Source organism: Rhinoraja longicauda, chromosome 24, assembly GCF_053455715.1.
Source record: "Rhinoraja longicauda isolate Sanriku21f chromosome 24, sRhiLon1.1, whole genome shotgun sequence".
NCBI classification, from domain to species: Eukaryota; Metazoa; Chordata; class Chondrichthyes; order Rajiformes; family Arhynchobatidae; genus Rhinoraja; species Rhinoraja longicauda.
The window spans coordinates 31604110-31665057 of record NC_135976.1 but is presented as its reverse complement, the minus strand read 5'-3'; the positions used below and the strand labels follow the sequence as shown (position 1 = coordinate 31665057).

General features: G+C 45.6%; 2 protein-coding genes and 1 non-coding gene across 10 annotated transcripts; 2 read left to right on the top strand and 1 right to left on the bottom strand.

Annotated features, from left to right (window-relative positions):
- Window positions 1-15268: 15268 nt before the first annotated feature.
- trnak-uuu (transfer RNA lysine (anticodon UUU)) lies at window positions 15269-15341 on the bottom strand. The gene has a single exon. It is a non-coding gene; the product is annotated as a tRNA-Lys (tRNA).
- A 585-nt stretch (window positions 15342-15926) lies between these two features.
- zc3h11a (zinc finger CCCH-type containing 11A) lies at window positions 15927-46641 on the top strand. 8 transcript variants are annotated; one of them, XM_078420999.1, is made up of 19 exons: window positions 15927-16049; window positions 19900-20044; window positions 23256-23448; window positions 24836-24955; window positions 26223-26346; window positions 28353-28568; window positions 30737-30850; window positions 32271-32351; window positions 32530-32652; window positions 33354-33458; window positions 34683-34778; window positions 35392-35457; window positions 36926-37258; window positions 39083-39295; window positions 39389-39480; window positions 41066-41375; window positions 42863-43038; window positions 43176-43243; window positions 43896-46641. In XM_078420999.1, the coding sequence occupies exons 3-19, from the start codon at window positions 23395-23397 to the stop codon at window positions 44146-44148; spliced, it is 2544 nt and encodes an 847-aa protein (XP_078277125.1). In that variant the 5' UTR covers window positions 15927-16049; window positions 19900-20044; window positions 23256-23394; the 3' UTR covers window positions 44149-46641. The 8 variants fall into 8 exon arrangements, with proteins under 8 accessions (XP_078277125.1, XP_078277124.1, XP_078277128.1 ...); XM_078420998.1 differs by having other exon boundaries at window positions 15961-16049; window positions 19584-20044; XM_078421000.1 differs by having other exon boundaries at window positions 16008-16049; window positions 19989-20044.
- Window positions 46642-48599: 1958 nt separating this feature from the next.
- Window positions 48600-55065, top strand: snrpe (small nuclear ribonucleoprotein polypeptide E). Its single transcript, XM_078420468.1, has 5 exons — window positions 48600-48741; window positions 51088-51114; window positions 51657-51719; window positions 53529-53607; window positions 54865-55065. The coding sequence occupies exons 1-5, from the start codon at window positions 48688-48690 to the stop codon at window positions 54918-54920; spliced, it is 279 nt and encodes a 92-aa protein (XP_078276594.1). The 5' UTR covers window positions 48600-48687; the 3' UTR covers window positions 54921-55065.
- The last annotated feature ends 5883 nt before the right edge of the window (window positions 55066-60948 follow it).

Sequence of the window (60948 nt, the reverse complement as noted above, 5' to 3'; positions counted from 1 at the left end):
GGCCGCTGGACTTAACAGTGCCCGGTGCGGCTTGGCCGCGGGGCCTTCCATCGCCCGGTGCGGCTCGGCCGCTGGACTTAACAGTGTCCGGTGCGGCTTGGCCGCGGGGCCTAACATCGCTGGTGCGGCTCGGCCGCTGGACTTAACAGTGCCCGGGCCGTGGGGCCTAACATCGCCCGGCGCGGCTCGGCCGCGGGACTTTTCATCGCTGGTGTGGCTCGGCCGCTGGACTTAACATCGCCCGGTGCGGCTTGGCAGCGGGGCCTTCCATCGCCCTGTGCGGCTCGGCCGCGGGACTTAGCTGCGCATGGCTCGGTCGCGGGGCCTTCCACCGCCCAGTTCGTCCGCGAGACGTCTCAGCGCCCGGTGCGACTCGGCCGCGGGGACTTCCATCCCCTTGCGGGGACTGTGCGGGTCGGTCGGGGACGAGCTGTCTGTCCATGGGCGTGGGGAAGAGAGTGGAAGTTTTGTTGCCTCCATCACAGTGAGGGGGTGTTTGGAGTCAGTGTGATGGACGTTATGTGTTGGGGTCATGTGTCTTGTGTTCTTTTTTGTGTGTGACTGCTATGTAGTTTCGTTCGGTACCTTGGCACCGAATGACAAATAAAGCTCTGTTGAACTGTTGAACTGTTGAACACTACCACTCTCATTAGTAGGCCGCATCAATATCGTTAAAATGACGGTTTTACCTAGATTTCTTTATCTTTTTCAAACGATCCCCATTTTTATACCTAGGACAACTTTTCAGCAATTAGATAGATTAATCTCATCGTTTATTTGGAACAATTCAAATCACAGGATGAAGAAAATATACTGGGAAGTTCCTAAGAAGGCGGGTAGTCTCGGGCTGCCTAACTTTATTTATTACTACTGGGCTGCAAATATTGTAAAACTTTTACATTGGACATATTCATATAAGAGTAAACAGGCCACAGACTGGGCACAGATGGAACTCTTACCTGATCCTCGACCGATGATTACCTGCCCGCTACCTTATAATCGTAAAATACAAATGACAAACCCGGTGGTTAAAACCTTGCTTAAAATATGGCTACAGTCCAATATTTTGGACTAAAGGGTATCAGCAGGCTTTTCCCGGTGCAAATAATCCATTTTTTACACCCTCCATGCTGGACACTGTATTCTCATATTGGCGTGGGAATGGACTGGTATATTTTTGCGACTTGTTTACTGACGGAACTTCCACTTCCTTTGAAACGCTTGCTGAAAACCATAATATACCCAGATCCCATTTCTTTAGGTATCTTCAAATACGTAGCTTTGCTAAAACAGTGTTTCCGCAGTGGTGGCGCAGGGGTAGTTGCTGCCTTACAGCGAATGCAGCGCCAGAGACACGGGTTCGATCCTGACTACGGGCGCTGTCTGTACGGAGTTTGTACGTTCTCCCCGTGACCTGCGTGAGTTTTCTCCGAGATCTTCGGTTTCCTCCCTCACTCCAAAGACGTACATGTTTGTAGGTTAATTGGCTTGGTAAATGTAAAAATTGTCCCTAGTGGGTGTAGGATAGTGTTAATGTGCGGGGATCGCTGGGCGGCGTGGACCTGGTGGGCCGAAGGGCCTGTTTCCGCGCTGTATCTCTAATCTAATCCAATCTAATCTCATTTCCTCATCTGTCCACTAAGAGCTAATTGGGCACTATTCTGGAGCTGGACCCCTCTGACAGGAAACGTGTTTCAACAATTTACACATTAATACAGGAATTAAAACAGATAACCTGGGACAAAACAAAAACGGCATGGGAGAGGGACCTGGAAGTAGAGCTTTCTGATGAGGGGTGGCGAGAGAGCTTAATTCGTATACACACCTTGTCGCTGTATATATGCCATGGGTTGATCCAATTTAAAGTGCTCCAACGTCTTCATTATTCAAGAGACAAACTTGTCAGAATCTTTTCTATCACAGACCCTGGCTGCCCTAGATGAGGCCATAGCCCAGCCTCCGTAGGACACGTGTTCTGGACATGTGCGTCTCTCAACAGATACTGGGGAAATATATTTGAGGTATTCTCCCATATCTGTAGGCAGACTATAAATCCTGATTTGCACACAGCTATCTTTGGAATACCACCCCCAAACTGTAAGCTTACAAATCTACAAGCAAATGATTCAGCGTTCGCATCATTGCTTGCTTGCAGGCTTATTCATTTTAACTGGAAGTCAAAAAAAGCTCCATCCTTTTTTGCATTGGTTCAAGGAGGTGCTCTCCTTTTTAGCCCTGGAAAAGATCAGGTATAAACGGTGCTAGGCCCAAGGAAACTTCGTTCTGACCTGGAACCCTTTTATAGATTTTATTGAAGATTTTTTCCTTTAACTGAAAATATTGTCGACACAGTCATAATCATTTATTTATATCAGTATGCTGTTGTTGCTATTGTGTAACATTTGAACACACAGACTCGTTTTTTTTTTCTTTTCTTTTCTTTTGGGGTTTTTTTGGGGGGGGGTTTTGAGCCTTGGGGATGGGGAGGGGGATATATATGTCTTGTACTGTCCTGTACTATTTGTTGGTGTTCTGTGCAAAATAAGCAAAAATATATATATTTTTTTAAAAAGACTCTGCACAATGAAATAACCCTCTTATTTATTTTATTTATCTATTGCTCTGTTCCAGTTTCTGCTACTGGTGTGATGCAATAGCATTTTTTTTGGCCGTTTCTACTTGGAACTACTTTCTCTGGCAGTATAATATTTTTCTAAGTGCTTTTCTATCTTCCATTGGCAGTATCTCATCTCTGGGGAAGAGAGAGAGGGACACACTCACTCTCACGGACACTCACACTCAAATACACTCTCACACACAACCACGCACACACATTCACACACACTGACACTCTCGCACACTCACGCACCCACACTCACAATCACACACTCACGTACACAGCCACACACACTCTCACACACAACTACACACACATTCACACTCACACATATTAACACTCTTGCACACTCACGCACCCACACTCACAAACACGCTCACGTACATACTCACACTCACTCACACACAACCACACACACACTTTCACACATACTATCACTCTCGCATGCTCACACACCCACACTCACAATCACACACTCACGTGCACAGCCACACACACACACACTCTCACACACTCGCGCACACTCTCACACACTTATGAACACACACACGCGCTCACATGCCCACGCACATACAATAACACACACATACACTCACACGCATATACTCACACATACACACACACACACACACACACACACACACACACACACACACCAAAGGTGTTTCCGGCCTGAATCTCTAAACTAAACTAAACTGAACTAAAACAAAAAGCCTCTTCACAGTACCCGATCACTTATGACCTGATGACATTAATAATAAAGTAAAGTAAACTAGAATCTTTACGTTTGAGATGAACAGTGTGACTGGTGGAATTAATGTACAGAAGGTAACCTAATGAATCTACACGTAAGATCTGCAGATTAATGTCAGTAGATCCTAATCTTTCCCATTTTAGCTTTCAGTGCTAACCACCCACATGAGCGCATCAGATGGTGGTTTTTGACTTAATTTAGTTTTGTTTATAGATACCGTGCAGAAACAGGCTCTTCGGCCCACTGTGTCCGCGCCGACCAGCGATCCCCGAACACCAGCACCATCCTAATCACTGGGGACCTACCTACAGAAGCCAACTTAACCTACAAAGCTTTCAGTTTCAGTTTTAGTTTTTTTAGTTTTGAGATGCGGCGAGGAAACAGGCCCTTCGTTCCACGGAGTCCGTGCCGACCCAGCAATCCCCGGGCACACGAACACTATCCTACACGCACTAGGGACAATTTTACATTTATACCAAGCCAATTAACCTACAAACTTCCCTTTGGAGCATGGGAGGAAACCCGGAGTACCCGGAAGAAAACCCACGTGGTCACGGGGGGATCGTCCAAACTCCATACAGACAGCACCCGTAGTCAGGATCAAACCCGGGACTCTGGCGCTGTGAGGCAGCAACTCTACCGCTGCACCACTGTGCCGCCCTTTTAATGATTTCACAAGTTCATAAGTGATAGGAGCAGAGTTAGGCCATTCAGCCCATCAAGTCTACTCCGCCCTTCAATGATCTATCTCTCCCTCCTGACCCCATTCTCCGGACTTCACCCCTTAACCCCGGACACCTGCACTAATCAAGAATCTATCTATCTCTGCCTTGAAAATATCTATTGACGTGGCCTCCACGGCCTTCTGGGGCAATGAATTCCACAGATTCACAGATCCACAGATTGCTGGTGGATTTTATGATTACCTGTCCGAAGCAGTCGGAGAGCGACCCAAGTTTGCAGAGGGGTTTGCCTGTTGTTTCAGAACTGATTACTCGTAGTCATTTAGTGAGTATAGAAGTTGGGAGGTCATGTTGCAGTTGTTTAAGACATTGGTGAGACCACATTCAGAGTATTGTGTTCAGTTCTCGGCACCATGTTAAAGGAAAGATGTTGTCAAGCTGGAAAGGGTGCAGAGAAGATTTGCGAGGATGTTGCCAGGACTCGAGGGTCTGAGCTACAGGGAGAGCTTGAGTAGGCTGGGACTCTATTCCATGGAGCACAGGAGGATGAGAGATGACCTTACAGAGGTGTATAAAATCATGAGAGGAATAGATCGGGTAGATGCACAGAGTCTCTTGCCCAGAGTAGGTGAACCGAGCGAGGACCAGAGGACATAGGTTTAAGGTGAAGGGGAAAAGATATCATAGGAATCTGCGGGGTTACATTTTCACACAGAGTGGTGGGTGTATGGAACGAGCTGCCAGAGGAGGTAGTTGAGGCTGGGACTATCCCAACATTTAAGAAACAGTTAGACAGGGACATGGATAGGACAGGTTTGGAGGGAAATGGACCCAAACGCGGGCAGGTGGGACTAGTGTAGCTGGGACACGTTGGCCGCTGCGGGCAAGTTGGGCCGAGGGGCCTGTTTCCACGCTGTACCACTCTATGACTCTATGGCTCTATACACAGCCAGATACAACACTGAGAGAATGTAGAGAGAACAAGGGCCACGCTGTTCATGCCCAGAAACACAGAGGCTTTTATTGTGGACTGAATCTGTTAAACAAATATCGTCATAAACAACACAGAGCACCACTTACTCACAGCACACACTGCGCTCCACATCTTGAACTTCAAATCCAGGCAACTCCAAGAAATATTTATCCCAGGATGTGAGCTGGGCAGTGTCCTGGCCTACAGTGTCCGGGCCTAAACTGTCCGGGCCTACAGTGTCCGGGCCTACAGTGTCCGGGCCTAAACTGTACGGGCGTACAGCAGCCCCCGGGCCTACAATATCCAGGCTTACAGGGGAAGGGGAGTTAAAATATTTAGCAGACCAAATGTGTAGGAAAGGATTGCAGATGTTTGGTACAGAGTTTGTACCTACTCGCTGTGACCGCCTGGGTTTTCTCCGGGTGCTCCGGTTTCATCCCACACTCCAAAGACGTACAGATATGTAGCTTAACTACTTTCTGGAAAAATTTGTCGTATCATGTTAGTGTGCGGGGATCGCTGGTTGATGCGGACTCGGTAGGTTGAAGGGCCTGCTTCCACTCCGTATCTCTAAACTGAACTAAACTCGATGAGATCAGTCCTGATAGGCATCATGTTCAGCACAAACATTGTGGGCAGAATGGCCCTTTCCTGTGCTGTGCTGTTCTATGTAGAAACAAATAACTGCAGATGCAGGTTTACACCAGAGATAGCCACAAAAAGCTGGAGTAACTCAACGGGTCGGGCGGCATCCCTGGAGAAAGAGAATGGGTGATGTTTCGGGTCGAGACCCTTCTTCAGACTGTGAAATGCCTCGACCCGAAACATCCCCTGTTCCTTTTCTCCAGAGACGCTGCCTGGCCCGCTGAGTTACTCCAGCTTTTTGTGTCTACCATCTTCATATTTGTTGGCTCTGCAAGAAACACAGAACGTTGTTCTTCGACATTTGCTAAGAACAGGATTTCCTGCCTGTCTGCGTCAAAGGAAATTCTCGTGTTCACCTCTAATGATTGTGGAAATAACCGAAGGAAATTTCCAAGGGTGTTTTCCCCCCAGAAAAAACAGGGGTGGAGTTTGTCATTCCTCTGGTACATGTAGAGACTTCACTTGCTGGGGTATTCCCCTTGATTTGAGAACGTACACCGACACACATCAAACCTACACTTTCATGCCAAAGTAAAAGGGACCGGCACGGTGGCGCAGCGGCAGAGTCGCTGCCTTACAGCGCCAGAGACCCGGGTTGGATCCTGACCACGAGCGCTGTCTGTGCGGAGTTTGTACCTTCTCCCCGTGACCTGCGTGGGCTTTCTCCGGTTGCTCCGGTTTCCTCCCGCCCTACAAAGTCGTGCAGGCTTGTAGGTTATTCGACTTCGGTGAAAATTGTAGATTGTCCCTAGTGTGTGTAGGATAGTGGTACTGTACGGGGATCGCTGGTCGGTGCAGACTCGATGGGCCAAAGGGCCTGTTTCTGCACTGTATCTCAAAACTAAACTTTCTTTTTGTAATCTTGTCCCATCCTTATTTTCTTTACATCTGATGTTCTACTGTTCTCTGACTTTCTACAGAATTCTGATAAAGGATGAAAGTTAAGCCTGTTTCTGTCTTAGTACAGTTTAGTTTATTGTCACGTGTACCGAGGTACAGTGAAAAGCTTTTTGTTGCGTGCTAACCCGTCAGCAGAAAGACAATACATGATTACAATCGATCCGTTTACAGTGCATAGATACTTGATATGGGAATAAAGTTTAGTGCAAGGTAAAGCAGGCAAGTCCGAAGGTCATCAAAGAGGCAGATGTTAGTTCAGCACTGCTCTCTGGTTGTGGTAGGATAATTCAGTTGCCTGATAACAACCAGGAAGAAGTTGGTGAGAGTTGTAGGGGAGATGCCGAACTTCCTAAGCCTTCAACGGCGTTGGAGTGCTTTCTTGGTCATTGCTTCAATATGGATGGTCCAGGAGAAGTTGTTGGCGACAGTGACTCCTAGGAATTTGAGTACCGTCAGTGCAAACTGGCCCACAGATTCCTCTGAGTCCCCCCCTCAGCGACCACTGACTGTAATGCTGTAAACTCGAGTATCAGAGGCGGCTGTGCATACAAGACATGACCTTGCTCTGGGATAGACACAAAGTGCTGGAGTAACTCAGAGGGACAGGCAGCATCTCTGGACAGACAGTATGGATGACGTTTCGGGTCGACTTCGTTTCCTTCTCTCCAGAGATGCTGCCTGTCTCGCTGAGTTACTCCAGCTTGTTGTGTCTATCTTTGGTTTAAACCAGCATCTGCAGTTCCTCCCAACACCTGATCTTGCTTGTGAGTGGGCTGTGCAATCTCTGGTCTGATCACACCTTGGTTTCAACATTCAATAAACAACTGAACAGAAGCTGGTTCAGAGAACGGAAGAGGTACATGTGGTTAGTTAGAACCCTCTCGTTAAATCTGTGAATTATGAGAAATTACTTTTTATGTCTGGAGTCGGTTTCATTTTCATTTCTGGATTGTTCAAGAAACCTCTGGCTTAATTAAACTTGAAAAATCCTTCAAAGTTTAGCCGCAAAATTGTTTCGTCCACTTTAGCTTATTGTCACGTGTACCGAGGTTCAGTGAAAAGCTTTTGTCGCGCACTAACCAGTCAGCGGAAAGACAATACGAGATTACAATCGAGCCACTCACAGAGCACAGATACATGGTAAGGGAACAACGTTTAGGGCAAGATAAAGCCAGTAAAGTCCAATCAAAGACAGTCCGAGGGTCTCCAAATGAGGTAGATGGTAGTTCAGGACTGCTCTCCAGTTTTTGGGCGGATGGTTCAGTTGTCTGACAACAGCCGGCAAGAAACTGTAGATGGACACACAAAGCTGGAGTAACTCAACGGGTTAGACAGCATCTCCGGAAAAAAGGAATAGGTGACGTTTTGGGTCGAGATCCCTCTTCAGACTGAGAGTCAGGAGGCACAAACTACAAACCTGTACGTCTTTGGAGGTACAGTGAAAAGCTTTTTGTTGCATGCTAACCAGTCAGCAGAAAGGCAATACATGATTACAATTGATCCATTTACAGTGCATAGATACTTGATATGGGAATAAAGTTTATTGCAAGATAGAGCCAGCAAGTCCGATCAAGGATAGTCCGAGGGTCATCAAAGAGGTAGATAGCGGTTCGGGACCGCTCTCTGGTTGTGGTCGGATGGTTCAGTTGCCTGATAACAGCTGGGAAGAAACTGTCTCTGAATCTGGAGGTGTGCGTTTTCACACTTCTGTACCTTTTGCCCGATGGGAGAGGGGAGAAGAGGGAGTGGCCGGGGTGAGACTGGTCCTTGATTGTGCTGCTGGCCTTGCCGAGGCAGCGTGAGGTATAGATGGAGTCAGTGGAAGGGAGGTTGGTTTGTGCGATGGTCTGGGCTGCGTCCACAATTCGCTGCAATTTCTTGCGGTCTTGGATGAAGCTGCTCCCAAACCGAGCTGTGATGCATCCCGATAAAATGCGGTGCATCTGTAGAAGTTGGTGAGAGTTGTAGGGGAGATGCCGAACTTCCTAAGCCTTCAACGGCGTTGGAGTGCTTTCTTGGTCATTGCTTCAATATGGATGGTCCAGGAGAAGTTGTTGGCGACAGTGACTCCTAGGAATTTGAGTACCGTCAGTGCAAACTGGCCCACAGATTCCTCTGAGTCCCCCCCTCAGCGACCACTGACTGTAATGCTGTAAACTCGAGTATCAGAGGCGGCTGTGCATACAAGACATGACCTTGCTCTGGGATAGACACAAAGTGCTGGAGTAACTCAGAGGGACAGGCAGCATCTCTGGACAGACAGTATGGATGACGTTTCGGGTCGACTTCGTTTCCTTCTCTCCAGAGATGCTGCCTGTCTCGCTGAGTTACTCCAGCTTGTTGTGTCTATCTTTGGTTTAAACCAGCATCTGCAGTTCCTCCCAACACCTGATCTTGCTTGTGAGTGGGCTGTGCAATCTCTGGTCTGATCACACCTTGGTTTCAACATTCAATAAACAACTGAACAGAAGCTGGTTCAGAGAACGGAAGAGGTACATGTGGTTAGTTAGAACCCTCTCGTTAAATCTGTGAATTATGAGAAATTACTTTTTATGTCTGGAGTCGGTTTCATTTTCATTTCTGGATTGTTCAAGAAACCTCTGGCTTAATTAAACTTGAAAAATCCTTCAAAGTTTAGCCGCAAAATTGTTTCGTCCACTTTAGCTTATTGTCACGTGTACCGAGGTTCAGTGAAAAGCTTTTGTCGCGCACTAACCAGTCAGCGGAAAGACAATACGAGATTACAATCGAGCCACTCACAGAGCACAGATACATGGTAAGGGAACAACGTTTAGGGCAAGATAAAGCCAGTAAAGTCCAATCAAAGACAGTCCGAGGGTCTCCAAATGAGGTAGATGGTAGTTCAGGACTGCTCTCCAGTTTTTGGGCGGATGGTTCAGTTGTCTGACAACAGCCGGCAAGAAACTGTAGATGGACACACAAAGCTGGAGTAACTCAACGGGTTAGACAGCATCTCCGGAAAAAAGGAATAGGTGACGTTTTGGGTCGAGATCCCTCTTCAGACTGAGAGTCAGGAGGCACAAACTACAAACCTGTACGTCTTTGGAGGTACAGTGAAAAGCTTTTTGTTGCATGCTAACCAGTCAGCAGAAAGGCAATACATGATTACAATTGATCCATTTACAGTGCATAGATACTTGATATGGGAATAAAGTTTATTGCAAGATAGAGCCAGCAAGTCCGATCAAGGATAGTCCGAGGGTCATCAAAGAGGTAGATAGCGGTTCGGGACCGCTCTCTGGTTGTGGTCGGATGGTTCAGTTGCCTGATAACAGCTGGGAAGAAACTGTCTCTGAATCTGGAGGTGTGCGTTTTCACACTTCTGTACCTTTTGCCCGATGGGAGAGGGGAGAAGAGGGAGTGGCCAGGGTGTGACTCGTCCTTGATTGTGCTGCTGGCCTTGCCGAGGCAGCGTGAAGTGTAGACGGAGACAATGGAGGGGAGGTTGGTTTGTGTGGCGGTCTGGGCTGCTTCCACAATTTTCTGCAATTTCCTTGGATGGATCTGTTCCCAGACCAAGCTGTGATACATCCTGATAAAATGCTTTCTACGGCGCATCTGTGTTTAGTTACAGTGGATGGCAAATGAAGATACGACTGAGGGCAGACACGAGTTTGGCAGATCCTTTTATCACAAGAATGCATGGGGTGCCAATGGACTGGTTAGCACGCAACCAAAAAGCTTTTCACTGCAGGTGCAGGTGACAAATATGCCAAACTAGCTGACTTCTATGTGTGGGAAGGAACTGTAGATGCTGATTTACACCGAAGACAGACACAAAATGACACAGCGGGTCGGGCAGCATCTCTGGAGAGAAAGATTAGGTGACCTTTTGGGTCGAGACCCTTCTTCATACTGAGAGTCAGGGGAGAGGGAAATGAGAGATTATGAAAAGGTACAAAGAACAAAGGGAATGGAGGAAATGTGGAGCCCACAATTGACATCGTACCAGTTTCACCGTCATCTTGCTGAGTTGCACTGTTTGTATAACTCGGTTTCAACTTCTCCACAGCCAACAATGGACCCTTGTGGGCTCCACGTTTCACTGATGATCGTTGCTGGCTTTGATTTGTCCTTTTGCACATCTTTTGTTCATTTGTGCTCTGTGCCTCTTCATATCTCTCGCTTCCCTCTCCCCTGACTCTCAGTCTGAAGAAGGGTCTCGAACCCGAAACATCACCTATTCCTTTTGTCCAGAGATGCTGCCTGACCTGCTGAGTTACTCCAGCATTTTGTAGCTAACCTCTATGTTCTTTGTTATGGAAAAGGGCATTTTCTTTTTCCGACGATATGTTTAAAATCTTAATATTGTTTCTGTAGCGTGAAGCCCATCCTTGATAAAGGAGGGAAGCAAATCACTACCAAAAGTTACCCATAGAGATCCCTCTCGACAGTTTAGTTTAGTTTAGTTTAGAGATACAGCGAGGAAACAAGTCCTCCTCGGCCCACCAAGTCCGCGCCGACCAGCGATCCCCGCACACTAACACCATCCTACACACACTAGGGACAATTTACATTTACACCAAGCCAGTTAACCTACAAACCTCAACGTTTTTGGTGTGTGGGAGGAAACCGAAGATTTCGGAGAAAACCCACGCAGGTCACGGGGAGAACGTGCAAACTCCATACAGACAGCACCCGTGGTCAGGATCGAACCAGGGTCTCTGGTGCTGTGAGGTAGCAACTCTACCGCTGCGCCATGGTGCCGCCCGCTGCACTAATGATGAAGAGTCTCCCCCTACTGGTAAGTGTTAGGGATGGCACTTTATTGTCACATCAAGAACTAAGAGTATTTAATTATCGCACACCTCCAGATTCAGGGACAGTTTCTTCCCAGCTGCTGTCAGGCAAATGAACCATCCCACCACAGCCAGAGAGCAGTCATGAACTGCTGTCTACCATCAGTGGTGACCCTCGAACTATCCTTGATCGGACTTTGCTGGCTTTACCTTGCACTAAACGTTATTGCCGCATCATGTATCTATACACTGTAATGCAGTTGTACAGGGCCCTAGAGAGTCCGCACCTGGAGTACTGTGTGCAGTTTTGGTCTCCAAATTTGAGGAAGGATATTCTTGCTATTGAGGGCGTGCAGCATAGGTTTATTAGGTTAATTCCCGGAATGGCGGGACTGTCATATATTGAAAGACTGGAGCGACTAGGTTTGTATACACTGGAATTTAGAAGGATGAGAGGGGATCTTATCGAAACGTATAAGATTATTAAGGGGTTGGACATGTTAGAGGCAGGAAACATGTTCCCAATGTTGGGGGAGTCCAGAACCAGGGGCCACAGTTTAAGAATAAGGGGTAGGTCATTTAGAACAGAGATGAGGAAAAACTTTTTTAGTCAGAGAGTTGTGAATCTGTGGAATTCTCTGCCTCAGGGGGCAGTGGAGGCCAATTCTCTGAATACATTCAAGAGAGAGCTAGATAGAGCTCTTAAGGATAGCGGAGTCAGGGAGTATGGGGAGAAAGCAGGAACGGGGTACTGATTGAGAATGATCAGCTATGATCACATTGAATGGCGGTGCTGGCTCGAAGGGCCGAATGGCCTACTCCTGCACCTATTGTCTATTGTCTATTGTCTATTATTGGCTCGATTGGAATCATGTTTTGTCTTTCCACTGACTGGTTAGAACGCAACAAAAGCTTTTCACTGTACATGACAATAAACTGAACTGAACTGAACTGAACTAAATCTTGCAGTTCATTGTGTCCTTATCTACCCTAATCCCAATTGCCAATAAACCTCTTCTACATTCACCACTCCCAACATCTGTTTTTGATTAAAGTGTTGATCAATTTTCTTGCCATTTGGGCACTCGAGAAAATCAGTTTCTGAAAATCTCTTAAGGATAGCGGAGTGAGGGAGTATGGGGAGAAGGCAGGAACGGGGTACTGATTGAGAGTGATCAGCCATGATCGCATTGAATGGCGGTGCTGGCTCGAAGGGCTGAATGGCCTACTCCTGCACCTATTGTCTATTGTCTAAATGAAATTTCATTTTTCTCAAGAATCCCTTTGGAACAGAATTCTGTGCTGGTAGTTACGTCCCAGTCCGCCTCTTTCCAAGCTTGATGGAGCTTTCTAGAATTACAAGGGTCAGAGATATGGGGAATAGCCACCGTCTTTCTCCCCCTGGGTAGTCGGGTGGACACCTAGGGGACATAGGTTTGAGGTGAGAGGGGAAAGATTTAAAAGGTGACTTGAGGGGCCAGATTTCTTCACACAGAAGGTGGTGGGCGTACGGAACGAGCTGCCAGAGGAAGTAACTGAGACAGGTACAATAACAATATTTAAAAGACACTTGGACAGACACATAGATGGGAAAGTTTTTAATGGACCTGGGCCAGGTACAGGCATGTGGGACTAGCTTGATTAGGCAATTTTAATGGGTTGGGCCAAAGACTTTGGAGAGACACCTCAGAACAGGCCCTTCGGCCCACCGAGTCCGCGCCAACCAGCCATCACCTCATACACAAGCACTATCCTACGCACTAGGTGCAATTTACAATTTACAGAAGCCAATGAACCGTCAAATCTGCGCATCTTTGGAGTGTGGGAGGAAACCGGAGCTCCCGGTGAAAACCCACGCAGGTCGTAGGGAGAACGTACAAACTCTGTGCAAACAGCACCCATAGTTAGGATCGAATCCGAGACTCTGGCGCTGTGAGGCGGCAACTCTACCGCTGCGCCACTGTGCTGCCCATAATTGTTATGATACAATGCTGAGAACTACATTCAGCACTCTGTATCTTCCCCTTTGCTCTACCAATTGCACTTGCATTTGACGTGATGGTATTATCTGATCTGTTTGGCTAGCATACATAACAAAGCTTTTCACCGTACATAGAAACATAGAAACATAGAAAATAGGTGCAGGAGTAGGCCATTCGGCCCTTCGAGCCTGCACCGCCATTCAATATGATCATGGCTGATCATCCAGCTCAGTAACCTGTACCTGCCTTCTCTCCATACCCCCTGATCCCTTTAGCCACAAGGGCCACATCTAACTCCCTCTTAAATATAGCCAATGAAATGGCCTCAACTACCTTCTGTGGCAGAGAATTCCACAGACTCACCACTCTCTGTGTGAAGAATTTTTTTCTCATCTCGGTCCTAAAAGCCTTCCCCCTTATCCTTAAGCTGTGACCCCTGGTACAGTACACCCGACAATAATAAACCTAAATCTAAACTTAAGACCCTCTTTCTGTGTTGTATAGTTCTTCCACTCCCTGCCAGTTCTTCCACATATTACATTCTCCTTCCTTGTCATCTATTTTGCTCGCACAGTGGCGTAGCAGGTAGAGCCACAGCCTCGCAGCGCCAGAGACCCTGGTTCGATCCCAACCTTGGGTGTTGTCTGAGTGTGGAGAGATTTCATGCCCTCAATGTCACCGTGTGGGTTTCCTCCCACATCCCAAACACGTGCGAGTTTGTAGGTTAATTGGCCTCGGTGAATTGCCTCCAGTGTGTCGTGCGTGGACGCGAAAGTGGTCTTCCATAGAATTGGTATGAGTGGGTGTTTGCTGGACAACTTGGACTTTATGGATCGATGGGCTTATTTCCATGCTCTGATCTCTAAACACAGTGGGCGGCTACGGTCGCCCAGCGGCAGAGTGGCTGCCTTACAGCGCTTGCAGCACCAGCGACTCAGGCTCGATCCCGACTACTTGTGCTGTCAGCACGGAGTTTGTACGTTCTCCCCGTGACCGCGTGGGTTTTCTACAAGATCTTCGGTTTCTGCCCACACTCCGAAGATGCGCAGGTTTGTAGGTAAATTGGCTTGGTGTAAATGTAAATTGTCCCTAGTGTGTGTAGGATGGTATTAATGTGCGGGGATCGCTGGTCGGTGGACTCGGTGGGCCGAAGGGCCTCTTTCCATGCTGTATCTCTAAACTTAGGAGGGAGAGATAGATCACCCATGATTGAATGGTGGACTAGACTTGATGGGCCAAACGGCCTAATTCTGCTCCTATCACTTATGACCTTTAGGTTTAGGGTAGGAGAGCAGTCCTGTGCTACCATCTACCTCATTGGAGACCCTTAGACTATCTTTAATCAGACTTTACTAGACTTTATCTTGCATCTGTACAATATGGATGGCTTGATTGAGTCTGAGGAAGGGTCTCGACCCGAACTGTCACCCATTCCCCTCTCTCCAGAGATGCTGCCTGTCCCAGCTGAGTTACTCCAGCATTTTGTGTCCACGCTTGATTGTAATCGTGTATTGTCTTCCGACCGGCTAGGTAGCACGCAACAAAAACTTTTCACTGTACTTCGGTGTACGTGACAATAAACTAAACTAAACCCCACACCTAGTGTGTAAGAAGACATGCCCGCACATCTCCTTTAAACTTTGTTCCTCGCACCCTAAAGCTATGCCCTCTAGTCTTTGACATGTCCACACTGGGAAATTTAACATCATCTCCTTTTAAATGTCCACCCTGGGAAATTTAACACCATCTCCTTTTAAATGATGAGATGTGCCAACATTTCACCCTTGGAACTCTCCAACCACAATTGAGACAAAGCAGGAATTGGGTCCAAAAACCGAAGATGCATTTGCTGCAGTTCACCATTTTATGGCATTGGATTGAAGATTTGCAAAAATTGCATTGATAAATGAGGTGAAAGAAATCCCATTGGTGCAACTCCAATGCAAAAAGCGAACGCCCGAACAGGGACTTGAACCCTGGACCCTCAGATTAAAAGTCTGATGCTCTACCGACTGAGCTATCCGGGCCCTGACTCATACGATGGCGCCTCGCCTATGAAAGGCTGCATCAGTTGCTGTTCGCAATTTATTTTTGTTGGGTGGGTTCTGCACCAAAAGAAAATTGTGCAAGTACATTAATTGCACCGCAGGCTATTTTCTGCACGCACATGAAATGCAATTGCGTGAAACTAGCTGCCAAAAGTTAGTTTCAGGGAAAACAGCCTGTGTGACATGTTGGCGGGCGCCATCTTTGGTGCGGGCAAAAGGGGGGGGGGGGGGGTTGACGGCTTACTGTGGCCGCCGTCCTTTTTACTGGCAAGCGGCAGTGGGTACTGGCGTGCGCCATCTTTGACGCGGGCATGCGGGATGTGGCGGCGCCATCTTTGATGCGGGCATGGTTGGTGACGATTCCTGGCGAGCGCAACCTTTGTTGCCGGCTGGCGGGTGACAACTTGCGGCCAGCGCCATCTTTGATGCGGGGAGTGGGAGTGTGGGGGGGAAGAGAGGTGTGAAGACGACTGGAGAGCGCCATCTTTGATATGGACATGTCGGGCGACGTCATCCGTGGTAGGAGGAGGGGGGGGGGGTCGCCATCTTTGATGCGGGGGTGAGGGCGACCAACGGGCGCCATCTTTCTCGCTGGCAAACTGCGGCGCGGTCGACGATGGCGGCGGCACAAAACAAAATGGTCGGGGGTTTATAAGCAGCGGAGAGCGGGTTCTGAGTCCGTTTTTGGTACTGGTTTTACCCTTATTAGATCGCTGGGCGGGAGCCTGTGTCTGGCCGGCAGGCAGGTTGCGCGGGAGAGGCTTTAGTTTAGCCGAGCCGAGCGAACGATCGGCCGGCGGCTGCACTAGGCCGCGGAGCCTCGGCCTCGCCTGAGGAGCGACGCCGGCGGGACGGACGGTGGGAGGGAGGGAAGGAAGGAAATAAATAAATAAGGAGGTAAGGGTAGAAAAAAGCCTGAGACCTGCCCAGTGGCAAGGACTCCCAGCCCCCGGGCACGGCCCCTTACATTTTAATTACTATTTCCCTTTTTTCTTCAGTTCTTTCTCCCTTTTATTAAGTTCTTCCCCTCCCACGTTATTTAGTTCTTTACCCCTCAAGTTCTTAACGCCCCCGGTATTAAGATATCCTTTACAACCCCCTGTTATTCAGGTTCCCCCCACCCCCCATCATTATTAAGGTCTCCCCCCCCCCCCCCATCATTATTAAGATCTCCCCCTCGTTATTTATTCTTAACCCCCTGCTCTTAAGATAATCTTAACTCCTTGCTATTTATTCTTTACCCCCTGCCCTGTTACGGTGCCCTGCCCTGTTACCCCCATTCTGTTATTCACACTGATGAGCCAAAACATTATGACCACTGACAGGCGAAGTGAGTAACATTGATTATCTTGTTAGAATGGCACATGTCAAGGGGTGGGATATATTAGGCAGCAAGTGAACAGTCAGTTCTTGAAGTTGATGTGTTGGATGTAGGAGAAATGGGCAGGAGTAAAGACCTGAGCGACTTTGGCAAGGGCCAAATTGTTATGGCCAGACGACTGGGTCAGAGCATCTCTGAAACGGCAAGGCTTGTGGGGTACTACCAGTCAGCAGTGGTGAGTACCTTCTGACAGTGCTCCGAGGAGGGACAAACCACAAACCGGCGACAGGGTGTTGGGCGCCCAAGGCTCCACGATGCACGAGGGCAACGAAGGCTATCCCGTCTGGTCCGAACCGACAGAAGGTCTACTGTGGCACAAGTCACAGAAAAATGTAATGGTGGTCATGGTAGGAATGTGTCACAACACACAGTGTATCGCACGCACCCTGCTGTGTATGGGGCTGCGTAGCTGCAGACTGGTCAGAGTGCCCATGATGACCCCTGTCCACCATTGAAAGCGGTCATAATGTTTTGGCTCATCAGTGTATTTTCCCCCCTGTTATTTAGGTGTTCTTTACAATCCCCACCCCCGCTCCTGCTATTAAGGTTCTTGCACCCAGTTATTAAGATAATCTTTTTCCCTGCCGTCTATTTATTCTTTACCCTCTCTGCCTTGTTATTAAGTGTTCTTTACCCTTCTCCCTGTTTTTAAGATGTTTTTAATCCCCTGTCATTAAGTTCTTTACTGCCCCCTTGTTATTTTTTTTTTACCCCCTCAGCCAGTAGTTAGATCCTCATTTCCACCCCTTTATTTGGCTCGGCACTATTTGGCTTGGCTCGGCACTATTTATTTGTTTTCATCCTGAGGCCTCGACTTTTAAACAAAATAGTCAAGAGTCTTAACTATGGGCAGGGGTTCCAATTTTTACCATTTGTGGTTGGTTGCCATTTACATTCTGTTATGTTTTGTATTGGGCAACGTGATCCAAGTGGATGGGAATTTTTATATCTCCTCTCGGCATATAAAAACAACTAGGTTTTTCTGAGGAAATCTGCAGTGCATGTGCAATCATCCAGCTGACAAGATGGTGTTGCAAATTGGTAACGGGAAAAGTGCAGTAAATGATTGGGATTCATGATCACTTCACTTAATGGCGTCATTTGCAGTGTGGCAGCGTCCAGTGACTTGGTTTGTGTAATTGTATCACTGTATTTTTAAGGCCTTTTGTGCAGCACCTGTTTATTGGGATCTTTTGGCCAAAATATTCTGCCAATTACCTCCCCTCTGGTACTTTCATTCTCCTTTACTTAAAAGTAAACTCCTTGCCTTTGATTGGAACATTATGCAATCTCTTTGATGCAAGCAAAATGTGTACCTACTCTGGGATGTATCTCCTCATTGTCTTTTAATTGTCAACCCTCCCCTAAGGTGTGTTTGAGTTTTGCATGGATGTCTCCAAAATCAAAATCTGGGCCTGTGTTTCCACAATCTTGACATTCTCTTGTCTGTGAGTTTCTGCAGTGAACATTATTGTGCAGCTATTTGCACAAAACTAAACTGATTTTTGGTGCACCGCTCGACAACTAAAGCACAACGGGGAGTCATTGCTCTTAAAAAAAACAGCCTAGCTTTAAATATTACCTTGTTAATCTTTTCCAAAGTGGCCATTTTGTCTGTTTTTTTCTTATTGGTTCATGTGTTGGTTGGTGCTCAGCCCCAAGTTCTGGGTGGAGCTATTTTTGTGGGAATCTTATTCCATGCATGGTCTATTTTTGGAATGCCAAGTAATTAACCAGATGCTGCATCTTTTTATTACCCTATCCTGCATTCAGAAGGGCGCCAGTTGCTCCTGTGTGTTGACTTTAAAATGTCACTAGACTTAAAAAATAATTTATGAGGTGAAGAACAGATGAGACTTGGGTGACCATACAAATGCTCTTCATTGAGCCGATCCATCGCAGAGTTACGACCCGCAATATCTTAACCACCATGCATTTTTGTGGACAGTTTTCAGCACTCATTTGCACAAGACTCAATGCCCTGAGCTGACAGGGGTGATTTTGATTGGGTTTTTTTCTATTCCTGTCAGTGTGTGCTATTATTACGAGCAGTTTTCACTGGCACCTCACAATCTTTGCATTTGTTACCTCCCTACTTTGATTTTAATCTCAATTCACACCAGTGTGCCAGGTGCTCCTTCTGAATGCAATATGGGTAATGTCTAATTTTACCCCTGGTTTTGTACCAGTGTTTAAAACCACTTGGCTAAGTGACTCTGGGGGGTATTAAAGATGGAAGTATTGAAACTTCCCAACTTCTAAGCTGTAGTATCTCCCTTTGCTTCACCTGATCCATCCATTGTTGTTGACCATGAACTCGTGCCGTGAGGCCGAATATTTGATTCGTATTTATCAGTTGAAGAATTGTGCCTGGGCCAAACTCCGACGTATTCTTGCTCCCACAGAAATGGGAGCTGCAGTACGTTCTCCTGATAAATCTTACGGCACCATCCTCTGCTCATAAGTCATCCTTGATAATACGGGAGACGTAGCTGTGACTCTGTGTAAAAGCTTTGTTTGCTTAATTACTCCGCAAGATAGCACGTCTATCTATGCCTTGGGTGAAACTTTTTTTTTTTGTGGGCCGTTTCCTGGTGTGCATTTACTGTGGCTTTTCTGGGACCCAGCACTGCCACTGTTACAGTCCCTGACACTTGGAGAAGTTATCCAGCCCCCAATGAGAGTATGCAGAGTTAATTTGGAAACGACCAAAGCAAATGGGGATACTCCAGTCAAATGTGAATTGGTTTTGAGGGTCGGGGATTGCTACCATGGCGAAAGCATGCAGTCCGCTCTGCTTACAAATTTGGGGAGGTTGTTTTTGTGTTTTTCTTCAATAGGTGCAGATGACCCGGAAGGTACAGAGTTGGACCCGTGTGTGTTTGGTAGTAAATATATTATATCACATCAGCCACACAAAAAAAATCGGTAATCCTAGGCAGACCGAGGCTGCGGAGACCCCTTGGAAGATTGTTAAAGAACGGGTTTATTTCCCCCATCGCCTGTAACCGTGTAGCTGGGCACCTGCTACGCTTTTGAACTTTTTCGGAGGAGTTGATTTTTTAATCCCTGGCTTCCTGCAGTTCAACTGAGCGGAAGATGGACTCTTTCTAGCACCTGCCCGTAGAGTATTTCTAAGGCCCTTTGTGTACGCAGATCGCAAATATTTCTGCCCAGTGTATGTGAAGATGGAGATGGTCGTTGGCGATTTATAACTGACAGATTCAGTGTTCGTTGGCCTGCAGGAGCATCTTCACTGGATGTCTGAGGACAAGCATCTCTGCAGCTGACCACTCACCAGGTACATCGACTCATCCTTTATATCCCCTCACTAGTCCAGTATTGGTTTAAACCAGCTTTTGGTGCACGTGGAATGCGCAATACTCTGCAATATTCGCCTGACTATTGATTTTTGTGGAAGACGGGCACAAAAAGCTGAAGTGACCCAGCGGGTCAGGCAGCATCTCTGGAGAAAAGAATAGGTGAAGTTTCGGGTCGAGACCCTTCAGACTGAGAGTCAGGGGAGAGGGGAACAAGAGACATAGGTGCGGAACAAATGAATGATGTCCAAAAAGCAATGATGATCAAGGAAAGATGGAGCCCACAATGGCCCATTGTTGGCTGTGGGGTAGGTGATAACGAGTTCTACAGTCGGTGAAACTCAACAGGACGACAGTGGAACTGGTATGACAACTAGGGTGGGGGAGGGATAGAGAGCGAGGGAATGCAAGGGTTACTTGAAGTTGGAGAAATCAATTTTCATACCATTTTTGTGTTAAGTAACTGCCCTGGTGGATATCAGAATCTTTGCAATATTTTATTAGAGATCGCAAACAATGAGTAGATAGACCCTGGTTTTGTATCAATGTTTGCAGTGTTTGAAAACTACTTGGCTAAGTAGCTAGGTGGAAGTATTGAAACTTCCTCATTCCTAATTTTCTCCAGAGAAGCTGCCTGAGGAAGGGTCCTGACCCAAAACATCACTCATCCTTTTTCTCCGGAGATGCTGAATTACTCCAGCACTTTGTGTCTATCTTTGGTACAAGCCAGCATCAGCAGTTCCTTCACAATTCTCAATTGATACTTTGAACTGCTACCCAAATACGGCTGCCACAACATGGTTGCCTCTGGTAGCCAGGGGTCAAATGAAGAGTGTTTAATGTGTATTGACAATGTTACAATGAAATTCTTACTTGCGGCAGCAACACAGGCCTGCAACCACAATACTCAAAGACAACATGCAATAACCAAAAGTAATTCAATAAATTATTGAAGTACTGTACTGTACTACTGTATTACAAGTACTTTATTACTACTGTATTACAAGTACTGTAGCAAAAAAAAACTACTTAGATCCTCAATTCAACCAAGACAATCCATACCTTAGTGCAGTGGTTCCCAACCTTTCAAATATAGCGACCCATTTTAGAACAAGCAATCATGAAGCGACCCCAACCCTTAAAATATCTTATATATACATTCGGTTTTTGTACAACAAACTGCCATATATTGCGATTATTGAATTATAGATTATTTATTCATAAAAAATTCCAAAGCTCCTACAAACATTAATTAATTGCAAATCAATTCAAAATTGTTCGAACACACAAATTTCCACCGTTATGTAAAATATGTTTATGAGCCGGTGATCGCGGGCTTGCGCCGCTAACGGCGTCCTGGTGCGAGTGTGGAGATGCCGCGCATGCGTGCTGAGTACAGAGTGAGGAGATTCCGCGCATGCGTACTGAGCACTGCCGGACCGCAGCGCCCTCTATCGAAACCTCAATAAGGGGGGGGGCATTGCTTTAAAACCTGTGTAACTTAAAAAATATGCGACAGAATTAAATAAAAAAATCATTTTCCAGCAGCGAACCGCATGCTGATTAAGGCGGTACAAAAATCGTGGCGCTACGGTTCACCAACATCGTGGAATATATATATATAGATACAAGATCTGAGTTTTAATAGTATATAGATAGATAGATTCATATCAGCTCAAAATCATTTAACGACCCCATGGCATTGGTGTCGCGACCCCGTTTGGGGTCGCGACCCACAGGTTGGGAACCACTGCCTTAGTGAGTCTTTTGTAGAGGCTATTTATTCACAAAATGTTGGAGTAACTCAGCAGGTCAGGCAGCATCTCGGGAGAGAAGGAATGGGTGACGTTTCGGGTCGAGACCCTTCTTCAGAAGAAGGGTCTCGACCCGAAACGTCACCCATTCCTTCTCTCCCGAGATGCTGCCTGACCTGCTGAGTTACTCCAGCATTTTGTGAATAAATACCTTCGATTTGTACCAGCATCTACAGTTATTTTCTTATACTACCTTTTGTAGAGGCTGGTGGTTGCTCTTGAATCTGGAGGTTCCAGCTATCAGACTTCTGCACCTTCCAGATGGTACGAGGGAAATGGGAGCACGGCAAGGGTGATATGGTGTCTTTGATGCTGCCTGCCTTCTTGAGGCAGCGCCTCCTATAGATCCCTTTGAAGGTGGGGAGGACAGTACCAGTGATGACTTGGCAGTGTTCACCACTTTTTGTAATCTCCTTCGTTCCTGGGCTTTCCTGTTGCCAAACCAGCAAGATGCATTTATTAAATTTTTCAACTAGTTTGTCGTCTTAATTATTTTAGTTTATTGTAGATCGATTCACATTGAGGTCTTAATATCTTTATTGAAAGTCACATTGAACTATTATATGCTGAGTCTGGTGTCTTCTGATAGGGTTCCCAGTCATCTTACAAGTCTGCTGCCTCATATTTGATTGTTTTGTCAAAACCCTTTTATTTAAAGCACGAAACCTCTCAGCAACTGCGTAAAATGTGTAGGAAGGAACTGCAGATTCCGGTTTACACCGAAGACAGGCACAAAATACTGAAATACGGGCGGCACGGTAGCGCAGCGGTAGAGTTGCTGCTTTACAGCGAATGCAGCGCCGGAGACTCAGGTTCGATCCTGACTACAGGTGCTGCACTGTAAGGAGTTTGTACGTTCTCCCCGTGACCTGCGTGGGTTTTCTCCGAGATCTTCGGTTTCCTCCCACACTCCAAAGACGTACAGGTATGTAGGTTAATTGGCTGGGTAAAATGTAAAAATTGTCCCTAGTGGGTGTAGGATAGTGTTAATGTGCGGGGATCACTGGGCGGCACGGACTTGGTGGGCCGAAAAGGCCTGTTTCCGGCTGTATATATATGATATGATATGATATGATAACTCGGCGGGTTGGGCAGCATCTCTGGAGAAAAGTCTGAAGAAGGGTCTCGACGTGAAACGTCACCTATTCCTTTTCTCCAGAGATGCCGCCTGACCCGCTGAGTGACTCCAGCATTTTGTCTAACTTTGTGCCTTTACCTGTACTGAGCCCTAGCCGATGAATGTAATAGAAAAACCATGTGATTTGCCTCGAATTGGCCTGCCTTCTCGACTACTCGTGCCACTGATGTTGCGTTTGAAACAATATTCAGTCATTGTGTTACAATATTGTAACAATAATTTGCTTTCTTGCCTTTTTAGTTTGGATAAAGTTTCCAGAAGATTCCAGAAGACAACTTTGCACCATCTCTCCTGGGGCTCGCTGAATAGCAACGGTTGAGAGTGTGGAGAAACTAGCAGCGGAAGTCTTTGTTTGGGAGGGATTTGTTAAACAGCAAACATGACGCTGCAAGGAGATGACTGCTACTTTTATTTTTATTCTACTTGTGCCAAGGTTTGTGTGTATCATTTTGAAGAGTTATAGTCATAAAGCCATACCGCACGGAAATACTCCTTTTGGTCTAACTTGCCCATGATGACCAAGATGCCTAATCTAATCCCATTTACCAACACTAGATCCATATCCCTCAACCCATCCTATCCATTTACAACGTCAAAGTATCTTAAATGCTTTTTATAGACACGCCTTAACTATTTCCTCTTTGGCAGCTCATTCCATGTACCTACCACCCTCGAGTGGAAAAAGATTCATATGAAATCTATCCCCTCACCTTAAACCTGTGTGCTTTGGTTCTTGATTCCCCTACCCAGGGTAAAAGACTCAGGGCATTCACCCTACCTGTTCCTCTCATGATTTTATACACCTCTGACATTGCTCCTCAACCATCTGTGCTCCAAGGAATAAAGACCGAGCCTGTCTCCCTACAGCTCAGCCCTTTGATCTTGGCAACATCCTCGTAAATCTTGTCTGCATTCTTTCCAGCTTAATGGCATCCTTCTCATAGCAGGGTAACCAAAACTGAGACAAATACTCTAAATGTGGCCTCACTAACGTCTTGAACATAACGTCCCAGCTTCTGTACTCTGACTGATAATGGCCAATGTACCAAAAGCCTACTTTACCATCCTATCTACCCGTGACACCAAAGAATATGTCAGTTTTAAAAGAGAAAGTCAAGAACAAGACTAAACAAATTTATAGTTCTGAAAATGATCAGTCAGGTTTTTGAAACCAGCAATCAATTGTAGATCAGTGTGATACAGTTGAATATATCGAATAGCATTGAGTTTATCAATGCACCAACAATGGGCAGCATAGTGGTGTAGATGCTGCCTTAGTGTCAGAGATCTGGGTTTGATCCTGACAACGGGACCTATCTGTACTGAGTTTGTACATTCTCCCTATTACTGGGTGCTCCAGTTTCCTCCATGCTCCAAAGACTTAGGTTAATTGGCTTCTGTAAATTCACCCTAGTGAATAGGATAGAACTGGTGTATGGGTGATAGCTGATCTGTGTGGGCCGGAGGGCCTCTTTCCACACTCTATCTCTAAACTAAACTAATTTATGTTGGTGTATTGATGACTGAAGCTCAAGCAGTAATAGCATTGTATGCCAGAGTTCTTTACCAATTTTGAGAGGGGAAATCTAATTGACCTGGTAACTGGCTTCAGTTTTCTGTATAACGTTCTACATCTCAGTGCTTGGGTGCCATTTAAAAAAAATGCATGCTGCCTATGATAATTGATTTCTTGGTGTATATTGATGCTAGTGTATTAGTGAAGCTGTTACTTTGCTGAACCTCCACTAAAATATCATCGCAGCTCTTCAGTTCAGAAATGATTATTCTTACTCTGATCATATTTCCTCGTGCTTTTGCAGGGCGACACTTGTCTGTTCCGTCACTGTGAGGCGGCTCTTGGCAATGAAACCATCTGTACTTTGTGGCAAGAAGGGCGATGCTTCCGCCAAGTCTGCAAGTTTCGCCACATGGAAATTGATGTAAGTTGTTGATCTCAAAGATTTTCCTTGAACAACTTTTTGTTAGGTAAAGGTAACCTCTTAGGGTGGCATGATACGCAGCGATAGAGTTGCTGCCTCACAGCGCCAGAGACCCGGGTGCGATCCCGACTACGGGTGCTGTCTGCACGGAGTTTGTACGTTTTCCCTGGGACCACATGGGTTTTCTCCGATATCTTCGGTTTCCTCCCACACTCAAGTTGCATAGATTTGTAGGTTAATTGGCTTGTTATAAATGTAAAAACGTAAAAAATTGCCCAGAGTGTGTAGGATAATGTTAATGTGCGTTTTCTCCGGGTGCTCTGGTTTCCTCCCACGCTCCAAAGAAGTACAGGTTTGTAGGTTAATTGACTTTGGTAAAGATTGCAAATTGTCCCTAGTGTGTTGGGTAGTGATAGTGTACATGGATCACTGGTCGGAGCGGACTCGGTGGGCTGAAGAGCCTGTTTCCGCTCTATATCTCTAAACTAAAACTAAACAAAATATTTTGATCGTATTGTACACACCATTAATCAAATCATTAATCTTTGCCAAGGAAGATATGGTCCTTGCATTGAACCCTAGGGAACACCAATGTGCAGCATTCTGTGTTCTGAAAATACAGCTGTTTGTCATGGTGTCATGCAGCGTGGAAACAAGCCTTTCGGCCCAACTTGCCCGCACGTCGATCAATGTGCCGCAACTACACTAGTGCCGCTTCCCTGCATTTGGCCCTTATCACCCTAAACTTATCCCATCCACGTACCTGTTCAAATGTTTCTTAAACGTGGTGAAAGTACCCACCTTTGTACCATGTACCAAATGACACCACTGCTTTCTGAAGTAGGGTCTCGACCCGAAACGTCACCCATTCCTTCTTTTCTGCGATGATGCCTGGCCCCGCTGTGTTACTCCAGCTTTTTGTGATACCTTCGATTTTGTACCAGCATCTGCAGTTATTTTACTACCACTGCTTTCCACAGTAGGTCTGTTTCTTATCTCTGCTGTCATGGATTTTCTCTGCATGCTTTCAAACCTTTATGCTGATTTTAATGGTTTAGACTTTAAATATGTGCAATTCTTTGTCTCCTGTGGGGTATCGATCAAGTGCAGGCAGATGAAGTAAGTTTGGCTCGGCGTTCTCTGCACAATGCCGCAGTGAGGATTCATCCTTTGTGCTGTCTGAATTATTGCTAATTTGTGGTTGGTAATCTTAACGGATGCGTGAAGTTGAGTTGTTTAAAGTCACTTCTTTTCATCAACTTTGCAGAAGAGACGGAATGAGATCCCCTGCTACTGGGAGAAGCAACTCACGGGCTGTACGAAGCTGAACTGTGCTTTCCACCACAGCAAGCCCCGATTCATTGAAGGAGTCTTCATCCCTGCCACAAAAGGTCTGTGCACTGACTGACTGCATCTCATGTGTTTCCTGCACCTACTTAACAATCATATTACTCTTTTTTAAAGCGCTTCTATTATATTTTGTTATATTTTATATATTAGAATATAATGTACATTCAATGATACTTTATTGTCGCATGTCAGGAAGTTCTTCAGTTAAACAGGGCACCGCGGTGACACAGCGGTACAGTTTAGTTTAGAGATACAGCGCGGAAACGGGCCGTTCGGCCCTCCCGAGTCCGCGCCGACCAGCAATCCCCTCACACTAACGCTATCCTACGCATATGAGGGACAATTTACAAATTTATCCAAGCCAATTAACCTACAAACCTGCGAGTCTTTGGAGTGTGGGACGAAACCGGAGCACACTGAGAAAACCCACAAGGTCACAGGTCCCAGGGAAAACGTACAAACGCCGCACAGACAGCACACATAGTCAGTATAAGAAAATAACTGCAGATGCTGGTACAAATCGAAGGTATTTATTCACAAAATGCTGGAGTAACTCAGCAGGTCAGGCAGCATCTCAGGAGAGAAGGAATGGTAATGATAATGATACTTTATTGTCGCATGTCAGGAAGTTCTTCAGTTAAACAGGGCACCGCGGTGACACAGCGGTACAGCTTAGTTTAGAGATACAGCACGGAAACGGGCCGTTTGGCCCTCCGAGTCTGCGCCGACCAGCGATCCCCTCACACTAATGCTGTCCTATGCATATGAGGGACAATTTACAATTTTATCCAAGCCAATTAACCTACAAACCTGCACACATAGTCAGGATCGACTAGGTCAGGATTGCTGGCTGACAGCACAGCAGAGGTGACCCAAGGTTTTCTCCGGGTGCCCCGATTTTCTCCCTCACTCCAAAGATGTGCAGATTTGTAGAATAATTGGCTTTGGTAAAAATTGTAAATTGTCCCTAGTGCGTAGAATAGTGCGGGGTGAGCGCTTGTTGGTGCGGGCCCAAGGGCCTGTTTCCGTGCTGTATCTCTAAACTAAATTAAACCCGGGTTTGATCCTGATTACGGGTGCTGTCTATATGGAGTTTGTACGTTTCTCCCTGTGACGACGTGAGTTTTCTCTGGGTGATCCGGTTTCCTCCCTCATTCTAATGACGTGCAGGGTTGTAGGTTAAATGGCTTTGGTAAAAATTGTAAATTGTCCCTAGTGTGTAGGATAGTGCTACTGTACGACTGATCAGTGGTCGGCGTGGACTCGGTGGGCCAAAGAGCCGGTTTCTGTGCTTTATCTCTAACGTAAACTAAAAGGTATATCAGATCTCTCATTTTCACTCATGAATGAGCTGTGATGTGACTTGCGAGTCACCTTTAGCGTGGAACAGTTGATGCCATAAATAGTATTTCAACTTTGAATTCAATGCTGTTTTGTCACGATACAGCTCCCTTGTGAAATCTTACTTAACGGTTAATTTGGTCAAATGAGCGTCACAATCACAGAAGTTATGGTATAAATACTTGATCATGCTGTTAGGCCTTTCAGCGGAACATTCTAGAATTTCCAAGCAAGGGCCAAACTGACTGAGTCCTCGATCGCACGATCAATGTACTTTCTCAAAATGACACCGCCAGTTCAGGCACGTGGCCCAGTAACTAACATATTCTTAAGGACAATTAACAATGCACAGTAAATGATCCTGCATAAATTGTGTACTGTGCTATCACTGCTGGTGTCAAAGGTTACGGGGACAAGGCAGAAGAATGAGGAGGATAAATAGATCAGTCATGATCATATTGGCGGAGTGGACCAAATGCCTCCAATTCTACACCTATGTTTTATAATCTTAAAAGATCAACATTAGCGTCCTTCCCTAATATACATTGAGAATGTCGTGTAGAGCCAACTTGAAGTCCTGTTGTCAAGTCTCATCATGTTTTCATCTGCTATGGATGCAGCCCACAGCAGTGTTCTAATTTTTGTAGATCTTTCGCTAGCGTGATGCTTGATTAGTTTCAACGATTACTCTCCCTATATCTTCCAGGTTTTCTAGCTAAACAAGAAGTGGCCGAGACGATTGAAGAGCCGATGGCACCTCCGTTGCCCATCAGTCAGTTACAACAGCCCAAAATTCCTATTCCGCCCAATCCATCGCCACAGGTTCGGGGTGTCCTGAAAATGGAGGCAACTGAGAATGTGCCAAGCCCCACTCACCCTCCCGTGGTGATCAACGCAGCAGATGATGATGAAGATGATGATGGTAAGATTGTTTTATCATTTTTTTTTCGCAGTTTGAGTTTAATTTATTGTCACGTGTACCGAGGTGCAGTGTTGCGTGTTAACAAGTCAGCAGAAAGACAATACACGATTACAATCAAGCCAATCAGTGTACAGGCACGGGAATAATGTGAATAATATTTAGTGCAAGATAAAGCCAGTATAATGAAAAGTTTTGACGAAAAATATCTTAACCTTTGAGTGGTGTTGATCTGAGAGGCTAGTGAAGATGAGGCTCTAAACACTCTTTGAAAAGTACTTGAATGGTGACTTGAATGCACAGTCTCTTGTCCAGAGTAGGTGAATCGAGAACCAGACGACATAGGTTTAAGATGTATGGGAAAAGATTTAATAGGAATCTTGAGGGGTAACGCTTTCACACAAAGGGTTGGTGTGTGCATGGAACAAACTGCCAGAGGAGCTCGTTGCAGCAGGGACTATCCCAACATTTAAGAAACTGCTAGACAGGTACATGGATAGGACAGATTTGGAGGGATATGGACCAAACTCAAGCAGGTGGGACGAATGTAGCAGGGACATGTGGGCAAGTTGGTGCTGAAGGGCCTGTTTCCACACGGTATCATTCTGACTCCATTGAGAATTTGGGCCGAAGGGCCTGTTTCTACGTTGCGTGACTCTTAATTAGCCTGCAGGCCACTGACCAGGCAGTGCCAAAAACGCCGAGCCCAATTTTGGGCACACAATGGGCTGAATGGCCTTGTGGTGCGATAAACATACAGATGCCTCTCGTCAAAGAGTAGGAATAAAATGGTCCTTTTCAGAATGGCAGGCAGTGACCAGTGGAGTACCGCAAGGCTCAGTGCTGGGACCCCAGCTATTTACAATATATATTAATGATTTGGACGAGGGAATTGAATGCAACATCTCCAAGTTTGCGGATGACACGAAGCTGGGGGGCAGTGTTAGCTGTGAGGAGGATGCTAGGAGGCGGCAACGTGACTTGGATAGGTTAGGTGAGTGGACGAATGCATGGCAGATGCAGTATAATGTGGGTAAATGTGAGGTTATCCACTTTGGTGGCAAGAACAGGAAAGCAGACTATTACCTGAATGGTGGCCGATTAGGAGAAGGGGAGATGCAACGAGACCTGGGTGTCGTGGTACACCAGTCATTGAAAGTAGGCATGCAGGTGAAGCAGGCAGTGAAGAAAGCGAATGGTATGTTGGCATTCATAGTGAGGGGATTTGAGTATAGGAGCAGGGAGGTTCTGCTGCAGTTGTACAGGGCATTGGTGAGACCACACCTGGAGTATTGCGTACAGTTTTGGTCTCCTAATCTGAGAAAAGACATTCTTGCCATAGAGGGAGTACAGAGAAGGTTCACCAGATTGATTCCTGGGATGGCAGGACTTTCATATGAAGAAAGACTGGATAGACTTGGCTTGTACTCCCTGGAATTTAGAAGATTGAGGGGGGATCTTAGAAACTTACAAAATTCTTAAGGGGTTGGACAGGCTAGATGCAGGAAAATTGTTCCTGATGTTGGGGAAGTCCAGAACAAGGGGTCACAGTTTAAGGATAAGGGGGAAGTCTTTTAGGACCGAGATGAGAACGTTTTTTTTCAGAGTGGTGAATCTGTGGAATTCTCTGCCACAGAAGGTAGTTGAGGCCAGTTCATTGGCTATATTTAAGAGGGAGTTAGATGTGGCCCTTGTGGCTAAAGGGATCAGGGGGTATGGAGAGAAGGCAGGTACGGGATACTGAGTTAGATGATCAGCCATGATCATATTGAATGGCGGTGCAGGCTCGAAGGGCCGAATGTCCTGCTCCTGCACCTATTTTCTATGTTTCTATGTCTCGCCATTCCATTCCTTGTGAGCGTTAACCTTGGGATCAGTGAGCAGGAACGGTGAAACGTTGAGTCCCACAGCATGGAAACGGCCCCTAGGCCCAATGCCGACCAAGATGCCCCATCTATGTTAGACCCATTTGGCCCATATCCCTCTAAACCTTTCCTATCCATGTACTTGTCCAAGTGTCCTTTAAAATAACACAATGCATAACATAAAATTTGCATATTGTTTGTGACCTATGTGGTCATTTAGATATGCCTTTGTGTTCTCCGTTCAAAACAGTGTCACAATAGCTGTTGCAAGTTAGTCGCTGATATTTCTTTCTACTCTCGTTTCAGATCAGTTTTCTGAGGAAGGAGAGGAAAATAAAAGCACTCAGGCTCCAATTGCAGAAGAGCAGAACGGTATCCGCATCATTTCAACTAACAGACAGACTTTACCTGTTCAGAAAGGTAATCCGGGCTCGGCCCACAAATAACCCCATAATGGTGTTTTTCTACATCAGCTCGATGTATCTCGTAGAACGTGGCACAATAAACCACAGAAACAAGTCCTCCAGCTCAGTGTCTGTGCCGATCATGGTGCCAAGTTAAACTAATCTCTGCCTGCATGTGATCTATACCCCTCCATTCTTTATATATCCATGTGCCTATCTAACAGCCACTTAAACGCCACTGTCGCATCTGTCTTCACCACCACCTCTGGCAGTGCGTTCCAGGCACCCACCACTCTCTGAAAATAAAAACTCTCCACACCTCTCCTATAAACGTTCCTCCTCTGATCTTAAAGTTAAACCCTCTTGTCTTTGCCATTTCTATCCTAGGTGGATAAAAGTTTCTGACTATCTACCAATCTATGCCTCCCACAATTTTATATATTTCTATCTGGTCTCCCCTTAACCTCTGACGCTCCAGAGAAAACTGTAGGGTATATAATAGTGTATATAATGGTCATTGTAACTTTAAGAACTGAGCACTAGAATGGTGTGATTTGTGTCATGTGATACATTCTATTTCTTATCTCTTGAATATGTATGAGTATGCACAGTGTACGACTGTAAAATAAAGAAGACCCACACTGGTTTACATGGGTGCAAACCTGCGTGGGTTTTCTCCGAGCGCTTCAGTTTCCTCCCACACTCCAAAGACGTACAGGTTTGTAGGTTAAATCGCTTGGTAAATGTAAAAATTGTCCATAGTGGGTGTAGGATGGTGTTAATGTGCGGGGATCGCTGGTCGGCGTGGGCCAAAAGGGCCTGTTTCCGCACGGTATCTCTAAACTAGACTCTAAACATGGATCTAAGTTTGTCCAATCTCCTTACTACTAATACCCTCTAATCTAGGCAATGGTCTGGCAGGCAAGCCTCTTCTGTGCCTTCTCCAAAACCTCAATCCTAACTAATGGAGTGATTGGAACTGCATACAATGCTGCAAATGTGGACCAACAAAAGTTTTATAAAACAGCAACAGGGCTCTTGTACTCGTGGGCTTATAACTTTCTGGAACTATATTTGCTACTGAGCTGAGCGTGACTGAGTTGCTTTTAGAGTTTAGAGATAGTGCGGAAACAGGCTCTTCAGCCCACCGATCCACGCAGACCAGTGACACTAGGGATAATTGTACCAAAGGCAATTAACCTATAAACCTGTATGTACTTTGGGTGTGGGAGGAAACTGGAGCACCTGGAGAAAACCCACGCGAGTCACAGGAAGAATGTGCAAACTCCGTACAGATAGCACCCGCAGTCACGATCGAACCCGGGTCTCTGGTGCTGTAAGGCAGCAGCTCTACCGCTGCGCCACTGTGCAGCTTCTTTTTGTTCTGAGAAATGGGATAGTCTGTGGCTCTTAACAAAGATCCTGCTTTCTGCCAGATGACAGTTTGGATTTTGGAATAAAAACCCTGGAACAGATCAAAAGGAAGAAATCCATGAAGGATAAAATGAAGAGAATAGGTAAATAGTGCTTTCTATCCAGTTAACTGCCTGTGCAATTGTCTTGTGGAGAGGTTAAAAGGGGGGCCTCTTTAACTACACCATTTGAGGGATATATAAACGATGCTGGGAGGAGGAAGAGGGCAGGATGCAGATTTCACATTTGTAATTCTCCAACCGTGTCCTCTTCTAATCATAGATGAACCCACAATGCACCCGGTGACCCAAATCCAAAAGTCAGAGCAGAATTGTGAAAATCTCGTCATTGAAAAAGAAAATGTAAGGACAGTCTTCCGGACTGTGACCTTATCTCCAAAGAAATGTAGGTATTCTCGCTCGCGTGTGAACGTTTTCAATGGAATCTCATTACAAGATGGAAGATATTTTTGATTTGACTAGTGTGATCCTATTTGATTAGTACAGGTGACAGGGGTTATGGGGGAAGGCAGGAAAATGGAGGTGGGAGGGAAAGATAGATCAGCCATGATCGAATGGCAGTGTAGAATTGATGGGCCGCATGGCCTAATTCTGCTCCTATCACTTATGAGCTTATGAAGATATTTTATCGCATAGCACTGTTTCATTGAACAAATTAATTAGTGCCATCCCCGAATCATTCCACTCTACAGGCGTACTATCAGAAACAGTAAGCTTGTAAGCTGTTCGGTAATTTTTTTCAGTCATATTTCATTCTGGAACCTTATTTCTGATTTTAAAAGCTTGACACTTGTTAAATTGTTCACAAATTAGTGTGTTGATCAATTTTTGCAGTAAATCAGCTGATGTTGATGCTGTGATTGATAATTGTGCTAGATTGAATTTGGCCTTTGACGTGTGGACTATCTGGAATGCCGTGCCTAGATGTGCTTTGGGAATGCATTCAGTATTAATTCTCATAAATGTACTCTGCTATTAATTCAAAATGGATGATTCGGAGTTGCAGTATTTTTCCAAACTTTTTATGTCATGTCGTCTTCTCTGCAGTGTTTTGATAGAATAGCTGTTTTTTTCTCCCCCCCCCAGTAGCCATGAATGAAGGAGAACCGCCTTTTAAACGCAGTCTTGCAGAAAGACTTGGTCAAAAGAAAATAATCCCAAAGGATATGACTGAAGAGGTTCCACATAAAGGTATCTAACATTCTACAGTTGCATTGCAAGCAGAAGTTGCGAGATTTGAACATTTCCTACGCTCTTGTAACTTCAAAGGAATGAAATGGTTTCATTTGTATAGTGCCTTCACAATCTTCACAGCTGATTATTTTAAAGCTTGCTTGTTGGTACAAAGTGGAAGGGCAGTCAAATACTTGGATCCTCATCATGATTCTTGGTTGATGGAGATAGCTGCTTGTTTAGGGGAAAGAAATGCAGATGCTGGTCTTGATCGAAGGTAGACACAAAATGATGGAGTAACTCAGCGGGTCAGGCAGCATCTCGGGAGAGAAGGAACGGGTGATGTTTCGTGTTGAGACCCTTCTTCAGACTGATGTCAGGGGAGGGGGCGGGACAATGATAGGCTGTAGTCGGAGACAGGAAGACGAGTGGGAGAACTGGGAAGGGGAGGGGATAGAGAGGGGAAGCAGAGATTACCTGAAGTTAGAGAAGTCAATGTTCATACTGCTGGGGTGTAAACTACCCAAGCGAAATATGAGGTGCTGTTCCTCCAATTTGCGCTGGGCCTCACTCTGACAGTGGAGGAGGCCCAGGACAGAAAGGTCAGATTGGGAATGGAGGGGGAGTTGAATTTTTTTGTTAGTTGCTTGTTTTATTTTTTGTGTCTTAATTGTGTAGCCATATAATTATTTGGTGGTAATTATTTGTTGTAGGTCAAATTTGGCTCTGAAATCCACCTCTGCACACATTTCCCCCAGATTAAGAAACTTCTTTACATGGTTCCCTTGATATCTACATCTGTTTAAAACATTGGGTATTCATAAACATGGTCAAAGTAGGGAAACCAAGCACCAGAGGACGCAAGTTTAAAATGAGAGGAGAAAGATTTAATAGGAACTTGAGGGGCAAAGTTTCACTTGGAGGATGGTGGAAGGAGTGACCAGAGGTGGTAGTTGAGACAGGTATTATAACATTATTTAAAAGACACTTGAACAAATACATGATGGGAAAGGTTTAGAGGGATATGGGCCAAATGCAGGCAAATGGCACTGGTTTAGAAGGGGCATCTTGGTCTGCATGGACAAGTTGGGCTGAAGGGCCTGATCCATGCTCTATAACTCGGTTAATGTGCTCTAGTTGATTTCCCAGCAAAGGAAGGTTTCTCTTTTATCTCCCCATGTCAGTATCTTTTTCAATTCTTGCTTGTGCATCTTGTGAAAATTGCTATTTTTTGTTTTGAAGCGGAGTTTGAAGCAACATTAAAGCGCAATCTCTCGGAGAGACTAGGCAAAAGGAAGATCCTGGCAGAAGATGCCCCTGAAGAGCTGACACACAAAGGTACATAAAATACTCAAAGTTGGGATCTAATCAGTTGTGCAAGACTCCGATTGTAGTAGTTGTGGTCAATTATTCGTGTGTTGATTAGCCTTGGCAACCCAGAGGTGAAAGTGAACCATCTAGTCACAGAACAGCAAGTCAAGCCTTAAGCATGCCCTTTTGAGATGCTACCTTGAAACAGGCCCTTTGGCCCTACCAACCATGCCGACCAGCAATCGCCCACTCACTAACCGCACCCTACGCACTAGGGACAATTTACAATTTTACCGAAGCCAATTAACCTACAAACCTGAACTTCTTAGCGGAATGTGGGAGGGAAACTGAAGCACCCGGAGAAAACCAATGCAGTCACAGGGAGAACAGACAAACTCCGTACCGACACCACCATGGTCAAGATTGAACCCAGGTTTCTATTTGCACGTCACTCCCTTCTCCTGCCCCCTGTCTTACCACCTTGAATGGTCAATGCCCATATGATGCTCAATGCTGTAACTTAACCAACATAGTGTACATCTTAATAACAACTGTTCATGCCTTCAAGTGAAATCACCTGCGCATGACTTTATTGCGTGGGCTGTGTAACTCATGAAGGTCTGTGCTTTTTTCGTTTCAGTTCAAACTCCTAGATCTATAAGGGAGAGGCTTGGTCTGCCTGCAGAGATTTCCTCTGTGGAACAAGGTAGGTAGTCAAGTGATTTAGTACTTGCCCTGTGACAGTCACATTAAAGAGTTAGCTCCATCAAATTCTCCATGAATGGTGTTAGATGTTGAGGTATGTTTTCATTCTGATTGAACCATTGGTCTGATGGCCTATTCTTGATTTCCCTGAACTGAATGAAAGACAAATCTATTTTGCAAGGCAGTAAATTGTGTAGACCACACTGAATAACAGTAAATATCCTTCCATGAACACAGTCAACCAGATGGATTTTTACCTCAACGTGCAATTTTTTGCTCCCTATTAATTGATATATTTATTTTATTCCATAATGCTTATGTACTTGAACTTCTATCTATATTCACAGATCCTATTCCTATTTGTATTGGGATTAACTCAACTATCTAGATAATGTTCTGATCCTTTTTTCAAGCATTATCTAACATAAATTTCCTTATCTAATAAAAGGAACTGCAGATGCTGATTTGCCTAAGAAAGACACAAAATGCTGGAGTAATTCGGCGGGTCAGGATGTATCTCCGTAATACATGGATAGGTGATATTTTGAGTCTGGAGGGTCCTAACCCGAAACTTGACGTATCCATGTTCTCAAGGTGCTGCCTGACCCGCTGAGTTACTCTAGCGCTTCATCTTATTCTATCTGTTTGGATTGACATAACGGTGTGTGTGTGTGTGAGATTTTTGCCTTCCCTGTGCCTTCATTTCAATGGTCTGGTTTCAGTATTTGGCAGCTCTTAATTGTAACCTAACCCATCCAGACCAATGGATTATGCATGTTCCCTGACCCATTCCAAAAGAGATGATCTACAGTTTCTCGTCCAACTGCAGTGGTGAAACCTACACCCGTGAACCTGCTGCTTTATGCTAAGATAATTTGTATCTGATGCAGTCCAATCTAATCTTAGCATCTTGCCTAATATAGGAATCGTGTAAAAGACAGCCCTGGCAATGCTATGTCCCAATATTCCAGCAGATTTTGCTTCCCCAAATTTTGCCTTTCTATTGCTGACATAGGTTTGGGAGAACAACTTGATAATGAGTATTGCTGTTTGCTAAAAAAAATATTGTGTACCTATCCACGGCATTTTGTGGGTTTTAGTCTTAGTTTTACGTTTTGGAACAGGCCCTTCGGCCCACCAAGTCCGCACTGACTAGCGATCCCACGCATTAACACTATCCTACACACACCAGGGGAAATTTACATTTATATCAAGCCAATTAACCTACAAACCTGTACGTGTTTGGAATGTGGAAGGAAACCACAGATCTTGAAAAAAAACCACGTGTACTCTTCAGATCTCCTCAGTAATTAGTATTGCATTGCACAGCTGCAGCATTGGGTACAATACAGGACACGTAGAAATTTCAAATGTGTTACACTTCGTTTGATCAGTTGTTAGACTCCATCCAGTTTCAGGTTGGCAGCCTGTGGAGTGCTATAAACGACTAAATATTTTACACTTTGCAGAAAAGCCTGTGCATAAACCAGAAGGCCCTGGAGAAATAAGGGTGAAAACCTTGGAAGAGATTCGCCGTGAGAAGGCTGCCAAGAGGGACCTCGGTGAGAGCAACGGAGAAATCGGAGTTGGCGTTGCTACTTCTAACACGTCTGCCCAGACCTGCAATTTGCTGGAGGAGGCGTCGAAAATCATTAGGACTGTTCGGGTGAAGACGACATCAGACTCTGTATCGAAGAAGCAGGGAAAGAACCAGGAAGAGACTGCAAAGGATAATCCAGCTGCAAAGCAACCTGAAGCTGATCCAAAAAAAGATAAGAGCCCTCCAGTTGCTAAAGTCAAAGGTGTGTTCTTTTTTTAAAAAATCTGTCTTATTGATAATTGGTATCAAGTTTTATGAAATAGGCTTTTTCATAAGTCGGCGACGTGTTATTTTTATTATTATGCATAAATATCCATTTCTCCCATTAAGACGTGCTGATAATTGTGCAGGCTGGTTGCTGTCATTATTCTTCTACACATCAGTCTTGTCCTGGATTTGTCCCCAGGAGCCTTGCCACATTGCCTTACATTCATCAGAGCATCCAGTCACTTATGTCCTAGCATTTCTGAAAATCTTCCCTCATGCTATCACTTCTCTGACTTCAAAGGTCTCCCTAACAACTAACATCTGATCATGCTGTTCAATGCCTCTCCTTGCTTAAGTTTCCTCGAGATATTGGAGAAACGAGGAACTCGAGATGTGTAGGAAGGAACTGCAGATGCTGGTTTACACCGAAGATAGACACAAAATGCTGGAGTAACTCAGCGGGTCAGGTAGCATCTCTGGAGAGAAGGAATAGGTGATGTTTCGGGTGGACTCAAAAAGTCACCCATTCCTTCTTCCAAAGGAACTCCAGATGCTGGTTTCCCAAAAAAGACAGAGCTGGAGTAACTCAGTGAGTCAGGCAGCATCGGTGGAGAACATGGATAGGCAACCTTTTTGGGTCAGCCTGTAACATCACCCATAATATGTTCCCATTGTTGGGCGAGTCCAGGACCAGGGGCCACTGTCTTAGAATAAAGGGGAGGCCATTTAAAACTGAGGTGAGAAGGAACTTTTCACCTCAGTTGTGGAATTCTCTGCCACAGAGGGCAGTGGAGGCCAAATCACTGGATGGATTTAAGAGAGAGTTAGATAGCGCTGTAGGGGCTAGTGGAATCAAGGGATATGGGGAGAAGGCAGGCATGGTTATTGATTATGGATGATCAGCCCTGATCTCAATGAATGGTGGTGCTGGCTCGAAGGGCCAAATGGCCTCCTGCACCTATTTTCTATGTTTTTATCACCTGCCCACATTCTCCAGAGATGCTGTTTGATCCTGCTGAGTGACTCCAACACTTTATTTTTTAACCTCTAGATAGTTATGACTATATATACTTTGCTGTAGACACAAAATGCTGGAGTAACTCAGCGGAACAGGCAGCATCTCCGGAGATGCTGCCTGTCCCGCTGAGTTACTCCAGCATTTTGTGTCTACCTTTGATTTAAACCAGCATCTGCAGTTCTTTCCTACATTTGCTGTATATATTTGTCAAAATTTCTTTGGCATAGTAAACTCTGGTCAGCCTCTGTGTACGTTATATCGTCAAATTTTTCTGTTAATTGGAAATTCTTATTTTTTGGGTAGTTGTAATGCTTCTGGGGTATAATATATAATTTTGTTTTTTGCCTGAAATATTATTATTATTTTTTTTTTTTTAACTCTTTGAAGCACAGGAATCTGAGGTGCGATCTTCTAGAGGTGCTAAAAACACAAGGGGAATAGAAATGGTGAATGCACAAAGTCTTTAACCCAGTGTAGGGGAATCACAAATGAAAGGACATTGGTTTAAGGTTAAAAAATAAAAAATTGAATAGGAACTTGAGGAGCAACGTTTTCCACACAGAAGGGTATTGGGTATGTGAAACGAACAGCTGGAGGAGGTAGTTGAGGCAGGGACGATAACAACATTTAAAAGACATTTAGCAGGTACATGGATTGGAAAGATTTAGAGGGATATGGGCAAACGTACCTGAAGATGGGGTATCCATCTGGGCCTGAAGGGCCTGTTTCTGTGCTGTATGACTCTATAACTCATTAAACTTCATGATCGTTGTGGAAAATCTAATCAGTGTTGTTTTACAGTGAAATGTCAGAAGGCAAGCCCTGATGAAAGTGGAATGAAGATGAAGTCGTTGGAACGATTAAAGATTAAAACTTTGGAAGAGATTCGACATGAGAAGGCTCTGCGACGACAAGACAACCAGGAAAGCTCTGTGGCATCGCAGCAAACTGAGAAGCCAAGGACCGAGGCTCAACCTGCCCGGAAGAGACTACTGAGAATTGCCAAACCTACAGGTGAGATGGCTAAACCTTGGTTTGATGTTCACTTGCCGCCTGGATACCAGCACCCCTCTCTACATTTTTAAACGTTGTATTTCTCTTATGCAGAAGTTGTCAAGCCAGAGAAGGTGGATAAAGAACCAGTGGATGTGCAATTAGTAGACAGGGATGTCCAAGTAGACTTGACAGAATTTCAAAGGGTGAGTGCACTTTTTTATTTTTTTTAATTTTTTTTAGAGATACAGCGCAGAAACAGGCCCTTCGGCCCACCGGGTCCGCGCCGCCCAGCGACCCCCTAACACTATCCTACACCCACTAGGGACAATTTTACATTTGCCCAGCCAATCACTTTGATGGCAGACCAAAAACTTGCTTCATTCTCTCAGTAGTACTTGCGTCAAGAGTCAGCTTTGTTTAATTGTCAACAGAACAATAAAATTCTTAGTTGCAGAAGCTTAACAGGCATATAACACGATACACAAAGATAATATATAATCGACAAAAATCCAATAAGTAACTCCAATACACGGACAAATAGTAAACTAAAGGTTGTTACAGTGATAAAAACAAACGTCCGATAGTACCTGGTGTGGTACTTTATTTGACACATGTACCGAGGTACAGTGAAATTCATTTTTGCAGACAGTTGAGCACAAGTATCACTATACATAAGCACTTGAATATATATTAGATAAACAACTCTGATACAGTACGAGTGTAGCAGTGGTACACTGAGACAGTGTACAGAGTCGCCAGTTTAGTGTCATTTTCAGTCCCAGTTTTGATGTAAGTGCAGGAATCTTGATCTGATCATGAAGGTCTGCCCTGGCAGCATTGCAGGGTTGGCCTGGCCAAAGGTATAAGTGATGGCCAAAATGATGAGACACAAACAGGCCAGGGAGCACTAATCACAAACTGTTCCACAAAGCTATTTTAGGAAAGTCAAAGTAGATTAATTTATAGATCAGACTTTGAAGTATGACATTTTTCGGCCTTGTATCTTGGATAGACCACATGTGGAGTACTGTCTCCAATTCTGATTGCTATATTATTTTAACATTGCAAAAAACAAAATTGACAAGAATATTATCTGAACTGCGAAGTTATAACAGTAATGAGATAAATTTAATCTGTTTTGGGGGGGGGAGAATTATAGTAAAGGAGGTGACCTAATGGAACTCTTTTTAAAGTTCAGAAAGATTTTGATAGAAAATATACTGTCCTTCAAGAGCAAAAATACTGCAAAACTGGAGGTCTTCAGTACGATTTTCGGTAAAAATTTAAAAGACATTTCAGTAGTGAAAAATTAACTGGTACACAGCATTGATACATTTAAGAGAAAGTTAAGTAAAGCAGTGGATTATGACAGAGACACAAGGATGGGATGCTGCTCAAAATAGTGAAAGGCCTGGATAGAGAGAATGTGGGGAGGATATTTCCACTAGTGAGAGAGTCTAGGACCAGTGGCCATAACCTAAAAATAAAAGGACATGCCTTAGAAGATGAGATGAGGAGGAATTTATTTTGTCTGAGGGTGGTGAATCTGTGGAATTCATTGCCAAGTCAATGGATATTTTTACGGTGGCGGTTGACAGATTTTTGATTGGTAAGTGTCAGGGCAAAGGCAGGAGAATGGAGTTGACAGGGAAAGATAGATCAGCTATGATTGAATAGCGAAGTAGACTTTATGGGCCGAATGGTCTATTTCTGCATCAAAATATGATAAATTAGGGTTATGGCAAAATGGTTTGCTTCTCACTTATGAATAAAATTCTGTCGCTTTAGCCTGAAACTAGAAAGGAAGCTCCGAGATTGCTGAACGTGCAAGTTAAAAGCTTTGAAGAAATACTGAAGGAAAAGCGCCTTCGACAACTACAGGGAACTGAGAGGCAGCAGTGCCGAACTGCGGGGACAGAGTTGACTGCAAACAGGACGAACAGCGAGAGTCAGGGTGCGGAGAAGCATAAACAACCGGCAGTTTCTCTGGATCTGAAACCAAATGACTTTCTTGAAGTTGAACAAGTGGCTGTTCAGTCGGAAGAAAACCTGATTGTTGCCAAACCTGAAGTGGCAGAAATTCCACTTGCTTTGAAAGGTATTTGTCTTGTGGTTATATTTGCAGTATCCTCTGGTTGTTCACCTCCATGTTTTTAACCTCTGCAGTTAACAACTTTTACAGTTGTTTTTAAATGCTGTTCCTAACTAATATTAAAATTGTCTGAAGAAAGGTCCCGGGCTGAAATATCACCTGTCCATGTTCTCCAGAGATGCTGCCTGACCTGCTGAGTTACTCCAGAGTTTTGGTTTAGGTTGGAGACGGTGAGGAAGCAAACCCTTCGGTCATCCGAGACCACACCGACCATCGACTGCTTGTACCCTAGTTCAATGTTATCCCACGTACAAACTGTGGACAGACAGCACCCGTAGTCGGGATCAAACCCGGGTCTCTGGCACCGTAAGGCAGCAACTCTACCGCTGTCACCATGTTGGCACTTTGTGTCCTTTTCTTTAAACCAGCATCTGCAGTTTTTTGCATCTAAATGTTAAAATACAACTGAAACACAAAGGAGAAATTAAAATAGTAAAACTGGAGCCCGGATTCCAGGATGATTTCCTTGTGGCATATGCAAGAAAATAACTGCAGATGCTGGTATAAATCGATTGAAGAAGGGTCTCGACCCGAAACGTCGCCCATTCCTTCTCTCCTGAGATGCTGCCTGACCTGCTGAGTTACTCCAGCATTTTGTGAATAAATACCTTCCTTGTGGCATATGGTGTGAGTTACTATTTTTTAAATGGGGTTCATAAGTAAATTACCTTCTAAAACTAAGGTTTCATAGATCAATTTGAATTAAGATGTAATGATGGCCTATTGAATTGAGCTAAATAAAAACACAAAATGCTGGAAATGTTCAACAGGTCAGGCCGCATCTGTGGGAAGAGGAACCAAATTAACGTTTCGGGTCAAATGTCTCTTTTTGTGTTCTTGTTTGTCAAAGAGTCTCTGACCTGAAACATTAACCCTGCTTCTCTCCTCCCATATTTACAGCCCGAGTTATTGAATATTTCCAGCATTTTCTATTTAGTTTGGGATTTCTACCATCTGCAGATATCTTCTAATTTCTTCTGCGCTGTGGGTTTCCTACATCATAGTTTAGTTTAGAGATACAGCGTGGAAACAGGCCCGTTGGCCCACTGAGTCCGCACCGACCAGAGATCCCCGCACATTAACACTTTCCTACACACAATAGGGACAATTTACATTTATACCAAGCCAATTAACCTATAAACCTGTACGTCTTTAGTGTGGGAGTAAACCGAATATCTCGGAGAAAACGGGGAGAACGTACAAACTACAGACAGCACGTGTAGTCAGGATCTTTCCTGAGTTTCTGGCGCCGTAAGGCAGCAACTATCGCGGAACCACCTGGTAGTTACTCTAGCGGATGATTGGGTTCGATCTTTGCAGTTGAAAGATCCATGCTGACCTATTTATTAACTTTTCATTGGATAGATTTATCATGCACACGATTGGATTGGGTTGCATGAATCTGTTTTCTGATTCTCCTATCTGCCTTGCAGTCAAACCCAAATTAAACGTGAAGCCGTCAATTGTGAAGAACTCTTGCCCCGTGAGGATCAGCCAGAAGCGCAAATCCCCGGACATCCATCCCACCACAGTTATGGCAGTCAAGCCCCTCAACACCGTGACCACTGATCTGGTGAACCAGCCACCAGCTTCTGAGAAGATCGTCACGGTAAGAATCTCTGTTATTAGCACGCTTCAGTTCATCTGTTGTAGAATGGGCTTGAAAATGGGCTGTTACTAACTTAACTTGAAAACCCCAAAGATTATTAAAGATGCACTTTATAATAATGCTTTTATTTCTTCCAGTCTGGGCCACCACCTGTCCAGGAAGAAGAGACAACCTCTATACAAGTGCCAGAGAAATCCCAGGGAAGGTAAGGTCTCCATGGTGTTATCCTCCACAGATAGTTTTAATTTCTGCAAGGTTTTATAATCCTTAACCTGCCTATGAAGATATCGCGGAGGGTAGTGAGTGCCTGCATACACTGCTGAATGTGGTGGTTCCGGCAGGCAGATAGATTAATGGTGTTTAAGAGACTTGGATAGGTACATGGATATGCAGGGAATGGGAAGAAATGGATTATGTGCCAGCAGATGAGTTGGTCTTGGCATCATATTCGGTACAGACATTGTGGGCTGAAGGGCCTGTCTTGTGCTCTACTGTTCTTGGTTTAGTGATATAGTGCGGAACCAGGCCTCTGGGCCACTGAGTCCGCGCCGACCAGCGATCCCCATACCACTAGCATTAGCTGACACACCAGGGAAATTTTACAATTTTTACTGAAGCCAAATTAACTGACAAACCTGAAGGTCTTTGGAGTGTGGGAGGAAACTGGAGCACCAGGGGAAAACCCACGCGGTCACTGGGAGAATTTACAAACTCCGTACAGACTGTACCTATAGTCAGGATTGGACCAGAGTCTTGGCGTTGTAAGGCGGCAACTTTACTGTTGTGCCACCATGCTGCCCGTGTTATAGGTTCAAGAAGACAAATGATCGCAGTTGACTTTACTCCTTATTTTTCAGGCTCAATCTCACTGAAGACAGCATGCCAACAAGCAGGTTGCAGACTGGTGTAGAAGCTTTCTCTCCTCCCCGATTGCCTGCTAAAGTTCGGAGGCTGAGCTCCATGACATCCAAGGCTGCAGTATTGGAAGCTGACTTTGAAGAACTAATGAAGGAATTCTCGGATGATAAACTTGAAGCGGAGATCGATCTGGATCCCGGGAAGGACGAAGATGACTTGTTACTTGAGCTGTCCGAGATGATCGACAGCTAAATAGCATGCTGGGTGTTCTTTTGGACCTGCTCAAATAGATTTGGACTTTTCTGGGTAATAAACAGAGACTAACTTGGACCTGCATTTTGTAATGGACAGGCCTGTCTATTTTTAAAGCTGTAAACATATTACTGCATCTGCATATGGGTGCAGACAAAAGTCACGTCTATTTTAAACATGCTGATACTGCGACCAAATTTGTTAATTGTGACCTCTTCACTGCTGGCCACACTTTCTTCTGACCCCAAATCCATGAAGATATCACCCCCGAGTTTTGCTTTAGGTGGTTTAAGGGGTCAGGTGATCTTTCTGGATATGCTTTTCTGCCTGAAAAATCCTTTGTTGAAAGATCTGTGTCCAAAAGCTGAGGAGAAGTACCACAGATGCAAACCTTGTGTCGTTCCTGAGGCCTAATCCTTTGACAGTCTAATCTCACTTGCCTTTGATAATAAACTAACTCCGATTTCGTGGAGCAATGCCGAGGTTAAGACCCCCCCCCCCCCCTCGGAAAAGATGTGAAGCAGCCCAAGTGCGTCTTTTTGTTTTGTTCTTACAAAAACAAAAGGAATTTGTTCATTGTTTTCACAAATCTATCATTGCAAATTGGTGCTTGGCTTGAGATCTGTATCACATGAAAGCATCTGACAACACAAATTAGAATCTCAAGACTTCCAAGTCAATTTTTGATGAGTATCTGTCTAATCTCAGTGTCGGGCATGTATCATTGCAATTTGTCTGTACAATACATGGTACAGGGATTCCTCCAAGTTGCATTGGCAGTTTGAGAATTTTAATTTTCGGTTACCAGAATTTCTGACAATGTTTCTGGATAGTATAATGTTACTGTTAGATGATTTTTTTTTTTTTTACCCTTCAGCATTTCCTCTGTTATTTTTGTCTTCTGCTGTCAGTCTAATTATATTCCCACGTTCAGTATTTTTTTTTGTGAAGTGTGAGTCTTTAGTGGCTTGATGAGAACAGTCGTGATGTTGGCAGGCCATTGTGACCCATGTCTATGAAGGTGATTTATTAGCTGTTTTCACGTTGCGTAGCACATTGCTCTTGCAGCAAGACGTCGGTGTAACAGCAGAGGGGAGAAACAAGATACGAGTATCCCCAAGTTACTTTAAAACAGTACGCAAATGATGGCAGAAAATGTGATCAGAGGTTTGAATTGAGACGGAAAAACTAGTCCAATCCTGAAGCCAGAGGATCGACGGCATTTATCGTCAGTGCGGCTAGTTTGTAAAGAGGGACGAGATATGCTTGCACAAGCTCCCGGACTCTTAAAAGATTGTACATGTCAGGGAGAGGTCGGAAAAAGATTTAGTATTGCCAACATTGAAATGCCCAACACAGACCATGGAAGTAAAACTGGTGTGTGGTAGCTTTACCCAGTCTACACGTAGCACACCATTGAAAGATGAATATCCCCAGGACCCCTGTCGTAAACCCCAGTTATCTCTTCTCACAGTCCATTTATTCAGATGGAATAGATTGCCAAAGTCAACCTGATTTTCTGGTCAGTGACTCCGCTGATCAGTGTAAAATTGGATGGGTGCAAAGAACTAAAGAACGTCATCTTCTCCCATGGGACCGATGAAGAGGCCTGCAAGGAAAAAAATCAGTCTTGAAATTGGACGTGTCCAGTGTGGGTTTTAATCGGAAGAGGAGAAACATAAAGCATTGCGTTTTGCTTCAGGGAGTTGGTTCCAAGCTGGTTGTGTTTGTAGTGCCTTAAGTTTTGATGGCTGACTTCAATGGAGTATTTCTCCTTGAGCATCTATTGATGTGTGCGACCAGGACGTTGCTGCTCACGATCTTTGCTCACCGGAAATAATTCCACAACTTGTGAGGATGCATTTAACATGGGGTAGGAGCAGAAGACCAAGATAAACGTTCTTGGTGCTGCAGAATTGGAAGCTGGCTCGAGCTATTCCACCCGAGCAGAGCACTTTTGGGTACCAAAAGGACCATGGAAATAAATGGCCTGGGAGATCACTCTGCTTGTTGGATCTTGGTCAGCTTCTTGTACCTCAATGTGACGGAGCCCCCGCTTTCCTAATTCGTAGAGGGAAGGGAGAAAAAGCTTTTAAGGCTTTTGTTTATAAACACCACAGGTATTTTACAACACTGAAGCACGCAGCCTTATGTTCGAGAACAGTTCCCACCCTGTAAATATTTCGGCTGCTTTTCAAAAGCAGCCTCTCCTATAAGTATTCTGCCGAAGCAATGCTATCAATCTCTTGTGAAACTTTGTAAATATTGTTCTTTTGTTGTCCAATTATGGTTCGGACTCGAGTTGACTAAAATTTGTGTTTAAGATCTGTGGGAGACTGTCTTGTGTTCCTAACGTTTCTGCCTTTTGACTTTCTCTAGTACTTTTGATTTTATTGTTTCAAACTGTACATCCATGGAAATGGGTGATTTATTTATGACTGTATGCAGACACCAAAATATAATAATTTCTGTAATAAAGGGACTATTGTTCAATTTTTGCATCTTGCTGTGATTTGCTCAACTTCAGTAAACATAGGTTAAAAATAGAATAAAATGGCTCTGTGACAGATTAAATCATTGCTTTTCCATACGTATCAAATGTGAGAAATCAAGGTAACATTAATGCACTGTATTGTACTCTTTTCCAACATTGATTCTGTGCATTTTAATGCAGGAGTATTTACTTTGCTTACGACAATCATCAGTTAGGATGATTTTGTTTTAATGTGTTACCCTTGAATATTAAACAGTTTCATCAATTTGCAATGTGTTACACAATTTAACATTCATAGTGTAAGTTAGAATGACCTTTTTTATCAAGAATTGCTGTTTTCCCCTCAGTAAAATGTAAAATGGTCATTTTTTGTTCCACGTTCAATGGTCTGCTCAAACTTGCATGACTAGTCTAGCTGTGGAACGCATTAAAATCCAATCTACCAAGCAGCTTTGACCCACTGTAGTTTGCCTACTGCTACAACAGGTCTGTACATGGTGGATGGCTGGATTGTAATCACACACATAAAAGCTTTTCACTGTAGAGGCAGGAAACATGTTCCCAATGTTGGGGGAGTCCAGAACAAGGGGCCACAGTTTAAGAATAAGGGGTAGGCCATTTAGAACGGAGATGAGGAAGAACTTTTTCAGTCAGAGAGTGGTGAAGGTGTGGAATTCTCTGCCTCAGAAGGCAGTGGAGGCCAGTTCGTTGGATGCTTTCAAGAGAGAGCTGGATAGAGCTCTTAAGGATAGCGGAGTGAGGGGGTATGGGGAGAAGGCAGGAACGGGGTACTGATTGAGAGTGATCAGCCATGATCGCATTGAATGGCGGTGCTGGCTCGAAGGGCTGAATGGCCTACTCATGCACCTATTGCCTATTGTAATCGCGGTACACGTGACGGCAAACCAAACCAAACCAAAGACTTGACTATTCTAATGGTTTCTAAGTTGAACCAGGTTCCATTTAAGAGCTTGTCCATAAATGCAGTCGATATCTGAACTTGCAGTGCAGGCTGTCGGGCATTAATTCTGCACCACGCCTAACTGACCACTTTCTCAGCAGCATGTGCTATGCAAAACCCTGACCACACTCCTAGCTGCACGCAATGGGCATGTATTCTGCATAACCCTGGCCACACACACTCCCAGCTGCAAGCAGCAGACATGCACCCTACACCATGCATAACTGGCTACTCCAAACTGCATGTTGTCTGTACCCTGGCCATTTTAAGCTGCATGCACCCTGCACAACTCTGGCCACTCTGTGCTGCATGCACCCTGCACAATGGCCACCCTCAGCCGCATGCACCCTGCACAACTCTGGCCACCCTCAGCCGCATGCACCCTGCACAACTCTGAGCCGCATGCACACTGCACAACTCTGGCCACACTGAGATGCCTGCACCCTGCACAACTCTGGCCACACTGAGAGGCCTGCACCCTGCACAACTCTGGCCACTCTGAGCTGCCTGCACCCTGCACAACTCTGGCCACTCTGAGATGCCTGCACCCTGCACAACTCTGGCCACACAGATGCCTGCACTCTGCACAACTCTGGCCACTGAGCTCCCTGCACAACTCTGGCCATTGAGCTGCCTGTACCCGGCACCACTCTGGCCACTGTGAGCTGCCTGCACCCTGCACCACTCTGGCCATTGAGCTGCCAGCACCCACCACCACTCTGGCCACACTGAGCTGCCTGCACCCAGCACCCTGCACAACTCTGTCCACTGTGAGTTGCCTGCACCCAGCACCACTCTGGCCACACTGAGCTGCCTGCACCACTGTGAGCTGCCTGCTGCCTGCACCCTGCACCACTCTGGCCATTGAGCTGCCTGCACCCAGCACCACTCTGGCCACACTGAGCTGCCTGCACCCTGCTCCCTCCACCTTGTTGTTGCTGCAGCTGGAGGAGGCCCCCCCCCCCTGGCCGGGGGTGACGTCAGCTCCCACAACCCCCCGCGCGGGCGGGACGGAGGCCGCGCGTCGGCGCCATTTTGCGGCGGGTCGTGTGTCGGGTCCGGGCGGTGAGGGAGCGGCGGCGTCATGGCGTACCGCGGGCAGGCGCCGAAGGTGCAGAAAGTGATGGTGCAGCCCATCGTATCCTTCACAGCGAGCGGCCGGAGCGGGAGCGGGAGCGGGAGCGGGAGCGGGCCTAGAGCCTCCATCTGCCCCCTCATCTCTCTTATCTCTCTCTTCCTCTACTCCTTCTATCCTCTCCCTCGCTCTATTTCTCTCTCTCTCCCTCCCCATCTCTCCCCCTCCCCATCTCTCCCCCCCTCCCCATCTCTCTCCCCCTCCCCATCTCTCTCCCCCTCCCCTCACCATATCTCTCTCCCCCTCCCCATCTCTCCCCCCCTCCCCATCTCTCTCCCTCTCCCCATCTCTCCCCCCTCCCCTCACCATATCTCTCTCCCCCTCCCCATCTCTCCCCCCCTCCCCATCTCTCCCCCCCTCCCCATCTCTCTCCCCCTCCCCTCACCATATCTCTCTCCCCCTCCCCATCTCTCTCCCTCTCCCCCCCCTCCCCTCCCCATCTCTCCCCCCCTCCCCATCTCTCCCCCCTCCCCTCACCATATCTCTCTCCCCCTCCCCATCTCTCTCCCTCTCCCCCCCTCCCCTCCCCATCTCTCCCCCCCTCCCCATCTCTCCCCCCTCCCCTCACCATATCTCTCTCCCCCTCCCCATCTCTCCCCCCCTGCCCATCTCTCTCCCCTCACCATATCTCTCTCCCCCTCCCCATCTCTCCCCCCCTCACCATCTCTCTCCCTCTCCCCATCTCTCTCCCCCTCCCCATCTCTCTCCCCCCCTCCCCATCTCTCTCCCTCTCCCCATCTCTCTCCCTCTCCTCGTCTCTCTCCCCCTCCCCTCACCATATCTCTCCCCCCCATTTCTCTCTGCTCTCCCCCTTCCACGTCTCTCTCCCCTCACTCTCTGCCTTGATTTCTCTGGAGTATCAAGAGCCGAAGGGTGACCCGATAGAAGTTTATTACATTATGTGAGGCATTGTTGGAGTAAGCAGTTTTTTCCCCCAGGGAGGAATTATCAAAGACTAGAGCACATGGCTTTATGGTGAAAAGTGAGGGAGATTTCTGAGACAATATTTTTTTTTTACGCAGAGAGAACGTGCTAGCAGGAAGTGTGAGAGCAGATACAGTAGCAGCGTTTAAGATTAATTTGGACAGGAAGATGAACATGTGGGGAGTGGACGAGTGTAGACCACGTTCAGGCAGGTGGGATTAGTTTAACTCGGCATCATGCATAAAATGGACACTGGCCCAGTGATTTAATGAAGGTTTAGGTATAGGTTTATTATTGTCATGTGTGTCAAGGTACAGTGAAAAGCTTTGTTTTGTATGCTATCTAGTCATATCAGATTATATTTTACATAAACCTCAAATACACCAAGAAGCATGTCAGTACATCTTGGGTAATTGTAGGTATGAATCTACATTATAGTGTCTGTAATTGAATGTGTAGGAAGGAACTGCAGATGCTGGTTTACACTGAAGATAGGCACAAAACTCAACGGGTCAGGCTGCATCTCCAGAGATAAGAAATCAGTGACATTTTGGGTTGAGACCCTTCCTCAAACTGAGAGTTAAGAGAGGGGGGAAACAAAGATAAAAGGTACAAAGAACAAATGAAGGAACGGTGTGAAAAGAACACAAAGGCAGGCAGATTGTACAGGTCCACCACAAATCTTCCGGCAACTTGTGGTACGGCATCTTATTTAGATTTAGAGATACAGTGCGGAAACCGGCCCTTCGGCCCACCGAGTCCACGCCGCCCAGCGATCCCGCACATTAACACTATCCTACACACACTAGGGACAATTTTTACATTTACCCAGTCAATTAACCTACATACCTGTACGTCTTTGGAGTGTGGGAGGAAACTGAATATCTCGGAGAAACCCCACGCAGGTCACGGGGAGAACGTACAAACTCCGTACAGACGGCGCCCGTAGTCAGGATCGAACCTGAGTCTCCGGCACTGCATTCGCTGTAAGGCAGCAACTCTACCGCTGCGCCACCGTGCCGCCAAAATCATGAGAGCACACTTGAACATGCCCGTGGTCGACTGTGGTATCATTGGACTCCTCTTGGAGGCCATGACCTCTGTGGGTCCTGCAAAAAGGATCATTCAGAAAGGCTCTTTAACCAAGGATGGTGGAAAATCAGTGAAGGACCGACCTGTACTAAAGTGACAACCATCTTACATACTGATTGATTTCGGGACCATGTTATGAATGAATAAGTTTATTGGCCAAGTATGTACACATACAAGGAATGTGCCTTGGTGCTCCGCTCGCAAGTAACAACACGAACATACAGTAAACAATTAAGAATAAGCATAAAACATTAAGAATACATCATTGTAGATCTATACTATGTATTTATTTTTTCTCGTGTGTAATCATGCTCCTTAACTGCACCTTTACAGAACCTTATTTTCAGATACCTTCAGAATGTAAGTATACATTTTTGGCACAATCAAATATTGTAACGTTGCAATTCCAGCTAATTATAAGGCCGGGGAGTTTCCAACTGATTACAACTGGTAGAATTGTTTAGCAAATAAATCTTAAAACCTTGCAGACTTGACTGTATTCAAAGATTATGGGCTCATCCTATTCAGTGGATGTAATAACAGGAACTGCAGATACTGCTTTAAACCAGATGGACACACAATGCTGGAGTAACTCAGTGAGTGATGAGAGGGAGGGGTGAAGATGGGGCGGAAAGGAAGAAAGAGAAGGGGGTGTGGAAGGGCGACAGAGAGGGAGGAGAAGGATGGGGAAGAGGGTGGGGAGCAGTGGAAGCACGAGGTGCTGCCTGACCCGTTGAGTTACTCCAGCGTTTTGTGTCTCCTATGCTGTGGACTTCACCATATGACACAAACCTTTCAGTCCTTGTCACTTTGCTAAGAAGTACTGATTCATTAAAACATTCACAATATATTTTTAAAAACCGATGTTTCTCGCTTAAAATGCCTTTTTTTAAATTTTGTAGCGGTCACGAATCCAAGTGTGGTTATATGAACAAGTCAACATGAGGATAGAGGGCTGTATAATTGTAAGTATCAATTGTCAGGAGTGCTTAATTGTCTTATGTACTGACAACAGAACGGCAACTTTCTTACTGACAGTTTACAGGGAAAGACGCAGAATGCCGGAATAACTCAGCGGCTTAGGCAGCATGTAAGTGCTTTCCGTGTTCTCTGATGGACCTGACCCACTGAGTTACTCCAGCACTTTTGTGTCATTTTGTTGCCTGTAGGATAGCACTGGGAGAAGATGGCAGGAATGAACTCGATCAGGGAATATCTGCCGGGGTCAATTCTTGGGCTGAATCCCTAAATCCTAAAGGGCGGCACGATGGCGTAGCGGTAGAGCGACTGCCTTACAGCGCCAGAGACATGGGTTGTCTCCTGACTTATCTGCTTGTCTGTACGGAGTTTGTACATTCTCCCCGTGACCTGCGTGGGTTTTCTCCAAGATTTTTGGTTTCCTCCCACACCCCAAAGACGTACAGGTTTGTAAGTTAATTGACGGTTACAAATGTAATATTGTCCCTAGGGGTAGTGTTAATATGCGGGGATCGCTGGTCGGCGTAGACTCGGTGGGCCGAAGGGCCTGTTTCCACACTGTATCTCTAAACTAAAAGCACTAAACTAAACCCAGCTGGTTAACTCGTGGTTTCACTTTAGTTGCAAACAGATCTTTATCACCCGAGCATTTTTAATTGTTCTCAGTTTGTTAAATCAACATTGTTAAGTGAAAGTCTAAGCCAATACGGGTGCTCCTCAACTTACGATGGGGTTACGATCCCAGAAACCCATCGCAAACCAAAAATATCGTAAGTCGAAATGCATTTAATGCACTTGATCATTAATGCATTTAATGTACCTGACGGAAGTGAGTTGCGGCGAGCTGCCGTTTGCACCATTGCAAAGTTGAAATATCGTGAGTCGAAGCATCGTAAACCGGGGAGCATCTATCTGTAACACTGACTGTCTATAGGGATTGTTGAACACCACAGAACAGTCAATACCCTGTTGGCCTGTTGATTATTTCATCCTCAATCAATTGGAAGTAATAGACACACTGAATGTTTCAGACTGCTCTTGTTTTTCAATGTTCTTGGGACATGGAATTGATTTGATTAGTGTTTAAAAAAATCCCAGAACACTAGTTAAATGGAAGACTTGAATAATGCAAGCATCGCTGACTGATTTTATTACCACTAATGTCACTGATTATCGCCCATAATCACAGTGGCGGCATAGTAACGCAGCGGTAGAGTTGCCGCCACACAACTCCAGAGGCTCGGGTTCGATCCTGACCTCGTGTGCTGTCTGTGTGGAGTTCACACGTTCTCCCTGTGATTGTGGTGGTTTCCTCTGGGTGCTCCAGTTTCCTCCCACATCCCAAGGTCGTCTGGGTTTGCAGGTTAATTGGTCTCTGTAAACTGCCCCCCGTGTGTAATAGATGCGAAAATGGGACAGCATAGAAGCAATGTGAATGGGTGATCGATGGTCGGCGTGGACTCGGTGGGCCACAAGGCTGCTTCCATGCTGTATCTCAAACAAAACTAAATCTCAACATTCATCTCTGCTGGGATGCAGAAGGAGACAGTTGAGAAAGAAAGAAAAAAAGCTTCAATATGTTTGCTTCTCTGTTTCAATAATTGCAGAATCCTCTGATTTAAAATCCATCAGTTTGCACCACAAACACAGGAGCAAACCTAATGCCCTCTTAGTCCGATGTTGCCCTAGATGTTGATCTGATTTGTGGTTCAAAGCTGCACTATGAATTTGACGAGTGATAGTTCTGCCTATGATTTCTGTGTAGTTGCACATAATTAATGCCTCTCTTTTTCCAGGGTTTTGATGAGTACATGAACCTTGTTTTGGACGATGCAGAGGAAATTCATATGAAATCTAAAGCAAGGAAACCACTGGGTAAGTAGACTCGTATAACCTTTCATTACCATATCTCCAGAGACACAAAGTGCTGGACTACCTCAGCTGGTCAGGCTACCTCTGGAGAACAGGATTGGTGACGTTTCAGGTCTGAAGAATGGTTCCGACCCGAATCATCACCAATTTGTGTTCTCTGGAGATGCTGGCTGACCTGCTGAGTTAGTCCAGCACTTTGTATCTTTTTTTACCAACCAGCATCTGCAGTTCCTTGTTTCTATATCTCCAGTGGTATGGAAATGTCTGGAAGAGAGGAAAGCCAGTCAATTGATAGGTGGAAAGACAGAGTGCTGGAGTAACTCAGCAGGTCAGGCAGCATCTCTGGCGAATGTGGATAGGTAACGTTTCGGGTTCCAACCTAACAAGTCACCTATCCATTTTCTCCACAGATGCAGCCTGACCCGCTGAGCTATTCCAGCAGTGTTTTACACAAGATTCCAGCATGGATTGAGATTTCACTTTTGGAACGAGGCATTTACCTCTTCAGATTTGTAACCGCAGTTAGGCAAAGAGCGTTGAATTCTCTCCTTTCTGCTCGTAGTTAATTAATGGTTTACTGACATGCTGTACAATGTCCACACGATCTTCTTCACTCTACACTTAAATATAATTTGGTTATAAAATACTTGACACTGAACCATATTACATTCTTTTCCCTTTTCTCATGATATAGAAAACTGCTCCAATTGGCAATTTCATCAGAAATAAATTGTTAAGTGTCACTTATATAAAAACAAGGAACTGCAGATGCAGGTTTATAGCACTGAGTCCGTGCCGACCAGCAATCTGGTCGTACACTGGCAGTATTTTACACATTAGGGACAATTTACAATTTTACCAAAGGCACTTAACCTACAAACCTGTACCCCTTTGGAGTGCGGGAGGAAAGCGGATCACTCGGAGAAAACCCCACGCAGGTCATGGGGAGAACATACAGGTTCCATATAGACACCACCCGTACTCAGGGTGGCACCCGGTTCTCTGGCGCTGTAAGGCTGCAACTCCACCCCTGTGGCACTGTGTCGTCCAAAATAGTAGAGACATGTGGAGCTGCCCATGCTGAAATCCTGAGCAACGCACAAAGTACTGGAGGAACTCAGCAGGACAAGCAGCATCCGTGGAGGGAATGGACAGGCCACGTCTGAGACTGGTCATGATCCACCAACTGGGGAGGGTTTTGGAATTGTGATTGTTTATTTGAAGCAAAGACCATTCCTACATTATGTTTTGTTTTTGCAGGTCGTGTGATGCTGAAAGGAGACAACATCACTTTACTGCAGAGTGTCCTCACCTAAACCTGCCACCAGTGAAGCCATTCCTTTAGTCTATAGCACTCAATGTTTCTAGCATTTTGGATGTTGCCGTTGTTCTAACCAATCTGTTTTAATCGCGATGTGTTTTTTTTACCTTTCTCTGAGATAAAAACATTACAACCTACAACGCTTTGGTATTAATATTGTTGAAGGTCAGTTTGAAAGAATCACAAACCTCTTCAGCTCGTTACTCTCAGTTACAACTACTGCAAACCAATGGGTGAGATAAAACACAAAGTGCTGGAGTTACTCAGCAGGTCATACGGCATCTGTGGAGGGAATGGACGGACAAAGTTTCCATTGAAAGCCTTGACATCATTCCCTCCACATATGCTGCCTGGCTCATTGAGTTGCTGCTCAGAATTCTAGCATCTTTCTCTTTTGTAAGCCAGCATCTGCAATTCCTTGTTTCTCTCTCTTAATCTTTCCAGTGTTGAACTGGGGGGAGGATCTGGTTCATTGACACCACAAGCAGACTGAAACCGGATAGGAACCTGTGTAGTAGGAGACCGTCATAAGCACGTGTGTATTGTAATCATGTTTATTTACATGGAACATGCAAATAAATAGATGCAGGATTGCCAGGGAGAGATCCTGTTTAACTATTATGGAACATGTTCACATGGTAGTTCATGCACACACACTCCATTAAGTTGCACACAACCAAAGGGACATTAATTTGTAGAAGCAAGGAACTGCAGGTGCTGTTTTATACCACAGATAGACAGAGTGCTGAGGTAACTCAGCAGGTCAGGCAGCATCTCTGGAGAACATGGCTAGGTGACGTTTCCAGTACCTGTTATTTGGTTTAGAGATGCAGCGCGGAAACAGGCCCGCCGAGTCCGCACCGACCGGCAATGCCCGCTTACCGACACTCATACACTCGGGACAATTTACATTTACGCCAAGCCAATTGGAGAGCGGGAGGAAACCGAAGATCTCAGAGAAATCCCATGCGGCCACGAGGAGAATGTGCAAACTCCGTACAGGCAGCACCCATAGTCGGGATCGAAGCCGGGTCTCTGGCGCTGTGAGGCAGCAACTCTACCGCTGCGCCACCGCGCCGGATCATGAAACGGGAAGCTTTGGTTTAGAGACACGGCAAGGAAAAGGCCCTTCGGCCCACCTAGTCAACACCGACCATCAGTTACCGGTTTACACAAGTTCTATATTATCCCACCTTCTCATCCACTCCCAACACACCTGGGGGGCAATTTACAGAGGAAAATTAACCTACAAACTCAAATAGCTTTGGGATGCGGGAGGAAACGAGCACCCGGAGAAAACCCACGTGGTCACGGGGAGAATGTAAAAACCCCACCCAGGCGACACGGAAGATCATAGAAACATAGAAAATAGGTGCAGGAGCAGGCCATTTGGCCCTTCGAGCCTGCACCGCCATTCAATATGATCATGGCTGATAATCTAACTCAGTATCCCGTACCTGCCTTCTCTCCATACCCCCTGATCCCTTTAGCCACAAGGGCCACATCTAACTCCCTCTTAAATATAGCCAATGAACTGGCCTCAACTACCTTCTGTGGCAGAGAATTCCACACATTCACCACTCTGTGAAAAAAAACGTTCTCATCTCGGTCCGAAAAGACGTCCCCCTTATCCTTAAACTGTGACCCCTTGTTCTGGACTTCCCCAACATCGGGAACAATCTTCCTGCATCTAGCCTGTCCAACTCCTTAAGAATTTTGTAAGTTTCTATAAGATCCCCCCTCAATCTTCTAAATTCCAGCGAGTACAAGCCGAGTCTAATAATAATAATAATAATAATAATAATATTCATTTATTGTCATTGCAACGAGTACAACGAAATTAAAAAATAGCCAATCCTGACGGTGCGTACAAACATATATGCAATAAATGCAAAAAACAAATAAATACAATTATATTAAGTACAAAGATTTTTTAACAGTGTTGCGTAGTGCAGAAGGTAGTGTTCAGTTCTCGTATGGCCCTGGGGTAAATCCAGTCTTTCTTCATATGAAAGTCCTGCCATCCCAGGAATCAATCTGGTGAACCTTCTCAGTACTCCCTCTATGGCAAGAATGTCTTTCCTCAGATTAGGAGACCAAAACTGTACGCAATACTCCAGGTGTGGTCTCACCAATGCCCTGTACAACTGCAGCAGAACCTCCCTGCTCCTATACTCAAATCCCCTCGCTATGAATGCCAGCATACCATTCGCTTTCTTCACTGCCTGCTGCACCTGCATGCCTACTTTCAATGACTGGTGTACCACGACACCCAGGATTGAACCCGGGTCTCCAGTGCTATGAGGAAGCAGCTCTACAGGCTCCACCACCGTGCTGTCCTAAATGACGTTCCATTGATGGATGCGTGCTATCAATACAACCCTTGCTCTCATACTGAGAACTAGGATTTTTTTCCAGGCCATCTGACAGCCAAGCTTCGTCCTTGCTCATCCGTACGCCAGGGTCTTCCAACGCCCCACAGCTCTCCTTCCCTCCACTGGAGTGTCTCCCTGGAGTAAGACATAACTACAAAACAAGACATGGCCACTGGGGAACACTTTGTGACTAGCTGCAGCTGAGAGATCAAAGAATCAAGACAGGCCCTGGCACTGAAGCCCCGATATTTGAGTAGAAAGAAAATGCTCTTTCAATGCAGGAACTTCGCTCCAGCGAATTATTTCACTGCCAGGACTCGAGTGTTGGCTATAGTGCAAGTTGACCAGGCTAGGACACTATTCCTTGGGGTGAAGATGGATGAGGGGTGATCTTATAGAGGTGTACAAGATCATGAGGGGAATAGATTGGGTAAATGCACAGAGTCTCTTGCCCAGAGTAGGGAAATGAAGAACCGGACCAAGGTTTAAGGTGGATGGGGAAATATTTAATAGGAACCAGGGGCAACTTTTTCCACACAATAGGATGATGTTCTTATCAAACGAACTGCCAGAGGAGGTAATCGAAGTAGGTCCTGCAACAATATTTAAAAGACACACCTGTACATGGATAGGAGAGGTTCATATGTCATAGCAGCAGAATTAGGCCATTTGGCCCATCGAGTCTACTCCGCCATTCAATCATGGCTGATCTATCTTTCCCTCTCAACCCCATGTTGCCTTCTCCCCATAACCTTTGGCACAGCAACGAATGAAGAACCTGCTAAAATCTCTGTTTTAGAGGAGGCTGTCTGTGTTGAGAGGGGTATGGGGCAAACGAGGGCAAGTGGGACTAGTGTAGACGGGGCATCTTGGTCGACATGGGCAAGTCTGGCCGAAGGGTCAGTTTCTGTGGAGCGCATCAGTCTCATAATCTGACGGTCCTGAGTTTAGAACGGAGATGAGGGGAAAACTTTTTTACTCAGAGAGTTGTAAATCTGTGGAATTCTCTGCCTCGGCAAGGCAGTGGAGGCCAATTCTCTGGATGCTTTCAAGAGAGAGGTAGATAGAGCTCTTAATGATAGCGGAGTCAGGGGGTATGGGGAGAGGGCAGGAACGGGGTACTGATTGTGAATGATCAGCCATGATCACATTGAATGGCGGTCGGTGCTAGCTCGAATGGCCTACTCCTGCACCTATTGTCTATTGTAACACTATGAGTTGCAAGTCTTGTGGTCGGCACTGGAGGGCGATGTTGGTCTATTTAAATCTAAACCAAGTGTGCCTCTCACACACTGCGCCACAGTGAGTTCTGCTGATGTGATAGATACAGTACAGTGAAGCAAGGAAACAACAATTGCTGCAGTGTTTTGACTCCATGTATTGATAATTAAAACATTTACAGTACCTCTTGGATCAGGTAGCAGCATGTTTCAGAGTCATACAGGACAGAAACAGACTCTCGTCCATGATTGATCAAGATGCTCCGTATACGCCAGTCCCATTTACCCGCATCCCTCTCAACCCTTTGAAGGTCTGGAGTTAGCCTCACAGCGCCAAAGACCCAGGTTCGATCCTGACTACGGGTGCTGTCTGTACGGAGTTTGCAAGTGCTCCCCGTGACCTGCGTGGGTTTTCTCCGGGTGCTCCGGTTTCCTCCCATATTCCAAAGACGAGCATGTTTGTGGGTTAATTGGCTGCCGTTTAAAAATCATCCCTATTGTGTAGGATGATCGCTGGTCGGCACGGACTCGGATGGCCGAAGGGCCTGTTTCCACTATCGCCAAACTAAACAACCTTCCTCAACTGTCTCGTTCGGCAGCTTGTTCCATGCACCCACCACACTCTGTGGTGGTGGAAAAAGTTGCCCCTCTGGTAGCTATTAAAAAAAAATTTTCTCACTTTAAACCTGTGCCCTTTATTACAAGCCCAGTCAATCCATTCCAGTGAATATAAACCCAGTTGATCCATTCCTTTGATCAGTCCTTGGAGCTTCTGAACATCCTGGACCTGTTTCTAATCTTCCAATCCCAAACTGGAGCACCCACGTTTTGGTTAGTTTAGTTTAGAGGTACAGTGTGGAAACAGGCCTATTGGCCCACCGAGTCCGCGCCAACCAGCGAGCCCCCCGTACACCAGTTCTATCTTACCCCATCCTAAACACCAGGGGCAGTTTACAGAAACCAATTAACCTACAAACCCCGCTCGACTTTGGGATGTGGGAAGAAACCAGAGCACCCGGAGAAAACCCACGTGGTCACTGGGAGAACATGCAAACTCCACACAGACAGCACCCGAGGTCAGGATCGAACCCAGGACTCATTCCCGCAGAAGGCTGTGGAGGCCACGTCAATGGATATTTTGAAGGAGGAGATCTTGATTAGTACGGGCGTCAGGGGCTGTGGGGAGAAGGCAGGAGAATGGGGTTGAGAGGGAAAGATAGGTCAACCATGATTGAATGGCGGCGTAGACTTGATGGGCCGAATGGCCTGATTCTGCTCCTATAACGTATCGCTGTGTGCCGCCCCACTTTAACCCATTGGAATGGCAGTACATTCCTGGGGTGCAGAATATCCTGGTCCTGTTTCGAATCTTCCAACCTCCACAAGTGATTTGGAACAGTGACCGTGAAGCTACAACAATGCTGGTGTTCCGTGCGCAAGTGCATGTGGCCATTGGCGGGTGGTAATTGGTTATGCCTCTTGAGCGGAGAGTAATGGCTTTGGAGATTGCGAGCAAATTAAAACTAGATGGTTCTGAGACAGGCATAAGAATGGAAAACATCGTTGGGAAAAGCTCCATTGTACCGGTGAGTTAATCATTTGCTTGTTAAATGGTATCATTTTTAATATATTTTTCTGTACATATCAAGATGTTGAATGTCCATATCAGGAAATAAGCGCTCCTCTTATTTCACACAACCTGTCAGGGTGTGCAGGACTTCGGGTCAGGTAATACAAGCCCAACACAAATTAAATGCATGGAGGCAACATCTCCAGACGGGGCAATACCCAACTGCTACTGTCTGATTTACACCCATCCCACCATCTACAGGCTTCACTGACCACCCCGTTATAGGGTCATAGAGTCACACAGCGTGGAAACAGGCCCTTCAGCCCAAACAGGCCACGCCAACCAACATGCCCCACCAGTCCGGCCTGCCTGCGTTTGGCAGCCTAGAGGTCCCTTTGATGGTTGGGAGGTGAGTGCCCATGATAGACTGGGCAGTGTCTGCCACATTCTGTAATCACCTTTGTTCCAGGGCGTTTGAGTTGCCGAACCTAGGCCGTGATGCATCCAATCAATAGCCAGGCTACTGTACTCCTATAGATGTTCGAGGGAGTATTTGTCGACATGCCGAATGACCTCAATCGAAGGCAGGAGATCAGATGTGAATATGTTTATGGTGGCGCAGCGGTAGAGTTGCTGCCTTACCGTGTCAGGGATCTGGGTTCGATCCTGACTACGGTACTGTCTGTACGGAGTTTGTAACTCGGAGTCTACGGAGTTACCACTTTGGTGGTAAGAATAAGAAGGCAGATTATTATCTGAATGGTGTCAAGTTAGGAAAAGGGGACGTACAACGAGATCTGGGTGTCCCAGTGCTTCAGTCACTGAAAGGAAGCATGCAGGTACAGCAGGCAGTGAAGA

Bases quoted from the DNA above. Each gene is read 5' to 3' on its own strand.
- zc3h11a (XM_078420999.1), top strand. From the start codon at position 23,395: ATGACGCTGCAAGGAGATGACTGCTACTTTTATTTTTATTCTACTTGT. The intron at 24,956-26,222 runs GTAAGTTGTTGA...TCAACTTTGCAG, and splicing joins TTCGCCACATGGAAATTGAT to AAGAGACGGAATGAGATCCC. The intron at 39,481-41,065 runs GTGAGTGCACTT...CTGTCGCTTTAG, and splicing joins ACTTGACAGAATTTCAAAGG to CCTGAAACTAGAAAGGAAGC.
- snrpe (XM_078420468.1), top strand. From the start codon at position 48,688: ATGGCGTACCGCGGGCAGGCGCCGAAGGTGCAGAAAGTGATGGTGCAG. The intron at 48,742-51,087 runs GTATCCTTCACA...GCACCTTTACAG, and splicing joins AAGTGATGGTGCAGCCCATC to AACCTTATTTTCAGATACCT. The intron at 51,115-51,656 runs GTAAGTATACAT...TAAATTTTGTAG, and splicing joins TTTTCAGATACCTTCAGAAT to CGGTCACGAATCCAAGTGTG.